Source organism: Trematomus bernacchii, unplaced genomic scaffold (genome assembly GCF_902827165.1).
Source record: "Trematomus bernacchii unplaced genomic scaffold, fTreBer1.1, whole genome shotgun sequence".
NCBI lineage: Eukaryota > Metazoa > Chordata > Actinopteri > Perciformes > Nototheniidae > Trematomus > Trematomus bernacchii.
This window is the reverse complement of record NW_022987655.1, coordinates 1-72,089: the sequence shown is the minus strand read 5'-3', so window position 1 is coordinate 72,089 and position 72,089 is coordinate 1. Positions and strand designations below refer to the sequence as shown.

At 41.8% G+C, this 72,089-nt stretch overlaps 1 protein-coding gene and 2 pseudogenes across 1 annotated transcript; 2 read left to right on the top strand and 1 right to left on the bottom strand.

The window, feature by feature from the left end:
* Positions 1–3,516: 3,516 nt before the first annotated feature.
* Positions 3,517–4,922, top strand: LOC117486608 (gastrula zinc finger protein XlCGF8.2DB-like; the record flags this gene model as incomplete). Its single annotated transcript, XM_034135114.1, has 1 exon — positions 3,517–4,922. A coding segment is annotated over one exon (1,092 nt), but the record flags the coding sequence as incomplete, so codon positions are not given.
* A 33,509-nt stretch (positions 4,923–38,431) lies between these two features.
* LOC117486611 lies at positions 38,432–48,418 on the top strand (annotated as a pseudogene).
* Positions 48,419–56,112: 7,694 nt separating this feature from the next.
* Positions 56,113–70,107, bottom strand: LOC117486605 (annotated as a pseudogene).
* Positions 70,108–72,089: the final 1,982 nt, after the last annotated feature.

Here is a 72,089-nt window from a genome sequence, read left to right as displayed (position 1 = left end):
TGTTTCCATAGTGTTTATGGCAGACGGATGCAGTGGGTCTCAGGAAGATATATATATAATAAAGGTGGGTTTGCTGCTGAGCCTATTTACTGTGCATACAAAACACCTGGCACAGTTTATTGTTATTATATTGCCACACTGTACACTATTGTAATGTTGCCTGTCTTGACTGGAAAATAAAAGAGAGAAACAAAAGCACTGTACAAAAGATCATCTTTATTGTCAAAATGTTTACAATGTACAATTTACACGCTGTTCAGATGCCTCATAAGGGCTGTGCGTGTGTCTTGCCCCCCAGCCTCGGCAATGGCTGGCCCATCAAGCTGGGTCGCCGGTAAGGCAGTCCATTCGTCCCTGTACTCATTACTTTCACAAAGGTTATGTAATACGCAACATGCTGCCACCTGGGTTTTGATCTTGTCCATCTTGCAGTCGTTTCTTTTCATCAAGCACCGCCACCTGCCCTTCAGTCTGCCAAAAGCGTTCTCCACCACCACTCGTGCTCGGCTTGTTATTGTTATTGTACGCAAGTTGCTCAGGCTGCATTAACTCAGTTACAAAGCTGTATAACATGAGCACAAACAGCACAACTTCAGTCGACTCCATCTCCATCATGTCTGAGGTCGGAAGGTAAACAACAGACGCCTAATGTACAGCGAGTGGGTGGGCGTCGCAGTATACGCGGGAAGTTTTTCTTCTTCTTCTTCTCTTGTTTTTGTAGCGGATTGCAAACAACTTTAAGGTGCGTACCGCCACCTACTGTACTCGCCGTGAAGTGGTTTGTGGCCTGCCAGTAAAGCCAAAGCAGAAGAAGAAGAAGTGACGTCAGCGACTCATTTGCGTAATCTTCCCTCAGGGAAAAGTACTCCGGTGTGAACGCAATCTGTACTAAGTGCCCTGGGGTAAAAAGCGCCGGGGCTCTGAGTGCCGGAACTAAGTACTGCAAAGTACTTGGTGTGAACGCGCCTAATCATTCCTATTGATGGTCGACTACCTCTCAAAATATCCTGAGGTGCTTAACATTAAAGACAAGACATCACACACTGTAATAAAGAAAACACTTCAGAGACATGTTTTGTATAGATAGACATTTTTAAAACCAAAACAGTACGGAATTTTAAATAATCCTTTAGGGATGGTCATGGTCATCATTTTGCAATCATCATTTGTTTATAAGATTAATATATATTTTTATTTTTTATTAGGACAATTCTGGAGAACTGGATCTGCAGAGGAAGGAGCTGCCATCCACATAGGACCCCCTGTGGTGCTGGAGAAATCTAAACAGCATCAGAGACATCATCCTCCCAAACCTCTGCTTCCTAGCGTCCAGCTGAACAGCAGCTCAGGAAGCTTCAGAGAGAAACAGTGTGTTTAACAGAGACTGAAGCACACGGAGAAACGGTGTGTTTAACAGAGACTGAAGCACACGGAGAAACAGTGTGTTTAACAGAGACTGAAGCACACGGAGAAACGGTGTGTTTAACGAGACTGAAGACACAACGGAGAAACGGTGTGGGTTTAACAGAACTGAAGCACACGGAGAAACGGTGTGTTTAACAGAGACTGAAGCACACGGAGAAACGGTGTGTTTAACAGAGACTGAAGCACACGGAGAAACGGTGTGTTTAACAGAGACTGAAGCACACGGAGAAACAGTGTGTTTAACAGAGACTGAAGCACACGGAGAAACGGGTGTGTTTACAGAGAACTGAGCACACGGAGAAACGGTGTGTTTAACAGAGACTGAAGCACACGGAGAAAACGGTGTGTTTAACAGAGACTGAAGCACACGGAGAAACGGTGTGTTTAACAGAGACTGAAGCACACGGAGAAAACGGTGTGTTTTAACAGAGACTGAAGTCACACGAGAAACGGTGTGTTTAACAGAGACTGAAGCACACGGAGAAACGGTGTGTTTAACAGAGACTGAAGCACACGGAGAAACGGTGTGTTTAACAGAGACTGAAGCACGCGGAGAAACGGTGTGTTTAACCAGAGACTGAAGCAGCACGGAGAAACGGTGTGTTTGAACAGAGACTGAAGCCACGGAGAACGGTGAAGTAAGCAGACTGAAAGCAGCGGAGAAACGGTGTGTTTAACAGAGACTGAAGCACACGGAGAAACGGTGTGTTTGACAGAGACTGAAGCACACGGAGAAAACGGTGTGTCTGACAGAGACTGAAGCACACGGAGAAACGGTGGTGTTTAACAGAGACTGAAGCACGCGGAGAAACGGTGTGTTTGACAGAGACTGAAGCACACGGAGAAACGGTGGTGTTTACAGAGACTGAAGCAACACGGAGAAACGGTGTGTTTAACAGAGACTGAAGCACACGGAGAAACGGTGTGTTTAACAGAGACTGAAGCACATGCAGAAACAGTGTGTTTAACCACACGGAGAAACAGTGTGCACAAATGTGGCACCATTTGAAAGGTAAGAAAACAGGCTTTCCAACGTTATCAGATGTATTGCCAAGAAGCATTGTTACAACAAAGAAATAATCTACCAAACACAGAATTCCTTACTTTGTGTTAAGTTTATTTAATTGTATATCAATAGGGGATCGATGTCTGCCGGTAGACGAGTGGCAGTCAGCAAGCTGTGCAATAGCAGCGCCCTTTTACCTTAAAAACAATCACTAAAATGCACCATCAGCTCATACAGCCAGTAAATGCAGATCTAACCCTGATAACTAACATGATCATGAATTACACAAACCTACATGTAGAAACTCATATCTGCAAACAGAAAAGAAGAAACTTCACCCCCACGCTCTCCCTGTCCAAACTAAGCAGTGTAACTTCCTTTAATATCAGCTACAGTACTAACTCACCTGTTTTCCTGAAACTCCGGAGCATCTGGAAAAAAGGTGTAATTGACAGACAATTGAGCCAACAGACATACAAAGGGGGCGGGACTTAGCAAAATGATAGGCAAGCATTTGAAATGTTAATGTTGGTAATGGTCATTACATTTTAAATTCTAACACTAACAGTTTGTTCTTACTGTGTGTTTCCTGTTTCCTGCAGACGTCCAGCAGCTGGTGGTGGTTAAAGAAGAGGTTCCCCCTGAGCAGCAGGAGTGGAGCTCCAGTCTGGCCCAGGAGGACCCAGAGCCCCCCCCCACACATTAAAGAGGAGCAGGAGGAACTCTGGAGCAGTCAGGAGGGAGAGCAGCTTCAAGGGCTGGAGGAGGCTGATATCACCAAGTCCACATTCACTCCTGTCCCTGTGAAGAGTGAAGATGATGAAGAGAAACCTCAGTCCTCTCAGCTTCATCAAAGACAAACTGAACACCTGGAAACAGAAGCTGATGGAGAGGACTGTGGAGGACCAGAACCAGCCAGGAACTCAGATCCAGAGAGACATTTACAACCAGAGACTGAGGACAACCCTGGAGACTCTTCTGAAGACACTGAAGACAGTGCTGATTGGAAGGAGACCAGAGAACCAGGATCAAACTCTCAGAGAAATAAACAAGACCCTGTCAGTGATTCAAGACGTAGTGCAGGAGAGAAACCATTCAGCTGCTCAGTCTGTGAGAAATCTTTTGCACGGAGAGGACATTTAAAGAGACACATGAGAATCCACACAGGAGAGAAACCATTTAGCTGCTCAGTCTGTGAGAAAACGTTTGCACAGAGAGGACATTTAAATCTGCACATGAGTGTCCACACAGGAGAGAATTCATTCAGCTGCTCAGTCTGTAAGAAAACTTTTACACAAAGAGGATCTTTAAAGGGCCACATGAGAATCCACACAGGAGAGAAACCATTCAGCTGCTCAGTCTGTAAGAAAACTTTTACACATAGAATAAGTTTAAAAGACCACATGAGAAACCACACAGGAGAGAAACCATTCAGCTGCTCATTTTGTAAGAAATATTTTACACAGAGTGGAAATTTAAATAGACACATGAGAATCCACACAGGAGAGAAACCATACAGCTGCTCAGTCTGTAATCAATCTTTTGCAGTGAGAGGAAGTTTAAAGGACCACATTAGAGTCCACACAGGAGAGAAACCATTCAGCTGCTCAGTCTGTGAGAAGTCTATAACACATAGAGGAGATTTAAAGAGACATATGAGAATCCACACAGGAGAGAAACCATTCAGCTGCTCAGTCTGTAATCAATCTTTTGCAGTGAGTGGAACTTTAAAGGACCACATTAGAATCCACACAGGAGAGAAACCATTCAGCTGCTCAGTTTGTAAGAAATCCTTTATAAAAAAGGGACAATTACATCGACACATGAGAATCCACACAGGAGAGAAACCATACCGCTGCAGTGTTTGTGACAAAATATCCACCTGGAGTAGTCGTGTCAAAAGACATAAGTGTGTTGGTCATCAGTCCTCACAGTTTCATCAAACTCAAACTGAGGAGAACAGAGAGGCAGAGCCTCCAGCCAGCAGCTCCGCTGAACACATGGAAACAGAAGCTGATGGAGAGGACTGTGGAGGACCAGAACCAGCCAGGAACTCAGATCCAGAGAGACATTTACAACCAGAGGCTGAGGACAACCCTGGAGACTCTTCTAAACCTGACACTGGAGACAGAGAAGACGATGATGGAAACATTGCAGTGAATGCCTGTCCGAGTTAAGCTTTTTGAAAAATACATTTTCCGACAGTGGTGAAACATTTAACAGCAATCACCAGGGAGAGGAATTGGTTACGGAAGGTGGAACTCAAAACCAGCATATGCCGAACCAGGAGGACCCAGAGCCCCCCCCACACATTAAAGAGGAGCAGGAACAACTCTGGAGCAGTCAGGAGGGAGAGCAGCTTCAATGGCTGGAGGAGGCTGATATCACCAAGTCCAAATTCACTCCTGTCACTGTGAAGACAAACTGAACACCTGGAAACAGAAGCTGATGGAGAGGACTGTGGAGGACCAGAACCAGCCAGGAACTCAGATCCAGAGAGACATTTACAACCAGAGACTGAGGACAACCCTGGAGACTCTTCTGAACCTGAGACTGAAGACAGTGATTATTGTTATGTTTAAACTCTTTGGGTAAGTCCCAGTAAGTCGTATATAATTGACTGTTTGTGATAAAAAATGTTTGGTCCAAGTAAAGGGAGGACCAGAACAGGCAACATTTACAACCAGAGACTGAGGAGGTTTCAATATTGGGTTATATAATTCAAATGAAAGTTAATATCATCAAATATAATTTTGTAGAATCCACAATGTAAAGTGCATGATATGCCACGAAGCTCTATACTTATATACTAAATGTACACGGTTTGGTAAACTGACATGAATGTTGGTGTGTATTCGCTTCTGCTTCTGTTGGTATGATATAAAAGCAGCAGCTGAGAGAGGAAAAAAGGTCTTAGGTGTATATATAGGTCTTCATGTTATTATAGTCTTGAAGATACATGTATCTGTTCACTATTGTTCTAAACAAATGTCTTTGTTTTGAGTCCAATGTTCCCACTTTCTGTTGAGTTGTGTTTCTTGTAATCTCAATTTATGAATCATTTTTTCCATCAAAAAGATTTCTTCCACGATTGTTACCCATTGGTTTTTCGTTGGTGGTGCTTCCTTACCCAGATTTCCGAGTGAAAGCTTTCTTGCTGGATATTAGCAGAATTTTGATCAACTATCTGTCACTTACAATAATTTCCTCAGTAAATTTACATAAATAGAGTACCAAACTACTTTTAGAAACCTCATAGCCTATTATTTGAAATATTTCCTTACATATCATTCCCCAAAACACAACTACAGTTGTATTCAGTTGAAGAGCAAGACTCCTGAGCCTTGCCGACTAGCTTGCACTGTAAAAGTATGGCCCACACATCTTCTGGCCAGCGCAGAGCAGCAGCAATGCGCTCAAATGCACCAAAGTAGGTCTCCACTTCTGACTCATGAAAAACAGGGACCAACTGTAATGTGTATCTTGATGATGTGGTTGTCTTTTCCAACAATCAGACTGCCCATATGGCTAGCCTCACATGTGTGTTTCAGCGACTTGCGGAGGCCTCGCTGACACTGAGGTTGCGGTCGAATAGTCCATTTAGCTTAGGAACCTTCCTAACGGAGTGAAATGACCCGGAAGTCCCTCAGTGGCAGCCATGATAAGTGCCGTTCGAATTCTCTAATTGAAAGGAAAGGAGGTTTCAAACTTCCTTTAGCTTAGGAACCACTGGACCTCCCTCACCTAAAGGAGAGGAGAATATGCTGCCCCACAATGCCTTGCGGCCGCGGCATTTGCCGTCACACAACAGTCGGCCGTTCACGGAAACAACCGATTATGAACGAGAAATGATATCATGAAAGTTACGGTGCTTATTAAGCATTTTAAAACGTATGTGGTAAGTTGCCAAAGTGCTTTGTTTTGAACGTTCATCAGTATTATAATCAAAAAGAGAAATATGAACGTTAGTTTTTACTGAAATGATCAAATAAAGTCAACATTTCACAGTCTTTACTAAGCTGTGTGGGGTTTGTTCAACTTTTAAAAGATGTTTGAATGGTGATATACACAGTGATAGATGTTAAGGACTAACGTTTATAATAAATACATTTGTATTGATTTTAAGATCTTTTCATACAATCATACGTATTGGGATCATTTGTATTAATGTGGACCGGAGGGAGAGGGTGACGAGCATAAGTTTCACTTTCCTTTTTTATTTCAATTCCAACTTTGGTCATGAAGAATATGTTTCTCTGTTGTCCCCGTTCATAAAGCATAACAGCATCAGAGCACGGTGCAGAGTCTCTAGATGAGTTTACAGTAGCCCCTCGTTCTTATTAAACATCCATGTTGTAGTCCGCTGTATAGAAAACTGTAGTTTCCATAGTTTCCCCACAGCAGCAGACGCACATTCATGACGTCCGCTGGCGCATCATAAACACGTCGGATAGTGAAAGTGCAGTCGATTCTCTAAAGTACCGCAGTCTCTTCTCCTAAATCCTTTTGAATTCTCCTATCCACTATCCCTTCACCCCGTGACCTTTCACTCAGAGGTCAAGGAATAGACGATAGGGTTAGAATTTAGGAGCTGATTTTTGGACTATTCGACCGCAACCTGAATCTGGCAAAGTGTGAGTTTGGCAAGGCCACTGTCACCTATCTAGCAACCAAGTGGGTCATGGGCAGGTGAGGCCCGTGGATGCTAGAGTGGAAGCTATCCTTTAATCCCCATGTTGCTAGCACACACATCTCATGTTTCAGGGTTTCCTTCAGCAAAGGCACGACCTGAACTTCTAATAATCCGTACTTAAAATAGGTGTCTTTAGTTCAAGGAAACAGAAGACATACATTATAATCCATCTGACATATTGTTTAATTAAAAGTACTACATGGAGCAGAATGCTATTCTTATTTTGAAAATAATTGTGCAGGCCCCCGGATGTTTTCTGAAACATCCGGGGGCCGCTCCACAACTACAACATTCTGGCTAAGCCCCGGATCTCCTACAATCCTAAATCGGCCTCTTGTGTTGAGGTGTAGGAGATATGGCTGTTCACACTCATTATGTCACGCTGTTAACACTTCGACTGACTGCAGACATATCTTCAAGTCCATTTTTGGCTCTATGCAGTGTACATTGAATGTCAGCCTTGTTCCAGTTGTTGACCAAAGTTATTTTCAAATGTCCCTGGCAAAAGTGTGAAAAACACTTATGTGTATTTTTAATTGTCACTCACATCACACTTACACTGGGTTTTTGAGCGGACACAATGTCATACTTAATTAGTTTTTCTCTTATGTCACTCCAAAATATAAACTCAGGTTTATCCAATGTGTGGCTTTGGTGTGCTTGATTTGCATTAATATTATTATTATTATTATTATTATTATATAATAATCTCTCAGCAGGTTCAGCTGCTGCTTTAGATGGAGATAACTACCAATGATACAAGTTTTGGTTTGAGGATACCAGAGTGTATTCTCCTATCTCAGTCTTGCATGCGGCCTCCAAAGATAGCTCACAAGGGAAAGCTTGTCTTGGATTAGGTAATTCATTTTTCTATTTTTGTGCCCGTTTTACCAGTTAGCATTAAAGGGACTTGAGTCACACACATTTGCTTTGTTCTCGCTGTTTCCTTGATGCCGATGCAACCTTCACTTCATTTGTCAAATAAGTTTGTGGTTTTTTTAAATCATTTTTGCTTATTGGCTGGCTGAAAACCATGTTCTGTAATCGCATTTTAGGGAGTTTAGTCAAGCATTATTTTCTAGTCTGTATTATTTAACAAGTTAACTGTCTATTCAAATCAGGTTTTATTTATATAGCACATTTAAAAACGATTTTTGGTCGAGCCAAAGTGCTGTACATGTAATAAAAAACTTCACAAGAACAGACAATAATTTACAACAGAAATATAAAAAACAAAAACACAGGGAAATGTCAGGAGTCGTGCTCCGCTCTGACTAGAAGGCCAGAGAGAAGAAGTCAGTCTTTAGTAAGGATTTAAACCCCTACGGTCTGGGCCGACCTCACATGGAGGGGCAGGTTAAAGTCCAGGACCATTTGGGGCAGGGGAGAAGCGTGGGAGGCAGGGTGGAGAGTTCAGGGGAGAGATGTCAGAGAGGGGGAGGGAGGGAGGGAGGGAGGAAGGGAGGAAGGGAGGGGAGAGAGTTCAGCATCCTGACCGCCTGGTGGAGGAAGCTGTTGCCCAGCCTAGAGGTGCGCGAGCTGAGGCTGAGGAACCTTCTTCCTGAAGGCAGGCGGCTGAAGAGGCTGTTGGAGGGGTGGGTGGAGACACCCACAATGCTGAGTGCTTTGCGGGTGAGGCGGGTGTTATATATGTCCTGTAGTGATGGGAGTGAGGCACCGATGATCCTCTGGGCAGAGTTCACAATGCCGTCTGTGTGTGCCTTCTTAATCGTTTGTTTGCGTACCTCCCTTCCGTTTTGCTTCTCATGCACTGAGTCGCTAAGCTGAACAGCCAATCAGATTGATTTCTTGTGCCGACAGCCTCCGCGGCCGATTCAACAAGTCGAATCGGCCGCGGAAGGTGTCGGCACGGCCGAAAAGATACGACGGTGCTGGACACACCAATCTGAGTAGGGCGACAGGACGCTCATCGACGGCCAGACATCTATCGACGGCTGAAATCGGCTTGGTGTGTCCGGGGCTTAAGTCGCATTAAGACCAGAACATCCAGGTTCCAGAACAGCAGATATCCTGAAGCTGTCCGCCTCCTTAACACCAAAAACACAGCACTGCCGTCCATCTGGTGATTGATGTTGCTGCTAACTTTCCTACAGGTGCTACCTTCATATCCGTAGTGTTCTCATGTGTTGGTTTTGATCTTATTTGTTTTTATGCTTCTAAAATCATTCCATAGGCATGGATATTTATTTTAGGTATCATGTGCTTTAAGTGGTTTTATAATTTGTCTTTCTTTGTGTTTTTTTTGAGAAATTCCAATCATTTATACTGATATGTCAATAAAATATTGACTCTTAAGTTGAATCCCACTCAAAGTATATAGAAAATAACAGTTTACCTGCCGAACTCTGAATGATGAATGTTTTAAACGTACGAGTCGTTGTGCCCACTGCTGTCCTAAACAAGACACCAGCAGAGTTTTTCCTGATCCAGCCGGGCCGACAACAATTGTCACCTTCCCTGCACATCCCTTAAGGAAGGTCTCCAATGTCACTCTGGAATCCATGAAGCCATAATCCTTTTTTACACTGTAAAATGTATTATCTTTTCAATTTACACACGGCATCTATTGCACGTCTGTCCGTCCTGGGAGAGGGATCCCTCCTCTGTTGCTCTCCCTGAGGTTTCTCCCATGTTCCTTTAAACTGTGGGTTTTTCTCTGGAAGTGTTTCCTTGTACGATGTGAGGGTCTAAGGACAGAGGGTCTAAGGACAGAGGGTCTAAGGACAGAGGGTCTAAGGACAGAGGGTGTCGTATTGTCATACTGATATTCTGTACAAACTGTGAAGTCCACTGAGACAAATGTAACATTTGTGATATTGGGCTATATAAATAGACATTGATTGATAATCCCCATCGGGCTCTGTTTGGTGAAAATGTGTTTCAGTTCATGTCGAGCAGACTTCATTAATGCATGATTAGAATAATGGTGTGTATTTATGATGAATTTCTGTAAAGGTTCATTGTTTTTTCACCCATTTATTGTTTCTATCATCTACATGTACCACATGGAAGTATCATGCTAACCTGGTGTTCTGCCCCCTTTTCCTTCTGATCCAGGGGTTTGATCAGGTCTGTCCCTCCCTCTGTTTGGCGTTCTCAGGCTGACCCACACACTCTCCAGCTGGACGTCCCTCACCGGGTGCTCACTGAGTCACTCCCACCTTCGCTGCAGTAACCGCATCACTGCAGCGATGTACCGTTCCCAGTGATCTGAGGGAATCAAACATTATAAACTGTGTAGAGGGCAGAATTGCTCTTCTTGAGGATACGTTGCAAAGTTGCAATGACAATATTTAGTACTTTTTAATAGCAGGTTCAAAGAAACAGTTCTGTTAATTTGCAAAAACAAAGTTATTATATAACACTCAACATTCAAAGTGTGTAAAAAGTAACAGTAAGTGAAATGGAATAAATCTAGTCTCACACACGGAAGCAATGACTCTTCTCCACATACATGGGTCTGTTGGTGTGTATTCGCTTCTGCTTCTGTTGGTATGATATAAAAGCAGCAGCTGAGAGAGGAAAAAAGGTCTTCGGTGTATATATAGGTCTTCATGTTATTATAGTCTTGAAGATACATGTATCTGTTCGCTATTGTTCTAAACAAATGTCTTTGTTTTGAGTCCAATGTTCCCACTTTCTGTTGAGTTGTTTTTCTTGTAATCTCAATTTATGAATCATTTTTTCCATCAAAAAGATTTCTTCCACGATTGTTACCCATTGGTTTTTCGTTGGTGGTGCTTCCTTACCCAGATTTCCTAGTGAAAGCTTTCTTGCTGGATATTAGCAGAATTTTGATCAACTATCTGTCACTTACAATAATTTCCTCAGTAAATTTACATAAATAGAGTACCAAACTACTTTTAGAAACCTCATAGCCTATTATTTGAAATATTTCCTTACATATCATTCCCCAAAACACAACTACAGTTGTATTCAGTTGAAGAGCAAGACTCCTGAGCCTTGCCGACTAGCTTGCACTGTAAAAGTATGGCCCACACATCTTCTGGCCAGCGCAGAGCAGCAGCAATGCGCTCAAATGCACCAAAGTAGGTCTCCACTTCTGACTCATGAAAAACAGGGACCAACTGTAATGTGTATCTTGATGATGTGGTTGTCTTTTCCAACAATCGGACTGCCCATATGGCTAGCCTCACATGTGTGTTTCAGCGACTTGCGGAGGCCTCGCTGACACTGAATCTGGCAAAGTGTGAGTTTGGCAAGGCCACGGTCACCTATCTAGGCAACCAAGTGGGTCATGGGCAGGTGAGGCCCGTGGATGCTAAAGTGGAAGCTATCCTTTAATCCCCATGTTGCTAGCACACACATCTCATGTTTCAGGGTTTCCTTCAGCAAAGGCACGACCTGAACTTCTAATAATCCGTACTTAAAATAGGTGTCTTTAGTTCAAGGAAACAGAAGACATACATTATAATCCATCTGACATATTGTTTAATTAAAAGTACTACATGGAGCAGAATGCTATTCTTATTTTGAAAATAATTGTGCAGGCCCCCGGATGTTTTCTGAAACATCCGGGGGCCGCTCCACAACTACAACATTCTGGCTAAGCCCCGGATCTCCTACAATCCTAAATCGGCCTCTTGTGTTGAGGTGTAGGAGATATGGCTGTTCACACTCATTATGTCACGCTGTTAACACTTCGACTGACTGCAGACATATCTTCAAGTCCATTTTTGGCTCTATGCAGTGTACATTGAATGTCAGCCTTGTTCCAGTTGTTGACCAAAGTTATTTTCAAATGTCCCTGGCAAAAGTGTGAAAAACACTTATGTGTATTTTTAATTGTCACTCACATCACACTTACACTGGGTTTTTGAGCGGACACAATGTCATACTTAATTAGTTTTTCTCTTATGTCACTCCAAAATATAAACTCAGGTTTATCCAATGTGTGGCTTTGGTGTGCTTGATTTGCATTAATATTATTATTATTATTATTATTATTATTATATAATAATCTCTCAGCAGGTTCAGCTGCTGCTTTAGATGGAGATAACTACCAATGATACAAGTTTTGGTTTGAGGATACCAGAGTGTATTCTCCTATCTCAGTCTTGCATGCGGCCTCCAAAGATAGCTCACAAGGGAAAGCTTGTCTTGGATTAGGTAATTCATTTTTCTATTTTTGTGCCCGTTTTACCAGTTAGCATTAAAGGGACTTGAGTCACACACATTTGCTTTGTTCTCGCTGTTTCCTTGATGCCGATGCAACCTTCACTTAATTTGTCAAATAAGTTTGTGATTTTTTAAAATCATTTTGGCTTACTGGCTGGCTGAAAACATTGTAATATGTTCTGTAATCTCATTTTAGGGAGTTTAGTCAAGCATTATTTTCTAGTCTGTATTATTTAACAAGTTAACTGTCTATTCAAATCAGGTTTCATTTATATAGCACATTTAAAAACGATTTTTGGTCGAGCCAAAGTGCTGTACATGTAATAAAAAACTTCACAAGAACAGACAATAATTTACAACAGAAATATAAAAACAAAAACACAGGGAAAAGTCAGGAGTCGTGCTCCGCTCTGACTAGAAGGCCAGAGAGAAGAAGTCAGTCTTTAGTGAGGATTTAAAAACCCCTAGGGTCTGGGCCGACCTCACATGGAGGGGCAGAGTGTTCCAGAGCCTAGGGCCAGCTGCTGCGAAGGCTCGGTGCCCTCGGGTTTTAAGCCTGGTCTTGGGCACTATCAGCAGCAGCTGGTCAGCAGACCTTAAAGCTCTGGCTGGGGTGTAGCGATGGAGGAGTTTGGCTATATAGGCCGGAGCCAGCCCATTAAGTGCTTTAAAAACAAATAAAAGGAGTTTAAAATCAATTCGGAACCGAACTGGAAGCCAGTGTAGTGAGGCCAGAATTGGGGTGATGTGGTCACGCTTTTTTTGGCCAGTCAGAAGACGCGCAGCTGCGTTCTGGACTAGCTGCAGGCGTCTAATTGAGGCCTGGTCCATACCCACATACAGAGCGTTGCTGTAGTCCAGTCTCGAGGTTACAAAGGCGTTAATAACCCTTTCCAGGTCTTTCAAAGATAAAAACGACTTGGTCTTAGCCAATAGTCTTATTTTATTTTAGCTGACCTGCTTATCGAATTTAAAAGCGCTATCGAAAGTCACTCCAAGGTTCTTGACAGAGGGGAGGATGTTTTCATTGAGAGAGCCCAGAATATCAAACTGAGAGGCTGGAGGTTGGGGTCCAAAAAAGATTACCTCTGTCTTGCTCTCGTTGAGGTTAATGATATTTTTGCTCAGCCAGGATTTGATCTTACACACCGAGCCGATTTCCCTACTCAGATTGGTGTGTACTGCACCGTCATGTCTTTTCGGCCGTGCCGACACCTTCTGCCACCGATTCGACTCGTTGAATCGGGAGGCCGTCCGCCAAAGAAATCACTCTGATTGGCTATTCAGCTAGCGAATCGGTGCATGAGAAGCGAAACGGAAGTGAGGGACCCAAGCAAACTATTAAGAAGGCAAATCTGAGATTTCATTTAACTCCAGCTCTCGACACAGGTTGGGGAAAGCCCGGTGAGCTTCTCGCTGTAGTGAAAATGGAACACACACGCTATTTGTTGTTTCTTTATATCACGCAGTCTGTTCTTCTTCTCTCGGTGTATCACGCAGTCTGTCTTCCGGTTGTTGCCTCTTTTGAATGACGAATACACACTACCGCCGCCTGCTGGTAAGGAGGCAAGGCAAGGCAAGGCAAGGCAAGGCAAGACAAGTTTATTTATATAGCACCTTTCAACCAACCTGGTCTCACCAGAATGCGTGACTCCACCACGACTCCTTAACACCGCAGTGCGTGGTGGAGTCACGAACTTTGCTACATTTACGTGTCTGCACCACGCAAACAACCCCAATGTAAAGTGAATGAGGCTCCTTTGTCGTGGTGCACACACGCATTTCTACAACGTCCCGCAGTGAGCTTTTATTCTATAAAACGTTTTTAAAATCTACTGTATAGCTTGTAGTAACTCACGGGAGGCTTCTTTTTATTTGTATTCATAATAATTTTTATTTTTCGTCAGAATGTATTATGGTGCATTATTCACCAATGTTTGTTCTCAAAAAACAATGTATTGTGTGAAATACAACTGTGATTTTTATTAAATTAGTTAGTTTTTAAGGAAGGCCAGAGCTTCAGCTGTGTCAAAGAGATTGTTCCCTTTAGTTAACGTTATTTAAAAGATAATTATATTCCTATTTGATCATGTCCCCTTTATTGTATTATGACCCAAAGAGCTGAGCGTCCATTCCCATTGGATAACGGAGGATTTTACACCCGGAAGTAAGTATTCTCCTTACTGTCGATTGATTTTATTTACAGTGATATCTGCACTACTCATCAACTCAAAAACACCAGATTATCCTTGTTAATTACACAACATTGATTGGTTTAAATTGTGTGCAATGCTTTTGTATTTTCCCCTTTCGATTCGGAGAAACAAATAATTTTTCGGAGTTTTTGGATGGCAGAAGACACTACACTACCCAGAATCCTCAGCTATGGGACTACACCATGTGCTTAGCTTGACAAACCCCGTGATCGTGTGTGTGTGGGGGGGGGGGGGGGGGGTTAAAGTCCAGGACCATTTGGGGCAGGGGAGAAGGGTGGGAGGCAGGGTGGAGAGTTCAGGGGAGAGATGTCAGAGAGGGGGAGAGAGGGAGGGAGGGGAGAGAGTTCAGCATCCTGACCGCCTGGTGGAGGAAGCTGTTGCCCAGCCTAGAGGTGCGCGAGCTGAGGCTGAGGAACCTTCTTCCTGAAGGCAGGTGGCTGAAGAGGCTGTTGGAGGGGTGGGTGGAGACACCCACAATGCTGAGTACTTTGCGGGTGAGGCGGGTGTTATATATGTCCTGTAGTGATGGGAGTGAGGCACCGATGATCCTCTGGGCAGAGTTCACAATGCCGTCCTTCTTAATCGTTTGTTTGCGTACCTCCCTTCCGTTTCGTTTCTCATGCACTGAGTCGCTAAGCTGAACAGCCAATCAGATTGATTTCTTGTGCCGACAGCCTCCGCGGCCGATTCAACAAGTCGAATCGGCCGCGGAAGGTGTCGGCACGGCCGAAAAGATACGACGGTGCTGGACACACCAATCTGAGTAGGGCGACAGGACGCTCATCGACGGCCAGACATCTATCGACGGCTGAAATCGGCTTGGTGTGTCCGGGGCTTAAGTCGCATTAAGACCAGAACATCCAGGTTCCAGAACAGCAGATATCCTGAAGCTGTCCGCCTCCTTAACACCAAAAACACAGCACTGCCGTCCATCTGGTGATTGATGTTGCTGCTAACTTTCCTACAGGTGCTACCTTCATATCCTTAGTGTTCTCATGTGTTGGTTTTGATCTTATTTGTTTTTATGCTTCTAAAATCATTCCATAGGCATGGATATTTATTTTAGGTATCATGTGCTTTAAGTGGTTTTATAATTTGTCTTTCTTTGTCTTTTTTAGTGAAATTCCAATCATTTATACTGATATGTCAATAAAATATTGACTCTTAAGTTGAATCCCACTCAAAGTATATAGAAAATAACAGTTTACCTGCCGAACTCTGAATGATGAATGTTTTAAACGTACGAGTCGTTGTGCCCACTGCTGTCCTAAACAAGACACCAGCAGAGTTTTTCCTGATCCAGCCGGGCCGACAACAATTGTCACCTTCCCTGCACATCCCTTAAGGAAGGTCTCCAATGTCACTCTGGAATCCATGAAGCCATAATCCTTTTTTACACTGTAAAATGTATTATCTTTTCAATTTACACACGGCATCTATTGCACGTCTGTCCGTCCTGGGAGAGGGATCCCTCCTCTGTTGCTCTCCCTGAGGTTTCTCCCATGTTCCTTTAAACTGTGGGTTTTTCTCTGGAAGTTTTTCCTTGTACGATGTGAGGGTCTAAGGACAGAGGGTGTCGTATTGTCATACTGATATTCTGTACAAACTGTGAAGTCCACTGAGACAAATGTAACATTTGTGATATTGGGCTATATAAATAAACATTGATTGATTGATTGATTGATTGATTGATTGATTGATTGATTGATAATCCCCATCGGGCTCTGTTTGGTGAAAATGTGTTTCAGTTCATGTCGAGCAGACTTCATTAATGCATGATTAGAATAATGGTGTGTATTTGGTAGTGTGGTAGTGTTACTGACAGGTCTCTCTGGAAAATGAGACCTTGTGTCTGAATGAGATTTTACACCTGTATAAATAAAGGCTACAAAAAAAAAATGTATGATGAATTTCTGTAAAGGTTCATTGTTTTTTCACCCATTTATTGTTTCTATCATCTACATGTACCACATGGAAGTACATGTTGAAAGCTATCATGCTAACCTGGTGTTCTGCCCCCTTTTCCTTCTGATCCAGGGGTTTGATCAGGTCTGTCCCTCCCTCTGTTTGGCGTTCTCAGGCTGACCCACACACTCTCCAGCTGGACGTCCCTCACCGGGTGCTCACTGAGTCACTCCCACCTTCGCTGCAGTAACTGCATCACTCCAGTGATGTACCGTTCCCAGTGATCTGAGGGAATCAAACATTATAAACTGTGTAGAGGGCAGAATTGCTCTTCTTGAGGATACGTTGCAAAGTTGCAATGACAATATTTAGTACTTTTTAATAGCAGGTTCAAAGAAACATTTCTGTTAATTTGCAAAAACAAAGTTATTATATAACACTCAACATTCAAAGTGTGTAAAAAGTAACAGTAAGTGAAATGGAATAAATCTTTTGTGCAAGTTATTGCATTCTGTTAATAATTGCATATTTTATTGTTGATTTAAATCATGTTTGACTGTATTACTTGTGCTTTGTTGCTTATTGCACATTATATATCTAAAGAGAGATGTTATGAGATGTAAAGTGACTTTGAGCGACTTTAAATAAAAGGTATATTTCTGATAGTATTATTAAAATGTAAAATATTATTGTTTATATACAATTCTAAATGAATAATTCAGGTGCTGCACATTAACAGATCTATGGAGCTATATCAGGGTCATACGTTTTGATAATTCAAAAAAATAAAAAAATACAATGATGTATTCAAAATTATTTTTCATGTTGAATATTAATTTTGATTCAGTTCAGCAATATTTTTTAATCGAATATTTATTTTCAGTTTCAGATCTTTTTTTTTCGCCTTCAGATCTTTGGCCCTGGTGTTTCTTTGGGGGGGCGGGGCTTACCAACAAGTAGTTTGGCATCCTGAGTGACAGCCCTGTCTGTCATGTTGCCTTCATGGATGTAAGGTAGCGCGAGAAATATAACTCAACACTTTCTATACACAATACTCCCGTGATTGGTGGGAAAACAAAACTGATACCAACGTCAAAGTTCCGTTAAGCGAGCTGTTGAGCATCATAGTTGGCAACACTCGCGGTATAAGAGCAATAAACTGCTAGAAAGTGAAATAACGTATCCGCAATTAAGCATTGTCCTTCCCCACTTCCACGTAGCTCCGTGAACGCAGCATAGTATTGGCTTGGCTTTTGCGATCAGAATCAAAATACCTTTATTAGTCCCACAGGGGATACATTTACATTGTTACAGCAGAGCAGAGCAAAAAACAGCTTAATGTTACCTAAAGCATGCATACAAAAAGTATTGAAGATTAAAAAAAGAAATTAGAATTTTTTTTTTTAATTACACAATTTACATAATACTCTGTAACAGATCTGAGGATTTAGCAGCCAGGTATATATTGCACAGTTTTTAACGGCATATATTGCACATATTGAAAATATTGCACATAGCTGGTATTTAGTTGGTACTCAGGATGCCAAACTACTCGTTGGTAAGCCCCGCCCCCGCAAGAAACATCAGGGCCAAAAGTCTGAAAGCGAAAAAAAAGATCTGAAAGTAAAAAACGATCCGAAGGCCAAAACAAATGTGAAACCTGAAAAAACAAGAGTTGAAACTGAAAAATAATATTTTATTCAAAGATATTGCTGAACTGAATCCAAATAATATTCAACCTGATTTTTTTTTTTAAATACTTATTTTTATTTTTGAATACATCATTGTATTTTTCAAAGTTCAGGATAAAAACTTGAACTTTCAAATAAATTGTATTTTTTTAAATGATCAAAACTTATGACCCTGATATAGCTCCATACAGATCATGTTGCTCTTAGTCAAGTAAGCTTGTTTTGGTTCAACACATCTGAACTCGAGAACCGGCTGTCATTGGTAATATGATACTCAGTAAAGGAAACAGAGTTACGATGCCAGTAACCCCTTTACATGTGCACATTACTGTGGAATGGAAACATCTCATTCCTCTCATTTCAAATGTTATGGTTACATCTTGATGTTGGTAGCAAGCCACACACACGAATAATTCTGTCAAGGAAATGCGAGAGCTTCATGTCAAGGCATCAAGGACATAATGTTTCATATGCGCAGAAGCAAAGAGAAAACTCAAAGACACTTTTAGTTGGATGTATTATGGAAACTGGATACAATATATTAAATGGAATGAGAGTTGCTCACCATTTTCTGGTGTGATGACATTTGTGATTTATTGTGTAGTTGTTTGGCCCCGCCAGCCCACCCCATGTACTTTACATTGAAAGGTCAAACACATCAAAAGTGCTTCAGTCAGCTATGAAGGACTTTATAAAATAAATAAATAAACTCTTTAAAAGGTTCACAGTACAAAAAGAAAATAAGGACCTTTTATAGTAAGTCAAAAGGCCACTGTCCCCTATCTAGCAACCAAGTGGGTCATGGGCAGGTGAGGCCCGTGGATGCTAAAGTGGAAGCTATCCTTTAATCCCCATGTTGCTAGCACACACATCTCATGTTTCAGGGTTTCCTTCAGCAAAGGCATGACCTGAACTTCTAGTAATCCGTACTTAAAATAGGTGTCTTTAGTTCAAGGAAACAGAAGACATACATTATAATCCATCTGACAGATTGTTTAATTAAAAGTACTACATGGAGAAGAATGCTATTCTTATTTTGAAAATAATTGTGAAGAAAAAAGGAAAATATAAAGCTAATTCTTGTGTTGAGGTGTAGGAGATATGGCTGTGGTATTCACACTCATTATGTCACGTTATTAACACTTCGACTGACTCTGCAGACATATCTTCATGTCAATTTTTGGCTCTATGCAGTGTACTTTGAATGTCAGCCTTGTTCCAGTTGTTGACCAAAGTTATTTTCAAATGTCCCTGGTGTGAAAAACACTTTTGTGTATTTTTAATTGTCACCCAATAAAATGACAAGATTTTGTAATTTGCAATCTCCTGTTGGTAATATTTACATTCAAAGATGTTACATTTATTTTAAGATTGAAGTGTTCCAAAATAATCGCTCACATCACACTTACACCGGGGTTTTGAGCGGACACAATGTCATACTTAATTAGTTTTTATTTTATGTCAATCTATCTCAGTCTTGCATGCGGCCTCCAAAGATAGCTCACAAGGGAAAGCTTGTCTTGGATTAGGTAATTTATTTTTCTATTTGTGTGCCCGTTTTACCGGTTAGGATTAAAGGGACTTGAGTCACACACATTTGCTTTGTTCTCGCTGTTTCCTTGATGCCGATGCAACCTTCACTTCATTTGACAAATATGTTTGTCTTTTTTTTTTTTAAATCATTTTTGCTTACTGGCTGGCTGAAGAAATTGTAATATGTTCTGTAATGCCATTTTAGGCAGTTTACACAAGCATTATTTTCTAGTCTGTATTATTCAACAAGTTAACTGTCTAATCAAATCAAAACAAATCAGGTTTTATTTAAATAGCACATTCAAAAGCGATTTTTGGTCGAGCCAAAGTGCTGAACATGTAATAAAAACACTTTACTACAATCACAAAAAAAGAAAATAATTTACAACAGAAATATAAAAACAAAAACACAGGGAAAAGTCAGGTGTCATACTCCGCTCTGACTAGAAGGCCAGAGAGAAGAAGTGTGTCTTTAGTGAGGATTTAAAAACCCCTAGGGTCTGGGCCAACCTCACATGGAGGGGCAGAGTGTTCCAGAGCCTCGGGCCAGCTGCTGCGAAGGCTCGGTGCCCTCGGGTTTTGAGCCTGGTCTTGGGCACTACCAGCAGCAGCTGGTCAGCAGACCTTAAAGCTCTGGCTAGGGTGTAGCGATGGATGAGTTCTGCTATATAGGCCGGAGCCATTTTCAGAACCGAATTGGAAGCCAGTGTAGTGAGGCCAGAATTGGGGTGATGTGGTCACGCTTTTTGTGGCCAGTCAGAAGACGTGCAGCTGCGTTCTGAACTAGCTGCAGGCGTTTAATTGAGGCCTGGTCCATACCCACATACAGAGCGTTGCAGTAATCCAGTCTCGAGGTAACGAAGGCATTAATGACCCTTTCTAGGTCTTTAAAAGATAAATACAACTTGGTCTTGGCCAATAGTCTTATTTAAAAAAAGCAGGTTTTGACTATGGAGCTAACCTGCTTATCGAATTTAAAAGTGCTAGTGAAGGTCACTCCAAGGTTCATAACCGAGGGGAGGATGTTTTCATTGAGAGAACCCAGAATATCAAACGGAGAGGCTGGAGGTTGGGGTCCAAAAAAGATGACCTCTGTCTCGCTCTCGTTGAGGTTAAGGACATTTGCTCTGCCAGGAATTGATCTCTGTCAAGCAGTCCATCAACGGCTGTAGTGAGTGTTTTACATGTGCTTTGAGAGGCAGATAGATCTGTACATCGTTGGCGTAACAGTGGAAGGGAATGTTGTGTTTAGTGAGAATTGAACCCAGGGGCAGTACAGTAGAAAGAGGATGTTTATTTACGGTCAATTGTTTTTAAACCAATTTCTTTCTACAACTCTAGAATCCTCTAGAAGCCCAGCTTCATGCAGGGTAGAGGTCAACTAGAATAATTTAAGACATGTGAAGGTGTGCAAAGACGATTTCAAAGTGCACAGGTAATCGTATTATATGAGCTATACCTGAATCAAACCAGCTTTAAAGTGGCCCTATTATGCTTTTTGGGGTTTTCCCTTTCTGTAGTGTGTTATACAGGTTTTTGTGCAAGATATTGGTCTGCAAAGGCTAAAATCCCAAAGTTTGTTGCAGAGGGATTGATTGTGGTTGTTTATACTATAGAATAGTGCAGATACCCCATCACTCAAGGTAAAGCGGATCTTATTTCACTCCCAATACAAATGCATGAGTATTCCCCTCCAATGTTGAGTGATAACATGTTTCATGCTTCCCGAACATGTGTTCTACATGTGTTGCTCACTGAGCAAACCTAATTATGGTTTAAAGAAAGTGTGGTGACAGATGCTCTCCAAAAAAATACACAGACACATACACCACACACATACACCACCCTCTGCCCCACCCCCTGAAAACCCTGCCTCCATACACAACTAATACCGCCCCCTAGTTTCAGAAGAAACAGTTAACACTCAATCAAACTTATTGTCCATGCATTGCCTGACCTGTGAGAAGAGTCCTGTCCTGATAGAAAAGTCCAAAACCTCCAGAGAAATGTCTTCTTTCATAAAGAGGATCCTGCTCTCCTCTACGCCTCAGCTCACACAACTCAGATCGGTACCGACCCAGAGTGCACACAACACTGCACAGAGACAGAAAACACAAATAATAAAAAAACATCTGCTGCACTGATACTTTATATAATGAATGATGATGAGAAGATGCAACTGTTGGAAATGAACTCATTAAATGAATATGTTGCACTAGTAGCTTTCTCTGGAGACATTTTGAGGTTGTTGTGCTATCTTGGCTCATAAATCTTGCCAGGAGTTTGATCTAGTTGACAGCTCATAGAGTTGTATTGTGAACACGGAAATGTTGAGTACCCCATAGTTGTATATTAGATATTTATAGTACGGATCCCGAGCACATAGCAACTGCCAGATTGCGTTAATTGCGTTAATGGCGTTAATTTGCATTCATTACCATTATAGCCTATGCAGACAATAGTTTAAAACTGTCTTTTTGGACGATATTGGTGTAGTTTTGGGGGTCATTGAGGATGCTGAATCAATTTCTGCCATTTTCAGGATCCAAAATTGCAGTTTTAACCAGAATGTGGCCATTTAGTATCCCTGGTGGGCTGATTTTTATGAATTTGATTGGATTCTGGATTATTCGGTTGGACAGTTTTTTATTTGTTTGAAAGAAATCTCGCAGGATTCCAGTTCCCTTTGTACAAAATGCTTTTCATAACCGGAGATCAGACTCTGAATTAACTTTGTCAATCAAATAGATTGAAATTAAATGTTATTTATGGAGTGCTGAGAGGTTATTAATGGCGTTAATGTTCAGTGCTCTACTCTGTGGAAGTGACGTGGCGTTTGACCCTTCGTTGCACTCTGTTGCGTCAGGGTCACGGCTGAGCAATGCACAGAGCACAGTGAGGTAGATCTGGGTAAGGGTGGGGGGTATCTGGGCTTCTGTTGGAGTTGGCTGGGCTCTACCATTCGTTCCATCTGTCAATATGTCGTCATTTCCTCTTCCAGGGAGGGACGACATGGCGAGGAGGTGTCGGCTGGAAAGAAGAAGATCTGCTGCTTGCGGCCCGATAGCTTTGAGTGATGAGTGACCCATGCAGTTAAGACATCAATTAAGAAATGATTGGTATAACATGTAATTAGCTTACACTTTTATCCAAAGTGACTTACATACACTTCAATGCTCAATGGAGCAGTTTGGGGTTAAGTATCTTGCCCAAGGACACTTCAACATGTAATCCGAGAGGCTGGGGTCAAACCACTGACCCTTTGCCTGATAGGTCAGCGCATATACCCCCCTAATCCACAGATATCACAGTAATCTTAAACCCATAGAATAGTTGTTTTTGCTTGTTATGCTTTATCAGACCTATTTTATGATTGCGGGAGCCTTTTCAAACAGGCTTGATTGACATAGTCCTGTCTCTCAAGTTTGATTTTTTATTGCATCTGTTATGATTCTTGTTATTATATGCAGTTTAGTGATCTTATGTGACACAGGGGGCAAGATGGCGGCGCGCTCAGACGCTACGGCTCACGGCTCTCTGTTTTGGTTGTGCACTGTTTGTTTTTTGTTCGTGTGCGTGAACACCCTAGAACAGGCCAATTTCATATACAGTCGCATGGACTTATTTGACATAGGGATGAGTTGTCGCTCTGACATCACAGCCGATTTCCACCGGACTAACAACATCCCGGAGGACATAGCGAGACCGCTCGGGTCTCCTTGGATTGTTTTCGGGCCTGTGAAGCAACGCAGGCGCCGGAGGGAGAGGAAGCAGAAGCGTGGATGCCGTGCGGGCCTGCTTGCTAGGCTAAGGAAGCGGCCGCACCGACCAGCACTACCAAGCCTCTTCCTCGCAAATGCCAGGTCCATCGTCCATAAAATTGACGAACTGGAGATACTACTAGCTGCTAACACGAACGTACGCGACTGCTGTGTGTTGATCATCACAGAATGCTGGCTACACTCGCGGATTCCGGACGCAGCAGTGCAGCTACCAGGCCGCTCTACCCACCGCTTCGACAGGAACAGCGCTTCCGGTAAGAGGGGGTGGTCTGTGTGTTTACATTCACAACGACTGGTGCATGGACAGCAGGGTTACACACACACATTGCTCTCCTGACCTGGAAGTAATGTCTATCCTGTGCAGACCCTTTTACCTGCCCAGAGAGCTGACGGGGGTGATAATTAAGACTGTTTATATCCCACCTGATGCTAACGCCAGCATTGCACTTCACCACCTCCAGAGCTTAATAAATAATCAACAGAGGTCCCATCCCGACGGAGTTCATATTGTAGCTGGAGACTTCAATCATGCATGTCTAAAAAAGGTGCTTCCCAAATTTGTACAATATGTACGATGTACCACCAGAGGAAAGAATACACTGGACCGGGTGTATTCTAACCTGAAGCATGCCTACAGAGCGGTACCACTCCCCCATTTAGGTCTATCTGACCACCTCTCACTGCTTCTCATCCCAGCTTACACCCCCCTCAGAAGTAACACCAAGCCGTCAAATATATCAGAACCTGGCCCGAGGGGGCACTCTCACAACTGCAAGACTGCTTTGAACATACAGCGTGGGACATATTTGAACAGACAGACTTGGAGGAACACACAGAGGCTGTCTTATCCTACATCAAGTTCTGCACAGACACTGTGACTGTGGAAAAACGCATTCGGGTCTACCCAAACCAAAAACCATGGATGACAAGAGCGGTGCAGTCTCTCCTGAGCTCCCGTGACACAGCCTTCAGGTCAGGGGACGCAGCCCAGTACAGCACGGCAAGGGCGAACCTGAAGAGAGGCATCAAGGCTGCGAAGGAGGACTACAAGGGAAAAGTGAAGGAGAATTTTGCTCATAACAACGCGCGGTGCGTTTGGCAGGGCCTTCAACAGCTAACCAACTATAAGGGCAAAACACCTGGCACTACTAGAGCTGACGCCCACCTCGCAGAGGAGCTAAACCACTTCTTTGCCCGCTTTGAGGCCAGCAGACCACCCCACTTTTCTACTCTGCCTCTGTCCCTGCAAACTACCAGCTCCATACCACCTCCCACTCTCAAAGAACATCAGGTGACGCTGAGGTCTGTGAATCCTGGAAAAGCCGCAGGACCCGATGGAGTACTCTGCAAAGTACTCAAAACTTGTGCTGACCAGCTCTCTGGGGTCCTGAACAGGATATTCAACCTGTCCCTGTCACAAGCTTGCATCCCATCCTGTCTGAAAACGGCTACCATCATTCCTGTCCCCAAAAAGACACCAGTCACAGAGCTCAACGACTACAGGCACATAGCCCTAACATCGGCGGTGATGAAATGTTTCGAAAGACTGATAGCCGACTACATCAAAGCCAGCCTGCCACCCTCCCTCGACCCTCATCAGTTTGCCTATAGAGCCAACAGATCCACGGATGATGCCATCGCCACGGTCCTTCACACAGCTGTGAGCCACCTAGAAGGCCCAGGCAACTATATAAGGATGCTGTTTGTTGATTTTAGCTCAGCTTTTAACACCATCATACCTGACATACTAGTGGAACAACTGTCAAGCCTATGTTTCCCCTCCATTTTATGCGCCTGGATTAATAATTTCCTAACAGACCGTCCTCAGACAGTGAAAATAGGCCCTTATTGCTCCTCCACCCGCACCCTCAGCACTGGCTCCCCGCAGGGCTGCGTGCTGAGCCCGCTACTCTACACACTCTACACACACGACTGTTCTCCCACCCACCCCTCCAACTCCATTATAAAATGTGCAGATGACACCACGGTGGTCGGCCAAATATACAAGGGAGCCGACGAGTCGGCATACAGAGACGAGATCCTGAAGCTGTCGGCGTGGTGTTCAGCTAACAACCTACATCTGAACACAAGCAAAACAAAAGAAATCATCATAGACTTCAGTAAGCACCGTCCAGAACATGCCCCCCTTCACCTCAACGGAGAGAGAGTGGAGAGGGTCTCCACCTTTAAGTTCCTGGGGGTTCACATCTCGGAGAGCCTTAGCTGGACAGCACACACCACTGCAGCAGTTAAGAAGGCCCAGCAGCGACTACACTTCCTGAGGGTGCTTCGGAGAAACCGACTGAACAAGAAGCTGCTGGTGTCCTTCTACCGGGCGACCATCGAGAGCGTGCTGTCATACTCCATCTCTGGGTGGTATGCAGGATGCTCAGCTGCGGACAAGAAAGCCCTGCAGAGAGTGATCAGGATGGCAGAGAAAACCATCGGCTGCCCCCTGCCCTCTCTGGAACACATCTCCACCTCCCGCTGCCGCAACAGAGCTAACAAAAGAATAAAGGACAGCTCTCACCCAGGTCACAGACTGTTCTCTCTCCTGCCTTCTGGGAGAAGATACAGGAGCTTCGACTCACGGACAAACAGACTCAAAAACAGTTTCTACCCCTGGGCCGTCAGGCTGCTTAACCACCACACATAATGCAATAACCGTAACCAGTCTCACACATACACACACTTTTTAATGCACTTTATATACTATTTTTATATCAATATTTTTAACTATTTATTCCCCCGTATGATTGTTTATGGTGTCTGTCCTATGGCCGTGTTTTTTAGTGTTCTTTATGTGTTTGTATTTTTTGCACACCGGGACAGAGTTGCACTCTGAATCTCGTTGTACTCTGTGTACAATGACAATAAAAGGCTTTAACTTAACTTAACAGCATGGTGAAGCCCAGGCCATCTTAAAGCAGAGCAAAGGTAACCCAGAGTAACTTAAAATATGTGTAGGTGAAAAAGGTTGATTTTAAAACACACAGGGATTGCATTATACGAGTTCTATCCAAATCAAAACTAGCAAGAAAGGGGCCCTATTATACTTTTTGGGGTTTCCCCTCTCCTGTAGTCTGTTATATGTGTTTGTGCATGTAAATGGTCTGAGAAAGGATTACATCCTAAATTCTCTCTCTCTCTCTCTCTCTCTCTCTCTCTCTCTCTCTCTCTCTCTCTCTCTCTCTCTCTCTCTCTCTCTCTCTCTCTCTCTCGTTTGGTGGATGAAAACATCATCCGGCGATATTTCCTGAAATTTGGAAAGCAGCATACGCATTCAAAATTGACTTCATTAGCCAAGAAGTGCTTGAGATTACAAGGAGAGTTTTTGGAATCATCTTTCACTGCAACTATGTTTTGAAGGTACTTGGAAAATTATATAAATAAGTATTTGTCTACAATACAAAATAACTACTGGACCCAAATCAAGTGACCAAAATAACATCAACCAACTAAATAACTCAGCATGTGGGGCACAGTTGCTGCAAGTATGCATGTTCTCCCCTTGTCATTGTATCTGTTAATGGTATCCACTTATAAATCCCCTTTCACACCCGTAATGCAACCCTAAAATGCTCAAGGCATTAAACAGAGGAGCTGCATATGGGAAACTAAATGTCAAAATCAAGTAGGGTCATGTTCAGTTGTTATTGGAAAGACGGTGAGAATCATGAACTTTGTTGGTAAGGACGGACGTTAAAATCATCAGACGAATACAAGGAATATTTGAGGACTCAGGACACAGACTAGGAGACCACAGTTACTTTTGCATCAAGTTGTGCCTGCACGCTTTACCCAGATGCCACCCATTGCCTAAAACAAGCTGAGTATTTTCAGAAAGTGAGAACTTATGCAATGGACAATTTCCTTCTGTGTGCTTCATGTGTCCAATGGAAACCCAGAAAATGTCTGGACCTCATTCTACAGACATGCTAAGCAGAATAACAAATATCACAATGTAAACATGTTTTCACCTTTTAATCCAAAGAAATTGTCCACATACTCCTTGATTTCATGGCGGTCCCACCCCAGCAGATGCCCCACTTTGTCGGATAAGCCTTCCATCTCGCTGACAGTTCTTGCATGACAGGTGACCACCACGGTACATCCTGGAAGCTGCCGATTTAACAGCCCTGAGACCAGGTCTGAAACAGGCAGAGACTTGTCTGCGTCCAACGGCTCTCCGTGCAACTCTTGTTTGGTGATTTTGCTGTGAAACTCGTTATAGCCATCCAGCCTCCAACAGCTTTGCTCTGGATTGGAGATGAGGTAATCCACAATGGCTCTCTGCTCAGAAAACAGAAAACATGAGGAATTTTGAAAAACGACTCGCTTGAGTCTACATACTTTTACTTGGTAACTTTTATCCTGCCCTGACTACCTAATTTTCTTATCTGCTCTCAAAGATTGAGTTATTTTTGTAAATGTATGAATTGAACTTTCAGGACCAACACTAGGCCCTATTTTTTTGTGTGACACTAATGTCCCATTTCTTGTTTTGTTTTTTTTCCTTTTCAAAATATTGGAATATTAATACAGGCCCAGCCAACCAACCTGACAATAGTATGATTATACTATTCTAAATGTAATCTGATGTTTAAAGTATACTTTCCAATGTACAATCAGAAAAGTCCTGATTTATGAAGGCCGTGTTCAGGTGTTTCTACCTGCATACCTTTGCTTCGTTGCATCCTTTCAGAGGGAGGTAGTGTCGGAATAGCTGCTTAGACAAGGAGAGAGGGCAGGACAGCAGGTTGAGCTATAAAGAGGAAAGCACTCGTACGAAAGATAAAACACCTTATTGATATATTACGCCTCTTTCAATTAGTTAATGGAGATGTTTACTTTCATTTGTAATATCTGAATTATTTACAACGTGACAAACACGTGTTCTGGTTGTTTTTCACATGCAATGTATCCATTTCTATCATATCATAAGATACTTGTAAATGCTATTATAAAAGAGTTCTGTTAAACCATTGATATAATGTATTATTATGGGAAATGTCAGTTAAGAATACAATGGCGCAGCTATTTTGAATGCGTGTTTGTATTAATGCGCATGATTATATATCACATAACTCCTGTTTTGCAAGGTAATACATCGTTTAATGCCTTAAGTTTGAATATAAAGTCGTATGAAGTATTGACGGAATGTGAACTTTGACCTCCAGCCTGACCTGAAATGTATTATAGCTAAGGTCATTTAAGGTAACGAGCATCACAGAGTCTTTATTCTGCAGCTGCATACAAAGCTTTTAGGCTGCATCAAACATTACAGTTTCTGTTCATTTAATAGTTCAATAAAACCCGCTTTAAACTGATATAAAATAAGCACTCACCAACCGCTGTGATCGTAGACTGCATCTTTCTGCAGCCAGGACATTTATTTGAAAATGAAACCAAAGGAAAGACTTTTGTTTTGGTGTTGATGTTGCGTTCCAGCTATGCAGACCCTTACGCAAAGAAAATATATTTCCCCATATATTAACTGTCAATATATTGCATTATTTTGTTTTCTGATTTACTGGATAATTGAAAAGATTTAATAAAGGAAATCTTGCTGTTGGTTACACCAACTGATACTGATTAATAATCAACATGAAAAACATATTTATTCATATCTACAAAATATATTGAAGATATATAGAATAATATATTGTGTTAATATATTACAATATATTGATATATAGAATAATATATTGTGTTAATATATTGCAATATATGGGATAATACATCAGTAATTGCCGCTTTCCATATATTGAGTAATATATGTATATATATATAATATATTGGTTGTGTATATATGTGAACATACATTTACTATATATTGACATTTATATGGGGACATGTATGTACTCTATATTCAGATGTATATGGAGACATATATGTAGTATATATTCACAATTATATGGGGACATGTATGTACTATATATTCACAAGTATATGGGGACATGTATGCGCTATATATTCACGATAATATGGGGACATGTTTGCACTATATATTCAGTTTTATAAAATACCATGTACGTACCATATATTCTGAACATGAGTGCAATATATGTTCACAATGAGGAGAAATGCATGTTCTGATAAAAAAAATCTTTCATTTCATTTCATTTCAAACCTTTATTTATGCAGGTGAATCCCATTGAGATAATTGATCTCTTTTTCAAGGGTGACCTGCTGCAAGTAGGTTCCACATGAATACATATAAACATAACAGAAAAACAAAAAGGACATCATACAGCATATTTACAGCGACTACAGTTTACATAGCTAGTAACATTTACAGGTTCCAACAGTTTCCGATTGGATAGCATCTATCCTTGCTTTAAAAACTTTTAGTGGAACCAAATTGCTCAGACTGTTCCAAGTTAGCGGAGCTGCGCATCTAAAAGCTATCTTCCCTAAGACAGTCCTAGCAGTTGGCACATTTAATAAAACCACAGCATGCGATCTCAGGCAGTAGCCACTTACAATTTGCCGTGAGATCAGGGAGCAGATGTAGGATGGAAGTTTCCCTAACATGGCTTTGTATATAAAAATGTACCAGTGACTGAGCCTCCGTACAGTTAGTGAAGGCAAACCTGCCCTTGCATACAGGGTACAGTGATGGGTTAATACTTTACAGTTTGTCACAAATCTCAGTGCCCTGTGATAGGCGGCATCTAACTTGACCAGGTAATGGGCAGGTGCATTCATATCGATCAGATCACCATAGTCCAGTACAGGTAAAAAGGTCACAGTGACTAGCCTTTTCCTGGCCTGAAGCGAGAAACAGGACTTGTTCCTGTAAAAGAAACGTAGCCTAACCCTCAGTTTTTTAAGCAGGTTATTGACATGACGTTTAAAAGTGAGACAGTCATCAAGCCAGATACCAAGGTATTTGTAACAGGTAACCACTTCAAGTTTTATTCCTTGCGTAGTTACAATATCTAAAACAGGCTCTGGTGTCTTTTTAGCTTTCGAAATGAGCATTACCTTGGTTTTATCAACATTTAAAAGAAGCTTAAGCGCTGAGTCTGAATAATGAGAAGCTTAATTTGTTTTTTTCTATCAATGTGTAACAGTTATCAAAATACTCATTTAAAGAAGGACAAGGAAAGAATAAAAGAAAAGGCATATAAACAACACATTATGTAATGACTCACGAACATTTTCATGTAATTATGTAATAAAACCCATATTTTGTAATAATCTGCTGCATTCTGTAACAGCCTGAACGCAATATAAAATACATTTCCCTGCATTTTGTAATAAATTATTACATTTTGCAATGGTCATTACAAAATGCGTGAGTTGCCCTTTTAAAAAACTGTAATATTCATTATGTAACCATAACCAAACTGTAAATATATCCCAAAATTAATGTTGATATACATGTTGGCTAATGAATATAGTAACACTTGATCTAGTTTTGGCCAATGAAAGATATTCTACTGAAATATTTTTAAATTATGAGTAAGGATGATTCATGGTTGAATAAATAAATAAACAGTTGTAATGTTATTGTTTGCAACTCATTTTGTAATAACCACAGCAATATGTGATAATATATTTCAAAATGTGGCGACATGTATTACATATTTGCATTGAACTTGTTTACTACATAATGGGCAAATTATTACAAAAGGAGGTGTTATTACATAATGAAGGGAAAATGTATTACATTTTGTATAGGTATAGTTAATAAATGATGCATTGTTATTTCATACAGGGCCAAAAAGAGCAGTCTGTTATCCTATTTAACAATCTTGTTTTTTGTTTCACCTGGTGACAACTTTAAACATGAGCTGATCACTCATTAAAACAAGGTCCGGAACAGGGCCAAAAAAACAGTCTTGTACCCTATTTAATCGTCAATCTTGGTTTTTTCGTGCCTTAACTCACAAATTCTTGTGTTAATGGATGTTCTTATATCTGATGTCTTGGTCCCTGGATGGTGGTTTACTACAGCATCTGTGGAACAGAACAATTGCAAATAATTAGAAGTTCACAAAAGACAGCAGGAATTATAACAATATCCATAATATCTATATTAAAGCATGGGCTGGCTTGGTGAAAAATGTGGGAATACAAATAGTGGAAGAATAGGCTTTGTACATTTGTGGCGCTACTGGTTGGTATATTTTATGGAATTTGGACCAAGCATCTGCATCTGTAACAGTTCTGTTTAAAACTTTTTTAAATGTAATTACATTCATCTTTAAAGGTGGGGTACTCGAGATACACTTTTTGTTATATTCCATGGAATGCTCTGAACATCCCGATAGCAATGAATATCTGAAGTGCTTTGACAAAAAATCCATTAAAAAATGTCATCTGTGGAAGCCGTAGTACTGTAAAAAGCACGACCAGTCATTTTAGCCGGCCCGGCTGAAATGACTGGATGGCCTACCTGCCTGTCAGCCTTCCATCTGTGCACAAACTTATCTCGTGCCCTCATTGGTCATGTGCGCGTTTGTGTGTGTTGGAGGAGGGGCTCTGTAAGGAAGTGGCAGATTTTTTCCGGCTGTGTATTTTCAAAATCTAGCGCACTCAAGCTGGTTTCTCCAAAATGACCTACCCCACCTTTAAAAGACTACTTTTATTGAATGAGAGTTATACCTAGCACAATGAGCCTGGGGTGGTGGGAAGGGAGAACTGGGCCTCGGCATCGGCAGGAGTTGTAGTCGCCTATGAGTATTAGAATTTAGATGAACAAAGGCATAGAAAAACCCTGAAATATGTACTGACACAAAGCTACAACCCTCGATTTTGTAAGTAGTAGTAGTAAATACATACGTATATACAATATACAACAATACGCATAGTGCAATTAGCAGTACCAGTAATAAAATAACTGAATAAATAACTAAGCTGAATAGTGAATAAAGTGATATGTGAAAAGTAAAATTACAGTGAAATTAAATGACAGTGCGTTCCTCACCACTGCGATCTGGCTCCTCTGTCCTCGTGTCTTTTGGGTCTGATTCCTCACTACTGATGTCTGCCTCTGCATGGGCCCTCTCTCCTTATTTATTCTGCCTCAGTCACCACTGCTATCTGGCTCCTCTGTCCTCTTGACTTGTGGTTCTGCAGGCTTAGTTCGACCTATGAATTTCAACAATGCTCCTGTAAAATATATAGATATATAGTATTATGGGTCAACATTAAAATAACATACATTGGAGAGCAAAATGTGAAATTCCATTGACTGTAGGCTACATATTATCCACACAATTGTCAGCAGGGGCAATAACAACTAAAATGTGAACTAACTTGAATGCATTAGTCCACAACACATAGCCTAACTAATGTTAGCCTACATAGTTACTAACATCAGAACACATAGACTAACTGTGGTTACATTACTATAGCTCATCATCTTCACCAGTCAGAAAATGTCCGTTAGCCGCTAGGCTAGTTTCCGCTATGTTGACTTATGCTAAAATGTTAGCGATCTAAAGGTCGGCTATTTTTGGCTGTTTTGGGTCGACTTCAGTTGACTAACATCGAAAATCTTCGAAATTGAATGTTCACAAAGCTGCGGACCGGTTATACACTCATACACGAGGGAACTAACATAGCTAATTTAACTAACGTTAGCTAATGTAGCTGGTGTAGTGCCGAGAGACGGGACATACGGATTAAGCAACTAGACTACTTGTAGTGTACATGCAGAATTATTTCAATTTAAAATAGTTTTAAATGCTCACACACATACCTGACTCTCGTGCTGTATTTTCCTCTCGTTTCTTTTTAATTTTCCGTTTCGAAGCACCTGATGAATGCTTTCTCTTTGACACTCAGCGACAGAATCAACAGACAGAATCAACGCAGATTTGAATCTGCCAATCAGATCAATCTATTGCTGGAGAGGGGGGGGGCCTCCCCGAAATCTGTGAGATTGATTGGTGATGATCACTGGCACGTAATGTGTCCAATGAGATTGTTAACACATTTTAGAGAGTTATGTTTAGCGAAGACGGAGGTCAGCCACTGTCAGCCGGAAGTGGCGCATTCGAATACTGTTTGGGCTGTCTGCCGTGGATGGGCTGCATTCCACTCCAAATAGCCAGTCGGCCGTAAACAGAATCCAAACGCAAGCTGTTTTATGGATTCTCATTTAATTTCCAAGAATATCTCAGTACTGGGTTATTTCCAATTTCAAAATAAACATATATATTAAACAAATAGAAATAAGAAGTAAGTATATGTGTATATATATATGCATATTTATATATATGCATATATATATATATATGTGTATATATATGCATATTTATATATATATGCATATATATATATGCGTGCATATATGCATATATATATGCGTGCATATATGCATATATATGCGTGCATATATGCATATATATATATATATGTGAATATATATGCATATTTATATATGCATATATATATAAATATGCATATATATATGCGTGCATATATGCATATATATGCGTGCATATATGCATATATATATGCGTGCATATATGTGTGTGTCTGTATATATTTATAAACTGTATATTATTTTCCATCATTCAATGGACAATGGAGTATTTGTACTTTTTTAATATATACCATCAAACATATGTTCATATATAAAGTGGGTAACTATACAAAACGAAGTGAGATAACTGTTTGTGAATATCTGTTCAATTTTATGTAAACTTGTGTAACTCATGAAAGATAAATGAGTGTTTCAATAAAACTATTACATATAAAATGTATAGTGCAGATTTTGTTTTCATTGCAATATATTATTTTTATATATATCAATATATAGCCATACATGGTCCATGCATATATTGCAATATATTTAAAAATATAAGGACTACTTTCCCATATATGGAAATGTATGATCCAGTATATTGTATTATATTTACCAATATATTACAATATATTTTTGTTTCATAAGGGCGACACAGTCATTGTGAATTCACGAAAGCCAGAAACAGTGGATGGTTAGAAAGCATGTGTGTTTATTTAACTACATCGCTAATAAGTTATTTCAATGATAAATGTGGGAAAAGATTACATGACAGTACCAAAAGCGTTGTCAAAGCTGCCATTCCCACACTACTCTTACGGCAGGGGTGTCCAAACTATGGCTCACTTCTAATTGGCCCGCAGCAAATGCTAAAAGTATGATTGAATATGGCCCATACCAGAAACTTGTGCTTGTCTTATATTTTACGTCTTGTATATATATTAAATAATCTTAAAAAAAATCGTATTGATATTTATTTATGTATATATATATATATATATATATATATATATATATATATATATAAAAACCTTAGTAGGAAGAAACCAGAATGTTCTGTATCAAAAATGTGTCCTGTTATGAGAAAAAACTGACTATTATTACGCATATTCAGGCAGTATTACTGACCGCTGATTCAATACTTTTATATGATGACTTATTATAATGTTGCTACACATTTAGTCTCCCATGGATGAGTACTTTGGTGTTATTTCAATACCTTGATTCTAGAAATCCCCCTTTTTTTATTTTATCCTAATTTCATAATCCCGTTACCATTACTCCGCAAGTCTGTGTGAGGAAGGCTGCCAGGATTCTTAGAGGTTAGTAGGGGTTAGCCAAACAGTTTAAATAACGTGATGACTCATGTACCATCTAGAAAGTCTGGCTGAAAGGCCAGTGAGTGGGAGATGGGTGTGAGTTACATCCTGCGAAATAGAGTAAAAGGCACATGTTCAAGCTTCGGTTGGCAGTCTGCCATGTGCCTTATGCTGCTTAGTTGAAGAATCCCAGTCCAATCAGGATCCACGACAGTAAGTGGTGGGGACTCTTGAGCTCTACAGTATGTCTCAAATTGTGCTATATGCAGCTTGGATTTAATCCATCACATTAACACATATTTGTTTGGCTGTGATCTGATTTGCTTCTTGAAATAAATCGTTTCTCGAGCCTCAAATTAGTGAGTGATGTTGGGGAGCCTGACTAAAGACAAGTCTATTCTATATGCTATAAGGCTCTTAACCCTTGGTGAGCTGCAGACCCTTTTATTCTCATCTTTGAAGATTATACCATGAGTGGTCAAAGCGTTTTCACACCATACAATCCAACTTTGGTAACTCAGCAGACAAGCTTTTTACATACGCTTCAACAACTGTCTTGTGCCTCAACACAACACCCAACATTTGACCTCCCATCTTTTCTCTTCCTTCTCAGTACACCAACACCTATCTAATTACATTGAGCTGGTGTAATGAGATACTGTTGACACAGCACGACTATGGAGTGGGAGGGCTTTACTGAGAGCCATCAATCTGCTGCTTTCTCACTGCCCCTGCTAGGTAGAGCAAATCTGAATCTGAATTTCTTGACATCCAAGGCACATCTCAAAGCAGTGTCATGGCGAGAAAAAGAAAGAAAAAAATGTTTACAGTATGTTTCCTACTGCTTAAAGCATTCCATTTTGGTCAGAACATTCTTTTTAATTCATCAATAGACAGTCAACCTATCCACGGCGAGCCTTGTAACCTCCCACTCATTGTTGACATGGAACTACTCAAATGACATGAGTATGACAGTGGGTCCCTAACAAATGTGGCTCAGATACATACAATAAAAGCCCAAGACCAAAGTGCGGTACAGTCAAATAAACAAAACAAAAACATACACAAAAGAACAATTAATTAATTTTCAAGTTCAAAATAAATATCCCTATTGTATTCCAATGTTATGATTATTCAGGAGAACAGAATAGCGTTGATCGAGCTCAGTATACCCCCATTGGGATGCCATACATTTTAAACTTGTTTGTGTGCAATGCAAATAGTAACTTGTGTGCTTCACTATTGCATTTCCAATAAAAGTTGCCATTAATTAGAAAATGATTTTCCTCTCATTTTCTCATCTCCCAACAATTAACCACTACTACTAATATTTAAAGGCACAAATGACCAAACAAGCACCATTACAAAATAATTAGACCATAATGTCCACTGTCATCTACCTTAGTAATTTATCACATAAGGTAGGGATTCTCCCAAATGTAGTATCAGCAAAATATTTTAAATACCTCATGACCCATCTGTCATCCTTACCATATTTGGCACATCAGTCTGTTGAACTTCTGCAATGTAAGCAAGCCAGACTGAATATAAGGGGTCCACGGACTGCTTGAGGTGTGTGGTGGATGACCAGTGGAGTGCCTGCTTGTGGTGAGGGGGTCTTGTCTTATGCATTGTATTTTAAGAAATCTGTTAAAAACGTCATGATAATGTATTTATTGATATTCAAAGCAATCTTTTCTTTCCTCTGACACAAAATGTAATATATACTTTTCACTTAACTTTAAAATGAATAATTATTAATAATAATAATATTTCTTTTTATTTCCTGCACTGACTAAATATTTTCTTTTTCATTAGGTTTGTGGAATACGACATTTTTTTCACAAGTGGGAAGAGTAAGGTATGTACAACTTTTACCATTCATTTTCTTTTTTCAAGTGTTTGTTGTTTTACATCAGTGATCTCAGGTTTCAAAATGTAAAAGCTAGTGTTCATTTTTTACTTCATTTTATTTATACAGCCAAATATAAAAAATGAGCTTGAATAGTCTTTACAATCTGTACGCCATTTGGACCCCTTTAATGGGGAAAAAGGGAATATACCTCAGGAATAGAAACTGAGGAGGGGCCTCACGTGACAGACACACATGCAATAGACATTTGGTGTGCAGAGTTGAGCGACGTAATACAATTACAGCAGGGATGGGCAACTTGGATGTTGGTGGGGGCCACATAATGTATGTACTGGCCACCAGGGGGCCGCAGATTCACTTGGAACACACACACACACATTCCATGTATTGTATGTAATTATTAAGAAATATACTATTTCTGACATCTTCATTGGCATTTTACAATCTTTCAGGGAACATCCTCTAATAAGCTCACTAAACAAATATCAGAAATGTTATTTAATTTTGACAAGTGGCATGTTTGTATTGAACAGGTTATTTAACAGTGGAATAAAGCACGGAAAATGTGTGTGCATTGAGATGAACCATTAAGAGGACATAAACATGAAGTCATGAACACTAACCCAGACATTAGTTGTCTAACTTGAACCTAAGACACTTGTAGCCTCTGCTGACGCACAATAAGGGGAATGTCAACACAGACACCTGTCAACTCTTTGCTGTTCCTCAGTGCCGCTCCCCCTCCCTCCCGCTGAAATTATGAATGTAAAGCGTATAGTAATCATAGATAACACGGCAGGGTCCGTGACAGTTTGTTTTCATCTGATTTCAAATAAACAAAGTCTTGGTTTTTAGAATATTAAACTTGTTTAGCTAAATTCAGATGCTAAATACAACTTTGAAGCTTGTAAAGGCATAATTGGGAGGCGTGTGGTGCAGTGGGTAGTGCGTTGGTGTTCGGATCAGGGGGTCACAGGTTCAAACCCCACTGGGCAAGACACTTCACCCCAAATTGCTCCTGTGGGGATTGCCCACAGTATTGAGTATGTAAGTCGCTTTGGATAAAAGCGTCTAACAAGTAACATGTAATGTCATGTAATGTAATGTAATGTAATAATTACAAGCGGTAACTTAACGTCACAGCAGGCATAACAACAGCCGGTGTTTCTTGTGAGTGTTTCCCCGGGAAACAAACACAATACACACAAAAACGTCACAGATTATTTCCCGGTATGTGGCTGCCGAACGAAATCATGTACGCAGCTCGCGACGTAACTAGGAGACTAGTGGACGGTATCAGTACTACAAGTTAAAAAAAAATATATATATTTTTAATTATTTTTATTTTTATTAATTACGTTGTTTATAAATTAATCTGAGGGCCGCCGGGCCGCCATTTGCCCATCCCTGAATTACAGTAAAGGTCCCTTGTAATGATGCAATGAAAATGATTCTGATGTGGATATATTAACTGTTTAGTACAACACCATAAAATGTATTCATGAGCTGACATGATTCTAAAATTGATGTTGTTTGACTTGCTACCCAGACATAGACCGCAATCATGAGTACAGACGCGGAGATGGCCCAGTACGGCGCGGCTTCCATTTACCTCCGTAAACCAGAGAGGGAAAGAATTGAGGCTCAAAGCGCACCTTTTGATGCCAAGAGTGCCTGCTATGTGTCTGATGTCAAGGAGCTGTTCTTGAAGGGAAAAATCCTCAAGAAAGATGGTGGCAAAGTCACTGTCAAAGTCTTGACCACTGAGGAGGTTTGTATCATTAAATCAGTGTGTACAAGGAATTCAATTTGATCAGTTCTCATTCTAACACATTTCCTGTTCTAGGAGAGGGAAGTGAAAGAAGAGGACATCTTTCCAATGAACCCTCCCAAGTATGACAAGATTGAGGACATGGTCATGATGACCCATCTCAATGAAGCCTCTGTGCTGTATAACCTCAAAGAGCGTTATGCAGCATGGATGATCTACGTAAGACGATTTGCCTAATGTCATTAAAAGATGATACGGGAAACATGAAGTGACATTTAAATTATCTATGATCCCTTGTAGACCTACTCTGGGTTGTTCTGTGCCACTGTGAACCCCTACAAGATGCTCCCAGTGTACGATATGGAAGTTGTAAATGCCTACAGAGGCAAGAAGCGTATGGAGGCTCCACCCCACATCTTCTCTGTCTCTGACAACGCTTATCAGTTCATGCTTATTGGTAAGTCATTACTACACCAATGTAGAATTTATCAGAAACAAGGTTGCTCTTTCAGTTACACATATTAAATTGTTCTATTTTTCATTTAACAGATAGGGAGAACCAGTCTGTCTTGATCACGTAAGTTTGCTACATTTACATTTGTTGACTTTGTTCAAAAACGGTAAATATCTTGATCAAATTTTATATAATTTCTCTCTATACCTAGTGGAGAATCTGGTGCTGGAAAGACTGTGAACACCAAGCGTGTCATCCAGTACTTTGCAACCATCTCAGTTGGTGGAGGCAAGGCGAGAGACACATCAAAGGTATGTAACTCTATGATGATTAAAAATCAAGATTCTTTACCTTTATAATTTGTCAAGGGATTAAGAAATAAAGTAATTTCCTGATAGCAGTTCCAAACTGGGTTTATAGGGTTCACTGGAGGATCAGATTATTGCAGCCAATCCCCTGCTGGAGGCTTATGGTAATGCCAAAACTGTGAGGAATGACAACTCTTCTCGTTTTGTAAGTATGGAACAGTTTCTACACACGAGAGGATAATGTTGACATATTGCACATGTGGAGGGACGTTAATGATTATGTCATTCCAAACAGGGTAAATTCATCAGAATCCATTTCCACGCATCTGGCAAACTGGCTAGTGCTGATATTGAGACTTGTAAGTAACAATCCTTATAGTATACAAACTACTGTAAGTAAGATTTAGCCTGGCTCTGACATGATCAAAACTTGTAGATCTGCTGGAGAAGTCTAGAGTCACATTCCAGCTTCCTGATGAGAGAGGCTACCATATCTTCTACCAGATGATGACTGCCCACATACCTGAGCTGATCGGTAAGAAGATTCAAATATTGCATATTGTTTATCCTACAGCTTTACATATGAAACACGTTTATTGACATGTTTTCCCCTTTCTTAAATCTGCAGAATTGTCACTCATTTCAACCAACCCCTACGACTTCCCCATGTGCAGTCAGGGTCATATCACTGTGGCCAGCATTGATGACAAAGTTGAGCTGGAAGCCACTGATGTAAGTGATGTTTACATTTATTCTGTGCTGACATGCAAAATCAAAACGGCTCTTTCAAGTTCATTTTCTAAAAGGGTTTATGTTTTGTATGGGCACTTCTTTTGAAATCAGAATGCTATTGATATCCTGGGCTTCACTAATGAAGAGAAGATGAGCATTTACAAGATGACCGGTGCTGTGCTTCACCATGGTAACATGAAGTTCAAGCAAAAGCAGCGTGAGGAGCAGGCTGAGCCTGATGGCACAGAGAGTGAGTATTTCATCTTAGCTCAAAGCTTAGAGCTTAGACATTGGTAACATTGTGTTCTTCACAAATTATGATGGACATTTCTGAATTATTTTCAGATGCTGACAAGGTTGCTTATTTGCTGGGTCTGAACTCCACTGACATGCTGAAGGCTCTGTGCTATCCTAGAGTGAAGGTCGGAAATGACTATGTCACCAAGGGACAGACTGTACCTCAGGTAATAGAGATTTACTGGTAACCCTTCATTCAAATGTACAGTATATGTGTTTTTATATTAGGTCAAATCAAATCTCCAGTCAGTTTTTAACACCAGATGCAGTAGGAAAGTTAGCTCTACTTTTAAGAAGTTTATTTATGTATCAAATGACTCAAAATACCAGTTATCCAGCATTTTATAAAAACTGTTTAGCAATCATGATGAAATGATATGCTTGTTTTTATTCAGGTGAGTAACGCAGTGCCTGCCCTGGCCAAGTCTATCTATGAGAGGATGTTCTTGTGGATGGTCATCCGTATCAACCAGATGTTGGACACCAAACAACCCAGGCAGTACTATATTGGAGTCCTGGATATTGCTGGCTTTGAAATCTTTGATGTAAGAAATTCTGAAAATGCTACTTTTCAAGTCAAAATCATTATTATTGCCTGTTGCAAGAGATCATTCTGATTATTTGTCCCAACGCAGTACAACAGCATGGAACAGCTGTGCATCAACTTCACCAATGAGAAACTGCAACAGTTCTTCAACCACACCATGTTCGTCCTGGAGCAAGAGGAGTACAAGAAGGAGGGTATTATCTGGGAGTTCATTGACTTCGGTATGGACTTGGCTGCCTGCATTGAGCTGATTGAAAAGGTAAACACTTCATTTTGTCATCATATGTATCTGTTTTTTTATTTGTTATAATGTATCACTAAAGGATATACCTCTTTCAACTTTGTCAAGCCCATGGGCATCTTCTCCATCCTTGAAGAGGAGTGCATGTTCCCCAAGGCCTCAGACTCATCCTTCAAGAACAAGCTGTATGACCAGCATCTTGGCAAAAACAAAGCATTTGAGAAGCCAAAGCCCGCAAAGGGCAAGGCTGAGGCCCACTTCGCCATGGTGCACTATGCTGGTACCGTGGACTACAACGTCACTGGCTGGCTGGACAAGAACAAGGATCCCCTGAATGACTCTGTCATTCTGCTGTACCAGAAATCCTCAGTGAAACTGCTGGGTCTGCTGTATCCTCCAGTAGTTGAAGGTATGATTTTAACTACAGTTAACTCAAACTCATTTCCATATATTTGTATTATTATTTTATCTCATCAACTGTTACTTGTGTGACATTCTAACAAAACATCAACAGAGAAGGGAGCGAAGGGAGGCAAGAAGAAGGGTGGTTCTATGCAGACTGTGTCTTCACAGTTTAGGGTAAGGTACATTGCATTCTCATCTTAACAATATGTCGGTTTGTAATCAAACTAACATGTTACCATTTTTGATCTACAGGAGAACTTGGGCAAGCTGATGACTAACTTGAGGGCCACCCATCCTCACTTTGTGCGCTGTCTGATTCCCAATGAGACAAAGACTCCAGGTACATATACAACAGACCTTGATAGTCTTGATGACTGGGTTAGGTTTTGTTTGCACGGAATTCATTTTGTATGGCTTCAACATAGACATGTCATTAGAATTCATTATGAAATGTGTTTGTTCAGGTTTGATGGAGAACCACCTGGTTATCCACCAGCTCAGGTGTAATGGTGTCCTGGAGGGTATTAGAATCTGCAGAAAAGGTTTCCCCAGCAGAATCCCCTATGCTGACTTCAAGCAGAGGTATCAATAGTTATTTGAAAATATGTTTTTAATGAAAATTATTAGAAATAAAATGCTTTCACTAAACATAAACTTTTTCATATAGATACAAGATACTGAATGCCAGTGTCATCCCTGAGGGTCAGTTCATGGACAACAAGAAGGCTTCAGAGAAGCTGCTTGGGTCAATTGATGTTCCTCATGATGAGTACAGATTCGGACACACAAAGGTTAGCACCTTGATTGCATTTATATACTTCAGTGTTCTTATCAAGGGCTGTCAATTAATTCCTGCTTGATGGAATGACATCGCCAAAACGTCTCACATTATTGTATTATTGTGACGGAAAATAAGGCCATGAATGAAGGAACGATTAAGACATGGAAGTGGAGAAATGTCGCCCCAAGTGACCATTGATAGGTATTTTAAATCTTGCCTTGTACACCAAGTGATTCTGGAAATGTTATGACATTCTGTCTAAGGGGGTTCTTCAGATTTTAAACGTTTTTTGAATGACTATTTAATTGACCATTACTTGGTTATCATACTGCAAGTCTGACTTGGTTGAAAATAGAATACATGTATGTTCTCTCTGTGTTCAGGTGTTCTTCAAGGCTGGTCTGCTCGGTACCCTTGAGGAGATGAGAGATGAAAAACTGGCATCTCTGGTCACCATGACTCAGGCTATATGCCGTGGTTTCCTCATGAGAAGGGAGTTTGTGGAGATGACAGCAAGGAGGCATGTTGAAAACAGCACGTTTCAGTGAAAAGTCATGACATTAATAATACATATTTAGTTCCTAACAGCAATTTACTTTCCACAGGGATGCCATTTATACCATCCAGTACAACGTGCGCTCCTTCATGAATGTGAAACACTGGCCATGGATGAAGGTCTACTACAAGATTAAGCCTCTGCTGCAGAGTGCTGAAACTGAGAAGGAGCTGGCAAATATGAAGGAGAACTATGAAAAAATGAAAAGTGACCTGGCTACTGCCCTGGCCAAGAAGAAGGAACTGGAGCAGAAGATGGTTTCCCTTCTGCAGGAGAAGAATGATCTGACGCTGCAAGTCTCATCTGTAAGTAAACATCAACAGACAAATAAGATTTTTCATGTTTGCGAATATGAAAGCGCTAACGTCTGTTTTCATAAAAATGGTCTAGGAAGGAGAAAATCTGTCTGATGCTGAGGAAAGATGTGAGGGACTTATCAAGAGTAAGATTCAGATGGAGGCCAAACTCAAAGAGACAACTGAGAGACTGGAGGATGAAGAAGAAATGAATGCTGAGCTCACTGCCAAAAAGAGAAAGCTGGAGGATGAATGCTCTGAGCTCAAGAAGGATATTGATGACCTGGAGCTTACCTTGGCCAAAGTGGAGAAGGAGAAACATGCCACTGAGAACAAGGTTTGGAATTCATAATCTGTCCATTAAGTGAAGTGAACTGATAGTGTTCTTAGTATTGACGATTTCTTGCACACTTAGGTGAAGAACCTGACCGAGGAGATGGCCTCTCAGGATGAGAGCGTTGCTAAGCTGACCAAGGAAAAGAAAGCCCTTCAGGAGGCTCATCAGCAGACTCTTGATGACCTGCAGGCAGAGGAAGACAAAGTCAACACTCTGACTAAGGCCAAGACCAAGCTTGAGCAGCAAGTGGATGATGTAAGTTTACAGTCACTTGATTTGGCAAAGCAAGATTATTCTTGAACATGATCATTAAAATGGTATACCTTTGTTTAGCTTGAGGGTTCTCTGGAGCAAGAGAAGAAGCTGCGTATGGACCTTGAGAGAACCAAGAGAAAGCTTGAGGGAGATCTCAAACTGGCCCAGGAATCCATAATGGATCTTGAGAATGACAAGCAGCAGTCTGATGAGAAAATCAAAAAGTAACTTCGTTTTTCTGTTTGCACAACATACATTTCTTTAAAGAAGTGTTCAATTGCATGAACTCAATGCACTTGATCAATTTCACAGGAAGGACTTTGAATGCAGTCAGCTCCTTAGCAAGATTGAAGATGAGCAGTCTCTGGGTGCTCAGCTCCAGAAGAAGATCAAGGAGCTCCAGGTGAGATATTGTGTTACACTTAACAATACTGCATACATTTGCTATTATGTGTAATAAAGTGAATGATTGCTAAAAGATAAAACATCTACATTCAACAGGCTCGTATTGAGGAACTGGAAGAGGAGATTGAGGCTGAGCGTGCAGCTCGTGCCAAGGTTGAGAAGCAGAGAGCTGACCTCTCCAGGGAACTTGAAGAGATCAGTGAGAGGCTGGAGGAGGCTGGAGGTGCCACCGCTGCTCAGATTGAGATGAACAAGAAGCGTGAGGCTGAGTTCCAGAAGCTCCGTCGTGATCTTGAGGAGTCCACTCTGCAGCATGAAGCAACTGCTGCTGCCCTTCGCAAGAAGCAGGCTGACAGTGTTGCTGAGCTGGGAGAGCAGATCGACAACCTCCAGCGTGTCAAGCAGAAGCTTGAGAAGGAAAAGAGTGAATACAAGATGGAGATTGATGACCTCTCTAGCAACATGGAGAATGTTGCTAAGGCAAAGGTACACTAGCATGACATGCTTTTTTTATATTATATTATGTTACCAATATGAATATAGTACATGTCAATTATTCTGTGAATAAAATCTGATCATTGATCTTGTTTATTTCTTCCTCATTAGGGAAATCTTGAAAAGATGTGCCGTACTCTTGAGGACCAACTTAGCGAACTGAAGACCAAGAATGATGAAAACGTCCGCCAAATCAATGACACAAGTTCACAGAAAGCACGTCTCCTGACAGAAAATGGTATCTACATGTTTTTGGTGAATGATCTGTGGAGTGTATGATTGAGAAACGTAACACAAACTAACGTATTATAATATATTTCACACAAGGTGAGTTCAGCCGTCAAGTTGAAGAGAAGGAAGCTCTTGTCTCTCAGTTGACCAGAGGCAAGCAGGCCTCCACACAGCAGATTGATGAATTGAAGAGACAGCTTGAGGAGGAGGTTAAGGTAAGAAACCATTAAGATAGTGTGTATTTGTATGATTTGTTTGTGATTTAGAAATTGTGTAAAGGTTAATAATATTTCTTACAACAGGCCAAGAATGCTCTTGCCCATGGCCTGCAATCAGCCCGCCATGACTGTGATCTGCTGAGGGAGCAGTTTGAAGAGGAGCAGGAGGCCAAGGCTGAGCTGCAGCGTGGAATGTCCAAGGCCAACAGTGAGGTGGCTCAGTGGAGATCGAAGTATGAAACTGATGCTATCCAGCGCACTGAGGAGCTTGAGGAATCCAAGTGAGTGACATTCAAACTGTTAAATGGCCAGAAGTGTAGCATTTAAGCAACAACTCTACTGATTCCTGAATTGCTGGTAATGATATTAGTATTTTAAAATGTGTATAGCTTCTTACTTTCATATATGCAAATATAATTAGAAAATAACTTGTAACTTTACGAGTTTAACTGAGCCACAAATACTTCAATTTCCAAACAGGAAAAAGCTTGCCCAGCGCCTTCAGGAGGCTGAGGAACAGATTGAGGCAGTGAATTCCAAGAGTGCTTCTCTTGAGAAAACCAAACAGAGGCTCCAGTGTGAGGTGGAGGACCTCATGATTGATGTGGAGAGGGCCAATGGCCTTGCTGCCAACCTGGACAAAAAGCAGAGGAACTTTGACAAGGTAACACAATTTACTTTATGTGGCCAAACCACACAAACGATGACATGAATATTTATTTCGCCCTCTTACGTGAACATAACCAAATGAACTGTATGAATTGTATTATTCAGGTGTTGGCAGAGTGGAAGCAGAAGTACGAGGAGGGTCAGGCAGAGCTTGAGGGAGCACAGAAGGAGGCTCGTTCTCTCAGCACTGAGCTGTTCAAGATGAAGAACTCTTATGAGGAGGCTCTTGATCATCTGGACACCATGAAGCGTGAAAACAAGAATCTGCAACGTGAGTTCTACATAATGTAAAAAAATATATATATTTTACAATTTAAGGTTCAACAATATGATAAAACACATGTATCTTTCTGCAGAGGAGATCTCAGATCTGACTGAACAGATTGGTGAGACTGGCAAGAACATCCATGAGCTGGAGAAGTCCAAGAAGCAGGTGGAGACAGAGAAGACTGAGATCCAGACAGCTCTTGAAGAGGCTGAGGTACTTTTTTTTCCTGGGAGTTTATAACATTAAAAATCATTGACAAATATATCAGTGTTTGAAGGCAAAGATGAGTGTTTAATTGTTTGATTTCATTAGGGAACTCTGGAACATGAAGAGTCTAAGATCCTTCGTGTTCAGCTGGAGCTCAACCAGATTAAGGGTGAGGTGGACAGGAAGCTGGCAGAGAAAGATGAAGAGATGGAACAGATCAAGAGGAACAGCCAGAGAGTGACTGACTCCATGCAGAGCACTCTGGATTCGGAGGTCAGGAGCAGGAACGATGCCCTGAGAATCAAGAAGAAGATGGAGGGAGATCTGAATGAGATGGAGATTCAGCTCAGCCATGCCAACCGGCAGGCTGCTGAGTCCCAGAAGCAGCTCAGGAATGTGCAGGCACAGCTGAAGGTATTGTATAAAACACAAGTGTTACATATCATATATTTCTTAAGGCTACATTTTGGCATTCCTGGATATATTTCTGATCTTTTTATCACTAGGATGCTCAACTGCACCTTGATAATGCTGTCAGAGCCCAGGATGAATTCAAGGAGCAGGCTGCTATGGTGGATCGTAGAAACGGTCTTATGGTGGCTGAAATTGAGGAACTTAGAGCTGCTCTGGAACAGACAGAGAGAAGTCGCAAAATTGCTGAGCAAGAGCTGGTTGATGCCAGTGAGCGTGTTGGACTTCTGCACTCTCAGGTGAACAATCAATTGTTCAATAACTCAAGAATCTAATGAGATATTGTGAATATTAGACAGGTGTTGACTTAGGAGGCTAAATCTTTTAACCTTTTAGAACACAAGCCTTGTGAACACCAAGAAGAAGCTTGAGACAGACCTGGTCCAGATCCAGGGTGAAGTGGATGACATTGTTCAGGAAGCAAGGAATGCAGAGGAGAAGGCCAAGAAGGCCATCACTGATGTAGGTTTCAATGTCATGTGTTTTTACTTTAACAGCAATGTTTTTTTTCTAGATATTTCTAATGAACATGTTTTGCTGACTCCTCCAGGCTGCTATGATGGCTGAGGAGCTGAAGAAGGAGCAAGATACTAGTGCTCATCTGGAGAGGATGAAGAAGAACCTGGAGGTTGCTGTTAAGGACCTGCAGCATCGTCTGGATGAGGCTGAGAACCTGGCCATGAAGGGTGGCAAGAAGCAGCTCCAGAAACTTGAGTCTAGGGTAAAAGAATCACACTAAGATTTACATATCTGAAGAAAGACTTTGAAAAAGGCTGGATACTTAATGTTTTAATGTTATTCAAAAGGTGCGTGAGCTGGAGGGAGAGGTTGAGGCTGAACAGAGACGTGGAGTAGATGCTGTTAAAGGTGTTCGCAAATACGAGAGGAGAGTTAAGGAGCTCACCTATCAGGTAAAGTCACTTTCATAGTTAACATGTACAGTACAAATATTATCCTACAAACTAACATTTTAAAATATTAAAACATGCAAATCTAAACGTTCTATCTCAGACTGAGGAGGACAAGAAAAATGTTGCCAGGCTGCAGGATCTGGTTGACAAATTGCAGCTGAAGGTGAAGGCCTACAAGAGGCAGGCTGAGGAGGCGGTAAGGACAACACATATATATTCCAAACATTGGGAACTTGATTCCATGTCTCATTTAATTCACAAAAGATGATTTTAAACACTGAAACATGTTTATACTTCTTGTATTTAAGGAGGAGCAGGCCAATGTCCATCTGTCCAAGTGCAGGAAGGTCCAGAATGAGCTGGAGGAGGCTGAGGAGCGTGCTGACATTGCAGAGACCCAGGTCAATAAACTGAGAGCAAAGGGCCGTGACTCTGGCAAGGTAACTATATGTCGGTTTAGGGCAAAATAAGCAGAATCTTTACGTTCACTTCACAAAGCTTTAGCTTTAATTACTATGAAATTAACTGTTTATAATCCTCTTTGTCACCTATAGTTTATTCAAACTCACAAAAACCATGTATCTGTTTTTTTCTTACAGGGAAAAGAAGCAGCAGAGTAAAGCACAAGGAGTGTTTCCCTGTGTTGAATCATATAATACGATACAATTCATGCTGAAATAAAGCTTAAGCTGTTACACTTGAATTATGTCTGTAACTCTTGTTTTTCTCTGCTTACTATGAAAGGTAGTTGATGTGAGATGTTGTGGCGGCACGTGGGAGTGTTTCTTTGAAATCCTATTTAACCAAAAGCCAGACAACGCCACCAACATCACGACACACAAAAAGGGGGAAGCCGCCACCAATACACCAGTCAATACCAATTAATACACAGACCAACACATAAGATAAGTATAAAGACAATAAGAAGTCAATAATACTACGAAATATAACTGATATTAACTGAAATAAACAAAACAAGTTTAGAGCAACAGGGTCGAAAACAACTAAACAAAAGAAACGGAAATGAACCCAACAGTCTACTTAATATTGAAGTAAATAAACAAAACAAGCTTAACTCAACAGGGTCAATGAAATAACTGATCATGAACAGAGATTTTATCGAACAATCCACTATAACAATTTTTAAAATATGGCCCTGTAGTGAAGGGCAAGGTGACACCAAGAGGCAATGCAGGCCAAGAGCAACACCCGCCAGGCAGTAGTGTAGCGGTGTAGCCAATAGGGCAGGCAAGCCAGCTGTGCAGACAGACACAGCCGTGAGGCCGGAAGACCAGCCGTCCAGGCAGTAGTGTCGCGGTGTAGCCAATACAACACAGTCTCACTCCATAAACGTCCAGGAGCGACGCTTGGTCAGGGTCCCGAGGCGTGCAGTTGGGACGCTCCTAGGCTCAGCTGGCGCTAACAGTAAAGGAGTTTAGCTGGGTCATGCGGTGGATGGGGATAAAAGAGGGATTGCTGGGTCCTCAGAACGAATTCTTCCTTTTCACAACGGGGATGTTGGCCTCCAAGAACCAGAACGCTCCCTTGAAAAGGGTATCAAGGTTCAAGGTTCAAGGTTCTTTATTGTCAAACTAACATAGCTACAGAGTAATTATGTCGTTGGAAATCTTAGGTCACAGGCTTCTCCAACAATGCAACATAATAATACAGATAGTGAAAGTAATACAAAAAGAAAAATAGTTCTAAAATAAAGTGAGAGAGAAAAAAAAAGTGGAATAGTGCAGTACGAGTCTATATACAAGTTATTGGAATGATCTATATTAGATAGTAGATATATATTACTAAGTAGCAGATGAATGTTATGAAATTGTTTTAGCAGTTCAATTGTTTAACAGTTAAAAAGTGGAATAGTGCAGTACGAGTCTATATACAAGTTATTGGAATGATATATATTAGATAGTAGATATATATTACTAAGTAGCTGATGAATGTTATGAAATTGTTTTAGCAGTTCAATTTTTTAACAGTCTCACTGCCCGCGGGAAGAAACTGTCTCCGAATCTTCTTGTCCTTGCCAGGATGCTGCGGTAACGTCTGCCAGACGGCAACAGAAAGAACAGTTTGTGGCTGGGATGATGGGGGTCTTTGATAATCCGTAGGGATTTCTTCCTGAGCCGCTGGGAGTAAAGGTCCTCCATGGATGGCAGCTCCGTCCTGGTGATGAGCCAAAGAGAGGTGTATTACCCGGTCTCTTTCCTGGAGTTAGCGAAATATGAATAATGAAACATTTATTAAAGGTAGGGTAGGTAAGTTTGAGAAACCGGCTCGAGATCGCTAGAATTTGAAAATACACAACCGGAGAAAATCTGCCACTTCCTTACAGAGCCCCTCCTCCAACACACACGAACGCGCACATGACCAATGAGGGCACGAGATAAGTTTGTGCACAGATGGAAGGCTGACAGGCAGGTAGGCCATCCAATCATTTTAGCCGGGCCGGCTAAAATGATTGGTCGTGCTTTTTACAGTACCACAGCTTCCACAGATGACATTTTTTATGGATTTTTTGTCAAAGCACTTCAGATATTCATTGCTATCGGGATGTTAAGAGCATTCCATGGAATATAACAAAAAGTGTATTTCGAGCCGGTTTCTCAAACTTACCTACCCTACCTTTAAATATGAACATCTAAATACACAGTGTATTAATGTACACTAGTGTTAATGAAACAATATTATGTGTAATGCTTTTAATTTTAAAATCTGAGTTGAGTTAGAAAAATATGAATAACGAAAAAATGTAATCAGTGTATCAATATACACTAAAGTTTATGAAATAATGCAAATGTCATAAAATGTGTTGACTACAATACCTCAATTAAAAAAAACAATGTATTTATATACACTACAGTTTTTCGCCAAAATACTATGTGTTATGGATTCTAATTTAGAATCCACATGTAATCTTTATCCAAATGGTAAAGAATGTATTAACTAATACTTGAAATGAAACTCCAGTACGTAATCGTAGTTCTAACTAAAATGTGTAATGTAATGCCTTTATTAATTATTCCTAATGTGATATGCAACAATTTAGTACAACCAGCAGAGTGCGCTGTTGTAATTCTCACTTTTATCCACCAGAGGGAGCTGTAGTAAATCTAACTCCTATTTAATAGAAATAGACTTTAAAAATAACTTTTTGTAATGGCAGGAAAAATACAATAATTCTGTCAAACTAACTTAGCAATTACCAGCAACAGACCAGGGCCTTCAGATTGCCAATGCACGTGCAAGGTTTGTTGTGATGACGTAGCGAGCCAGGGACGGTGCGCGCAGGACCAGCTGGAGAGAGGCTCCGACCCAGCGACAACAAACCTACACCGAGAGCCTCTATGGATGTACTGGGGTATGCTACGTAACAGCCCAAGCTTGTTGATGACTGCTAAGCATAGAGGTTGCATGATACAACTATTAGCCGCGTTCACACCGGAGTACTTTTCCCCGTACTTTTCACGTTTAGTTCCGTTAGTACCCCTTATGTCGCGTTCACACCAAAAAGAGTACTTAATCTCGGGAACTTTTACCCCCATTTTTAGTGCCTGCTGAGAGATCGTACTTTCCTGGGGAAAAAAGTGTTCTGATTGGCTGGGCGAATTGCAAACCACGCCCCGTAAAACTCTGAAATGTTTTGTAGAGCCGCCATTTTATTTGCTCGCTACATAAACCCAGCGCACCAACGGAGAGTAGTTTGTTTTGAAAGCAGTTATTGCAAGCATCAATAAATCATCGGAGCGGTGGAGTGATGAGGAGGTGTCGGCGCTTCTGGAAATCTACGCTGAGGACGCGACCCAGGGAATGCTACTGAAGCCAGTACCCAACTCCAAAATGTTCGAGCGTTGTTCGAAAAAGTTACTGGAGCTGGGAATCGTGCACAGCGCCACGGCATACCGGCTAAAAATAAAGAAACTCAGGCAGGACTACAAAAAAATTAAAGACTATAATAACAAGAGTGGTAACGACCGGAAGACCAGTAAATGGTACGAGCGCTTGGATGCTTTGCTAGGCCACAGACCTTTTCTCCGGGACAGCATCGACCTTCGATTCGGGCACGATGGTGTGGGAGGCCGCTCAAACGGCGGATTCAGTGGCCAACGACGACGACCACGACGAAGGTAAAATCAACTACATGCACTGGGGTTTTAATCTGCACAATAATGGTCTCAGATGTACTTTTATTTGCTCAGTAGATCAAGCTAGCCATGCTAGGCTGAACTGGCTAACACTGGCCCCGAGCTAGCTAATAACATCTAGCTAGCTAGATATTCTCGGCCGCTATGAAAACGTTTTGACTTGTGAATAACTGTGCAGTGTTTCTGTAATTTGCTTCACTAACTCATGGCACTAATCGTGTGTTTCAGGCGAGGCTGGACAACTCTCAGGATTGGAAACAAGCGAGCTTTCCCTTCCAGATCACAGCGCTTGCTCGTCCCCCTTACCAGCAACCAAACGCAAGGTACACACACTGTAACTTGGTCTTGAAAGAACGTTACGCATCGTACTGATGTTCACAATCACGTTTATTTCCTTCTTGGTACAATTATGAAACAGCGTGAAAACATATACGCCTAGACCGGTGTTTACAAATTTTCGCGCCGTTTTTACTCTCTCACAAACATTGTAAACATCCGGGCTAGAGGTCACATGACTTCCGGTAAGAAAACTTGCCTCAACAAAATTAAACAAAGTTCAAACATACATGAAGCACTCTTCAAAAATACAAAACAATAAATAAGGGCACTTTGAGCGGCAGCTACACACACACACACACACACAGTGTGTGTGTATATATATATATATTTTATGCTATTTGATCCTATATTATCTTCTACTATACACCTGCATTGTGTACACTGTCTTGTCCCGGCCTGCACCCTGTCCAATGTTGACTAGTAAACACATTCCTCGTATGTTGTAAAACTACATGGCGACTAAACAGATCTTGTATCTTGCTTATTTCCCCTCTTAGGAAAGCGGGCACGGGATGTGAATTTCTTTGACACCGTCGAGGCGTTGGAGGACCGGCGTGCCGTGGTGAAAGAGTCGATGCACGGGGATCAGATGGTGCTGTTCACCAAGGCCCAGGAAACGGAGGACAAGATGCTCACGATGATGGAGCACCAGGATGAAGTGTCGGTGCAGGATGAGCGGCAAACCACTTTTCAGAATGGGTTTCTGGAAGTGCTTTCCCAGCTAGTGAAAGCCAACAGGTCTTCCTCCCTATAGTTGCCACTGTTAACAATGTCTGCTGCTGAGCCTATCCCTACACCTGGGACAGTTTATTTTGTATTGTTTTTATTAATACTGACACACAACTTTGCACTAAGGTGTGTATGCTGCTGAGCCTATGCCTACACCTGGGACAGTTTATTTTATATTATAGTTATTACTGTTATTATATAGTCTTGATACAACTGACACTTTATTTTATATTGATAATGTTAACTTACATGTACAACTTCTATTTTATTTACATTAAAAATGTTCTATTTACTGTTATGTCTTGAGAGTGCAATAAAGAGAACCTACATGGCGATTAAACAGATCCTGTATCTTGCTTATTTCTCCTGACACTTTATCTTTAGTGACCTGTGTAGCATCCTATACATCACATGTAAGTGATTATTCTGATACCATCATGTTTCATCGGTTATAAACTGGCAAAGCTTTATTTGTCATTTATTTATCATCAATGTTGCAACCTTGTGGAGGAATGGCAGGGGCACATACACACATATGATAATTTATATCATTTTAAATATTATTTGACCTAAAACTAAATGTTTTTATGATTGTCCTCTGAGGAGGACATGGGGATTTGCAAACTTTTAATTCCCCCCCCCCATTTTACACAACACAAAATGGAGTCCACTATGGGCCGAAACTAACATGTATGTTTCCATAGTGTTTATGGCAGACGGATGCAGTGGGTCTCAGGAAGATATATATATAATAAAGGTGGGTTTGCTGCTGAGCCTATTTACTGTGCATACAAAACACCTGGCACAGTTTATTGTTATTATATTGCCACACTGTACACTATTGTAATGTTGCCTGTCTTGACTGGAAAATAAAAGAGAGAAACAAAAGCACTGTACAAAAGATCAGCTTTATTGTCAAAATGTTTACAATTTACACGCTGTTCAGATGCCTCATAAGGGCTGTGCGCGTGTCTTGCCCCCCAGCCTCGGCAATGGCTGGCCCATCAAGCTGGGTCGCCGGTAAGGCAGTCCATTCCTCCCTGTACTCATTACTTTCACAAAGGTTATGTAATATGCAACATGCTGCCACCTGGGTTTTGATCTGGTCCATCTTGCAGTCGTTTCTTTTCATCAAGCACCGCCACCTGCCCTTCAGTCTGCCAAAAGCGTTCTCCACCACCACTCGTGCTCGGCTTGTTTTGTTATTGTACGCCAGTTGCTCAGGCTGCATTAACTCAGTTACAAAGCTGTATAACATGAGCACAAACAGCACAACTTCAGTCGACTCCATCTCCATCATGTCTGAGGTCGGAAGGTAAACAACAGACGCCTAATGTACAGCGAGTGGGTGGGCGTCGCAGTATACGCGGGAAGTTTTTCTTCTTCTTCTTCTCTTGTTTTGCAGCGGATTGCAAACAACTTTAAGGTGCATACCGCCACCTACTGTACTCACCGTGAAGTGGTTTGCGGCCTGCCAGTAAAGCCAAAGCAGAAGAAGAAGAAGTGACGTCAGCGGCTCATTTGCGTAATCTTCCCTCAGGGAAAAGTACTCCGGTGTGAACGCGATCTGTACTAAGTGCCCTGGGGTTAAAAGCGCCGGGGCTCTGAGTGCCGGAACTAAGTACAGGAAAGTACTTGGTGTGAACGCGCCTATTGAGAGTAACCAGTTGTGCGGTGGAGTATCTCAGCATCATAGAGCCGGTGGTATGCTAGCACGATGCTACGTTAGCTGAGAGCCAGCTGGGAGAAGGTGGTCCCAACCAAGAGGCTAGACACTTCGGGATGGATTAGAATGTGTCGTGGAACAGAACAGGACAGAGCAAGGCAGGACAGAGCAATCCGTCGGGAGATGACAGGAAAGCAGAGATCACCTAGCCTGGAGCCGGAGTAGCTGCTACAGCTAACTGCTACAGCTAGCTACAGGAGCTGGTGTAGCAGCTGCTGCATACAGGTAAGAGATCAGAGGAATTGGGTGTAAAGACGTGTTCACATAAAACGTGAAGATATGAGATACACAGCCGAGTAAGAGGCCAACAGTTAAAGCCGGCAAAAGAACGACAAACAAAGAAAAACAAAGAAAAACACTACAAGGTGCAGCCGGAGAAGCGGCGAACCGTCTACGCCAGCGTCCTCTCTCAGCCTGCAGCGTCGAATCAAACTAATCAAGGAACTCAAAACTAAAATGTGTCCAATAACAGTGCACACATTGGATCTATGGTTGAAAGTATTGAACATAGATAAGATTCAAAATGATGCAAATATAATAAAATGGGTAGCTTATGATGGAAACTTCAAACCTGCAAAATAAGATCAAGGTTTTAAACAATGGGTAGAGAAAGGAATAACAGCTTGGTGTGTTTTGGTTAAGGAAGGGGAGCTGGAGGGTTTTGATCATCTGAGAAGAAAACACACATTGGGAACACATGACTTCTATAGATACCTTCAACTAAGGGACTGTTACAAGAGGGGAGTCAGATCAGATTCTTCCAAGGAGTTGAATAATATCATCCAAATTATAACTAAAGCATATCAGGAAAGAAACATAAGAATCATTTCAGCATTATATCAAGGATTTAGCAAAACATGACAAACACTCAACTAAATATTTCGAGGTTAGATGGGAGGAAGAACTCCAGATAGAAACACCAGATGAAGATTGGCATGAACATAGAACATATTCAAAACTTCTGTTGATAAAGATGGAGTATATATGAAGTCATGTATGAATATTGTCAAACAGAGTTTATACAACCAGACAGATTTTTCTCATCTGAATTGTCGTAGGACTAATTAATTGTCCTCTTTTGTTGTTGCACATGCAGATTTGACTTGGAAAATGTCAGGTTCAGAAGAGTCTCCAGGGTCGTCCTCAGTCTCTGGTTGTAAATGTCTCTCTAGATCTGAGTTCCTGGCTGGTTCTGGTCCTCCACAGTCCTCTCCATCAGCTTCTGTTTCCAGGTGTTCAGCTGAGCTGCTGGCTGGAGGCTCTGCCTCTCTGTTCTCCTCAGTTTGAGTTTGATGAAGCTGTGAGGACTGACGACCAACACACTTATGGCTTTTGACCTGACGACTCCAGGTGAATATTTTGTCACAAAAACTGCAGCTGAATGGTTTCTCTCCAGTGTGGATTCTCATGTGGCACTTTAAATCTCCTCTCTGTGTAAAAGATTTCTCACAGACTGAGCAGCTGAATGGTTTCTCTCCTGTGTGGATTCTCATGTGTCTCTGTAAATCTCTTCTCTCTGCAAAAGATTTCTCACAGACTGAGCAGCTGAATGGTTTCTCTCCTGTGTGGATTCTCATGTGCTCCTTTAAATGTCCTCTCTGTGTAAAATATTTCTCACAGACTGAGCAGCTGAACGGTTTCTCTCCTGTGTGGATTCTAATGTGGTCCTTTAAACTTCCTCTCACTGCAAAAGATTTCTTACAGACTGAGCAGCTGAATGGTTTGTCTCCTGTGTGGATTCGCATGTGAATTGGTAAGTGATGTCTCGAAGCAAAAGATTTCTTACAAACTAAGCAGGTAAATGGTTTCTCTCCGGTATGAATTATGATATGTCTATTCAGACTTGACTTGCGGCCAAATCTTTTCGCACACTGAGAGCATCTAAAGTGTTTCTTTCCAGTCCTACGTCTTGAATCACTGACATGGTCTTGTTTACTTCTCTGAGACTTTGAACCTGGTTCTCTGGTCTCCTTCGAATCATCACTGTCCTCAGTGTCAGGTTCAGAAGAGTCTCCAGGGTTGTCCTCAGTCTCTGGTTGTAAATGTCTCTCTGGATCTGAGTTCCTGGCTGGTTCTGGTCCTCCACAGTCCTCTCCATCAGCTTCTGTTTCCAGGTGTTCAGTTTGTCTTTGATGAAGCTGAGAGGACTGAGGTTTCTCTTCATCATCTTCACTCTTCACAGGGACAGGAGTGAATGTGAACTTGATGATATCAGCCTCCTCCAGCCCTTGAAGCTGCTCTCCCTCCTGACTGCTCCAGAGTTCCTCCTGCTCCTCTTTAATGTGTGGGGGGGGCTCTGGGTCCTCCTGGTCCAGACTGGAGCTCCACTCCTGCTGCTCAGGGGGAACCTCTTCTTTAACCACCACCAGCTGCTGGACGTCTGCAGGAAACAGGAAACACATATTCAGAGAAACTCTAGAGTATTAGAATTCTGCTCCTGCCCCCCACTCCCTGTGAGCCCAGTGTGCTCCGATTGGTCAGCTCGGCCACTCTGTTCTGATTAGTCAACCACCAGAGAGGCTCCGCCCATGTCTAACAGTGCTTTTTTCGGCTCGCTCTGAGCGGAACATCAGTCTTACGATGGTGTCAGTACAGCCGTATATGTTATACGCTAACTGACCGAACTGTACCTACAACTGTTGTTATTTAGGTGCACTTGTGGAAACTGCGCCATGATGCCTACCGTGGAAAGTGGAAAACGTCTGTTGCAAAGAAATTAGAAAGGTAGCCTAGCTGACAGTTACAACATTATGTAGCCAGCTAGCTGAAAACACCAACAGTAGCACACAACATTATATGCCAAGATATACACCATACATAACCCTAACCCTAACCCTGCAGAACCTCCATAACATGTACAGATTCGATTATGGACCTTTGAGGCGTAGAACGGAAGAAGAGTACGTTATTTTTATCTGTAATAAACTACTACTGTGTTTGATGAAAAATCAAATCATGGTTTGCTATATATGAATGATATGTTATAGGAGCAAATAATTCAGGGAAGAAAGGCTACTAAGTATTTCCATCAAACTTTATTTTTAGAAATGTACAAAATGAACATGTGTAAATATACATATATACACTGTATATCATCCATTCCTCCCCTTATAGGCGTTTTCGGCATCTTGCCTATCGCAGCTTTGTAAGCGGCTGTCGGGGCTTCTTAGGACGAGGCAGGACGAGTGGTCACCCCGTCATGTGTTGTCCGCCGGATACGCCAGGAGTTTCCTGATCTGGCTGGACGAAATCACATGCAAATCACAAAATATTAGAGAAACGTAGTTGTTTTAGGTTCGTTAGCTTGCCAGCTAGATTAATATGCTAACCGCTAGGAACGGTAGCTCGGTATCATACACGCTAGGAGCGCCAACTATAATGTGGTTGGGTTTCGCGACTGGCCGTGCAGTGGATCACCCGGAGTATACTGTCTATGTCACCCGGAGTATACTGTCTATGTCATGGGCGGTATGCTCCGGGTGATTTGCCGTGCGGTCGGTCGCGAGGCTTGGTTGCATTGTAGTTGGCGTTCCTAGCGTGTATGCTGCCGAGCTGGACGGGAGGGCTGCCGGGAGCTAGACATGCTAGGGGAAACATTGTTACATGTGTCTCGTGGCAGGAGAATGTCTGCGTTCACACAAGAAATACTCATAGACTCTGTGGGTGTTTCGTGTGTGGATGCAGACATTCTCCTGCTATGAGATACATGTAAGGCCATCTGCTGACATTGGAGTTGATATATGGAAACGCTAGCAACTTAGTTAGCCCAGTTAGCACTGTGTCAATGGCTTAGCAGCCCCAAAAACGTTTACCCATTTAAACAGTCGTGGTAGATACCTTGTTTGTTTTAAACATCATAAATACACAAACAACAATGTATACTTACAGGCTGTGTACCCGAATCTCCCGCTGGTCCAAACAAAGTAGGAACAGCATCGTCCTTCAGTGTCCTACGTTGTGCATATCCGGCATGAATCGCTGCAATGTTTGCGAAGCTTTGGTCCGTGAAATGCCCTTGCACACAGTACAATACCGGCTCGAACATCTGAAGGAACAGTGTTAACAAGAAATGTCAACCACTGACTTCGTCGTGGTTCTTCCATTTACATTGCCATTACAATTTCCCCTCACAAGACAGGAAACAGACCCTCGTTGGCATGACTGGATACTAGGGATGTCCCGATCCGATCACGTGATTGGGGATCGGAGCCGATCACGTGATTTTCACGTGATCGGGGATCGGGAGAAAAAAATCGGGGATCGGATTTTTTTTTTTTTTTTTTTTATAAAATATTTTTATACATTTTATTTAATGTTACAAAACAAAAATGACCATGTTCACGTCTTAAAGTCATCCTGAGGCCTTAGTTTTGGGTTAAAATTACACAACATCATGTATGTGTTGCTTCTTTTGGGCTTGTTTTCATAGACCTGGTTGCTTATTTCTCTCAAATCTGGCAACAGTGGGCGCAGTGTCTAATAGTAGCAGTAAGCTAACGAGAGGCTACGTTCAGCTGGTGCCTCGGGAGTCGGGACAGAGAAAATGTCAGGAGTTTGGAAGTATTATAAAATTGAAAGCGAAGGCAGTGTAACAGCCAGATGCAATGTTTGCAAGGCGGAGGTTCCGCGTGGTGGAAAGAACAGAGCTACGTTCAACACGACCAATCTAATACAAACACCAACAACAACACGACGAGTACACAGCGGCCACTCAGGTAACGGCACTGAAACAACCGACACTTTCAGAGACTTTTAAAAGGAAAGAGAAACTGCCCCAGAACAGTGAAAAGGCCAAAACAATAACAGCCAAGATAGCTGAATTCATCGCGTTGGATGACCAGCCGTTATCTGTTACCTTTTTTTTCCTCTTAATGCATTGCATAAAGATCGGATCGGGAAAAATCGGTATCGGCAGATTGTCAAAATCAAATGATCGGAATCGGATCGGGAGCAAAAAAAGGTGATCGGGACATCCCTACTGGATACAGTTTTGAACTGAACCTGAGCTTCCAACAGTATATATGTTCGGCTGGCAGAGGGTGCGGCGATAGCTCTGGGCGTGGCTACTGGGTATCCCTACGTAGCGATACCCAGGAAGAAAACATTGGAAATCCAACGAGGCGTTTTGGGGAGGTCTTTTCTGTGTTAAAGTTTTACTCCCTACAGGGTGTACTTTGAGGGTTTTTGACTCTGCAGACCGTTTACATGGATAAAAACCTTCATAACACACAAGGGGACGGGTAATAACCGGAAAAGCATGACATGGGACCTTTAAAATCTAACCACGAAGTTCCGCCCACTGTGTATTTCTGTTGGCTCAATAGTCTGTCAATTACACCTTTTTTCCAGACGCCCTGATAGTTTCAGGACAACAGGTGAGTTAGTACGGTAGCTGATCTAAAACGTAGTTTCACTGCCGCTTAGCAAGGCGTCGGCCGTTCACGGAGTGTGAGGCCTTAGCCTTACGGCCCGTCCACACAGCAGCGTTAAAAAAATCTTGGAGGTGGGCGTATCTGAAGCTTGGGGATTTTTTGCGAGCAACGCGACCAACAACCAATCACATGAATCTCCCGCCCCCGACATACAAAGCAAAAAAGCCCGAAGTAAACTGGATATAAACTCCCCAAACAGGCGAAAACCTACCACTGTCTCTGCCACCTCCCTCCATGCCTGGCTCCTCCGGTTTGTATCCCGGTAGGTAAATAGGGACTGGTCATAAAGCACCGGGTGATTCCCTACCGCTCATTTCTCCTCCATGTTTTGGAATATGAGGAAATGACCTGCGGTATGTCTCTCCCAGCATACACGCGGTTTGATTGGCTAGCGCTTCCACCTCAGCTTCAAAAGTTGAACATTGCTCAACTTTGAATCCTGAAAATCCTTAAAATCTCCGCTCTGCTGCCCACAATGCAGTTCGGCGAAAAGTGAGGCAAAGTGACGTCACCCCATTCAAAGTGAATGGGCAGAAGCGTTTCAAGATTTTTTAACGCTGCTGTGTGGACGGGCCGTTATAGTTTGTGACCTGTCTGCAGAGTCGTTAGCTGAGAACTGGTGTTGGAGTTTCTCAGAGTAGTCGTTTAGCATCTCTCACCGCCTTGCTAAACCTGTACTTGGACTCATACAGGTGCATCTCAATGAATTGAATATCATGGAATAGTGATTTTATCAGTAATTCAATTTATAAAGTTTAAACGTATACATTACATAGATTCATCACACACAAAGTGATTATTTCCAGCGTTTTAATCTTGATGATTGCAGCTTACAGCTAATGAAAAGACAAAACAAAGCATTGAATATTACATAAGATTAGGGTTGGGAACCGAAACTCGGTTCCAGATGAGAACCGATAAGAAAATGCTGGGTACCGGGTACCCATAAAAAGTACACAAATTTGGTCCTGCTTAATGGTTCCTAAACGTGGTAGACTCTGTATTCCAGCGGGTCCGTCTGCGCCATGGTGACCCGGTGGAATACAGGGTAATCAGGGGCGGACTTGCCATCTGTGTGTTCTGGAGAATCACAGAACGGCAGGTCGCCAGCGGGCCGCCGGCGGCCGGCTCGGTTCGCTGACGACCAGCACCGCCCTTAACTTTTTTAAACGGCATCATGTAAGTTGCGCTGACAGGCGACAGAGGTCCACTGTTGCCCCGCAGCGAGGCTCCCCCCGCCCTCCCGTAGACAGTTCACAAGCTCAGTCACTTCATAACACCAAAGATGGGTCGCGGTAAACGCTCTAAAGTGTGGCTCCACTACACTAAAAAAGAAAAAGACAAGGTGCTATTATTAACTTGCCACAGTGCAATGCCGGTGGCAAGTTAATAGCTTGCCACAGGCCAACACACTCTCACTCACTTCCTCACACAATGCCCAACTTTTGAACCTGTACGGAAACAATTCTTCCCAAACTCAACCATAAGCATCCTCAAATATTTAAAAATGAAAAACTAAAAATACTCCTGGGGGAATATAAAGAGAGCTGCATTGTTGCAGGACAGTTTGTCTCTGCCACAGTCTGAGGGAATCGGAGTGAGCTGATACACCACGTCTCACATCTTATATTTATTTATTTATATATATATATATATATATATATATATATATATATCACAGTTTATTTTGTATTAATGTATGATATTAATTAAATGAATCTGTATTCCTTGTAAAAAAATGAAGAAAAAAAAAATGTTCTTGCTTAATGTTCAAATTCGTAGCAGTTTGTTTATATGTATTAGGGGTGTTGAAATTAATCGTTTCTACGTCGCGATGCAGACGTGGACGATTCTGCATCGATGCAGTGACAGAACTTAATCCATTATAGCATAGTAACGTTGCTTCCTGATTTTTTGGCTGTGGCTTTTTGTTTTTAACAACTAACCAAGCAACACCAGCCCAGCACCAGAGACAGAATGACCCACTCTGAATCAGTCCGTGCCGCTGCGGCTCAGAGACACACGTGGATTCATGTTTTTATTTTAAACTCGCGTTACAGTCATGTCAGGTTTTTGGTGGATTTAATCCAGTCTTGGATTGCAGAGTATAAATGTCTTCTTGCTATTTTCATACGATAAATGCGTGTGTAAAGTTTGTGAAGGCAGGAGGAAAGCTTCCACGATCACCCCTCTCTCTGTTCCTTCAACCCCCCCCCCTCCCTGAAAATAATGAGTGACAGGCTGATAGGAACCTGATATAAACTTTATGATTCACTTAAACATATGCTGATATGATGAAGCTAACTTAATCTCATTCATGGGATTTATGTAACAGCAAGACAGAGAATAAGTGTGCACCCACATGCAGTATTTTAGTTGTTATATGCTGTTGTAAATACTCCTGTTGTCTGCTGTGTTCAGACTCAAGTCCTGTGTGTGATGCCACATTCAGTGTCCTTTTTTTAGCAGAAGGCCGTTGCTAGAAGCTGCAGCTAGACTGCAGAAGCATTCGTTTTTAGTTTTTGAGGATGGAACAATTTCACACACAGATATAGGGAGACTAGACCTATACAATTGGAGAGCGAGATTTTATCTATTCAATATAGTTGTACAAAAATATGTTAAGAAATCCTTCCAATGTGTACTATATGACAGTAAAACACAGTTTAAAAGGGGAGTGATTAGTACAATATGCATAGGTAAGATAAAGAATGCTAACTAGGTAACATAAGATAAGATAAAGATGGGAGAGAGGAGTTTATAAAATCAACAAATTTAAATTATTTGTTATTGTTTGTGATCCTAAGGATTTTTTGATTATATACAGTTCTGTTTCATGAGTGTTGAGAGCTGTATCCATGAAACCTTCATTTCCCCTCAAAGTGCCACAGATTGATGCATTTAACTTCAGTAGTGCATGCCCCCGGACCCCCCTAGAGGATGTGAGGTCTACCCCCGAATAAACCAGGTAGACATGGATACTAGATACATGTGCACACTCATTATATACACAACACATTTGTCTTGGATTTTTTTAACACCATATTTGTAGAAAGGCAGTAAATGGGATTCAAATCGAGAACGTTTTTCGTTGCGAAGGACCCACAGACCCACAGTTTAGTGTCCCCCCCACTTCTCAAACCAAAGTTACACCCTTGGTCTATACCACTGTAGCCCCGGACAACTCTCCCTCAATAATATAATCAGGGGTGCACATAACTGGTACGCATGCACGACAAAAATCGAATTGCACTTGTGTCACTACGCACCTTTGCGTACCTGAAAACATAAAAACAAAACACATATTTCGTCTACACGTGTTTCTTGTCAACACTCAATGAAGTAAACTACGAGACATGTCAAAAAGAACAAAGACATCAAGCAGCTACGTTGCCGTTTCGCTCCCTGCAAAAAATCTTCGGACTTTCTCTAATTGATTGAACTGGGTGCTGGCCGCGCCGCGCAGGACATAACCGACGGACCTGTGAAGCTTTACAGGAGGCAGAGGCTTAGATCACTGGACGACAGAGTTGGTCGCCGTGTGCACAGGGTTAACGTCGGTATGAACAACAGAATTGTGCCAAAGCTCCGCCAGCTGGCTGCAGAGGGAGACTCCCCTGTGCACATTCTGTGCCCCGCGCACACACTGGAGAACTGCGCAAAATCAGCTGATCACAACGTTCACGCTCTGTGGTCAAGCTGCTGCAGTTTTATTTACACAGATCTTGTGTAGGAATATTCTGTTACAGTAAAAGTCCTGCATTCAAAATCAGTGATGCAAACACAGGTATGGTGAAAAAAGAGAGAACTATTCGAAGCAGAAAAAAAAACAGCGTAATATACCATCTGACAAAGGCCTGTGCTATAACTGGCTATTCCTTATAATATACTCAGATCAATAGGAGACAGAGATGTTAAATTATAAATCAAGGGTTTTTATTATTATTTACAGGTAGATATTATACACTTTTGACTTTAAGGGCTTCAGTTTTTCTTCTTCTTCTTTGTTTGCGAAAAAAAAAATGTTTCTACTGCTTTACGCAACCGACTGGTGCTGCTGCTGCGTCATGACGTCACCGGTGCTTATCAGGCTCTAGCTCCGAACCGGCCCTGGAACCGCTTTGGTGTCAAAGGGGCATTAGTTCGCCGTAGCCTCGCAGCGGGGTTACAGCGCAGAAGTGCGCCGCATTTGCGCATGACTGATGTGCAACAACATGTGACTCCTCTGTTTGTCTTCTGTTGGTCGCTTGTTAGCAGACCCTTCACGCGATAGCAGAGAGATCGGGTACAGGAGGTGTAGAGCGAGGGATCATTGTCCACTAGTCGTGCTCGCGGATGGATACAAAAATATACTTTGGCGGCCGTTAATAGACTTTACGTGGGCGGCCCGCCCAAGTAAAGTCTATGTTTTGAAGTGAGAAGTTGTCCGTCAGTCCGTGAGTCGGACCCCCCCCCCCCCGAAAAAACGAAAACTCTTTGGTTCTCCGCGAATTACACAAGTCACCCAAATCAGCGTTAAAAAAGCGGGAGGCGCCAAAAAGAGACTAATTTGCATCACTGAAAATGTTCCTCAAGTAAAAGTAGAAAAGTATTATCATCAAAATATAGTGAAAGTAGCGACAGTAAGTACTCAGATCTTGTACTTGAGTAAAAGTAGAAGTACTCAGATTTTGTACTTGAGTAAAAGTAGAAGTACTCAGGTCTTGTACTTGAGTAAAAGTAGAAGTACTCAGATCTTGTTCTTGAGTAAAAGTAGAAGTACTCAGGTCTTGTACTTGAGTAAAAGTAGAAGTACTCAGATCTTGTTCTTGAGTGAAAGTAGAAGTACCAGAGTGTAGGAATACTCTGTTACAGTAAAAGTCCTGCATTCAAAATGTTCCTCAAGTAAAAGTAGAAAAGTATTCTCATCAAAATATAGTGAAAGTAGAGACAGTAAAAGTATTCATTGTGCAGATTGGTCCATTTCAGAATAATATATATGATATGTTTTATAATGATTGATCATGAAAGTGTTCTCAAAGCTGGTAAAGGTGCAGCTAGTTTGAATGACTTTGTATACTGCAGGGTAGCTTGTGGATTTACTCCAGGTGGAACTAAAGTCTGATTTAACACTTGATTATATTTCACATCATTCATCCAGATCTGTGAAGTAACTAAAGGTATTAAATACATGTAGTGGAGGAAAAGTACACTATGTACCTCTGAACTGTAGTGGAAGTAGAAGTACAAAGTAGCATCAAAGTCAAGTCAAGTACAAATATCTCAAAATTGTACTTAAGTACAGTACTTGAATAAGTGTATAGTAACTTCCCACGTCTGAAATCAGATATGACTTCATGTCATGTGATCATTTCTTAGTATTTGATCCTTCAACTTGGCCTCAGGAAATGCAAGGACTTCACAGTTTTGGCAACAGGTTTTGGAGAAAGCAAATCGGAGGCTTAAAAAGAGACAGGGAGGTGCATCTTCATCATCTTCATCATCTAGCATGCAAGAAGTGTAAATAGAGGACAGTGAAGGAGACACTGAGGAGGACCACGCTTCGTGTGGGGTGAGTACCAAACGCTGTCTCCTGGTACTCAGAGTAACTCACTAAAAAGGTTATGTGCACTGTGGAGTCTATTTTTAAATAACATTACAAGACGGATTCTTATTATTACATTATAAGCTTATTGTGCTCATTTTATGTTGCTATGACTTTGGAATAAATAGACAAAATCACTAATCCCAGGTTCTGATGGATTGGATAGGAAACAAAGGGAAAAGTCATAGAGAAAGTTTTAGCTTGCAATATTAATGTAGCAAAGCCAGGTGCAGACACTGTAGAGACAATGAGATACTGAGGCTCTGGCCTTGGCCGTGAGCGCCGCGCCCACGCATAACTGGGAACCAGCATAATGAAGGGTTTCCACTATCTCTGTACAACACTTTAGCAAAAACAAATGACGTATGATAGCGACAGAGTAGGGAGGGACTTTTCACCGGCCGGCCGAATGCTGATTGAAGGTCGTGTTGCCAAGAGACTTTATCTAACCCATCGAGTCCACCGAGTCCCCTTCTGAGGCTGCATCTCAGGTCGATTAAATGGATTCCTTGCGTCCCTCACTTGCGTTGTTTCCCTGCGTCTAGTCCCTCCCACCAGGGAAGCATGGAGAGACGCAAGGAAACCACGAGAAGCAGGGAAATGAGTTTTAAGAGCAATGGGACGTCCTTTCCTCCGGAGCGTCACGTGAAGCCACGTCCGTTTGTGATGATGCTGCACAGCTGTTCGTCTGACAGCAGCTCTGTCCCCGTTATTTTCACAAACACCCCCGCCTCTGTTAGTACACATTTACTGACACAAACATTTGTATCATCTGTTGTAGACCCAAATACATTAAATAAAATAAGAACTCATTCTCAAAAAAGATAAACGCCATTCTTAAAATGTATAAACGAACAATAGTTAGATTAATATTGATTAGAGTGCACAATAGAAATAAAATAATTGAGAGAAGAAAAAGAGATATGTTATCTATCAAAACCCAGTGAGATTAACATTCATTGGATTGCACACTTTGTCTGTTTGTGTGGATATGTAGCACATTAACATGTTAAATAGCACTTAATGACTGACTGAATGGAAATGACAATAAATGAAAATGTAAAACGAAAAAGCGATCATGAAAATGTTTCCAATAAATGAATAAAATGTTTTTTGACCACTTTGTTGTTCAGATATATCACATATTTGTAACTGAATGATGCATTCATTGAAACAGAACACAGTATGAACTGAGGAGTGAGTCCCGTGAGTTTCATGTGTTTTCTTCACTCCGCTGGGAAACTGCTCTCATGTCAAGAAGCATCAGATCAGTGCATGCGCTGCATCGTCCAATCAGTGAGCGATACACAGTAAGGGGGCGGGGAGAGTATCTGAGGATTTCATCGGAGGATGGTCTGGTGGTTCCTCGGTTATCGCTCCTCCATTATCGCTCCTCCAATAGCCGCGTTCACACCAAGTACTTTCCTGTACTTAGTTCCGGCACTAAGAGCCCTGGCGCTTTTAACCCCAGGGTACTTAGTACAGATCGCGTTCACACCGGAGTACTTTTCCCTGAGGGAAGATTACAAGTACAGTAGGTGGCGGTAAGCACCTTAAAGTTGTTTGCAACCCGCTACAAAACAAGAGAAGAAGAAAAACTGATACAGGATCTGTTTAATCGCCATGTCGGTTTTCTTTATTGCACTCTCAAGACATAACATTAAATAGAAATATTTTAAATGTAACTAAAGTGTCAGTTGTACATGTCAGTAAACATTATATATAAAATAAAGTCATAACAGTAATAACAATATAAAATAAACTGTCCCAGGTGTAGGGATATTCTCAGCAGCATGCACACCTTAGTGCAACGTTGTGTGTCGTGTGTCAGTATTTACAAAAACTATACCAAATAAACTGTTATTAAATGCAGTTTGTCGCTCATCCTGCCGCTGCGCCGACGCTTCCTCATGGCGCAGCGCCCACACTTCATCCTGGTGCTGCTGGCGCTCCATCTGCTGCTTGAACACTTCTGCCTGGCGCTCCATCGAGGTGAGCATCTTGTCCTCCGTTTCCTGGGCCTTGGTGAACAGCACCATCTGATCTCCACGCAGCGACTCATTCACCACGGCACGCCGGTCCTCCAACGCCTGGGCGGTGTCAAAGAAATTCGCATCCCGTGTCCGCTTTCCTAAGAGGGGAAAATAAGCAATATACAATATACAAGTTTAGTCGCCATGTAGTTTTACAACATACTAGGAATGTGTTTTTTGTATTTTCACAAATAGAATTAAGGTTTCACAAATCTGAAACTGTGTTATAAAGAATGTTTAGACCCTCTGGGATAATCCAGTCCAAATAAATCGGCTATGCAGCGATTTAAGAGGTTCAAACACGGAGGATTGTTCCTTTTTGAAGAGTGCTTCATGTATGCTTGAACTTTGTTTAATGTTGTTGAGGCAAGTTAAACATAAAATATGATGAATATTATGAAATAAACATGATTGTGAACATCAGTTCGATGCGCAACGTTCTTTCAAGACAAAGTTACAGTGTGTGTGTACTGTGTGCTCGGGGCCGGTGTTAGCCTATTATGGCTAGCATGGCTAGCTTGATCTACTGAGCAAATAAAAGTACATCTGAGACCATTATTGTGCAGATTAAAACCCCAGTGCATGTAGTTGATTTTACCTTCGTCATCGTTGGCCACTGAATCCGCCGTTTGTAGTCCTGCCCGAGTTTCTTTATTTTTAGCCGGTGTGCCGTGGGGCTGTGCACATTCCCAGGTCGAGTGAAAGCTACTGAACTGGCTTCAGTGCATTCCCTGGGTCGCGTCCTCTGCGTAGATCTCCAGAAGCGCCGACACCTCCTCATCATTTCTTGATGCTTGCCATAACTGCTTTCAAAAACAAACACAACGCACGGAGCGTTGTGTTTTTGTAGCGAGGAAAAACAATGGCGGCTCTACACAACATTTTCAGAGTTGTACGGGCGTGGTTTGCAATTCGCCCCAGCCAATCAGCACTGGGGCACTTTGGAGAACTTTTCACCCACAGAAAAGTACGCTCTCTGAGTTGGCTCTAAAAATGGGGGTAAAAGTACCCGAGATTAAGTACGATTTTTGGTGTGAACGCGACTCACGGAACTAAAACGCGAAAAGTACGGTGAAAGTACTCCGGTGTGAACGCGGCTATTAGCGCTGCTCGCTCCTCCGGCAGAAATAAGAGCCATGGGACGCTACTCAAGATGGCGCAGACAAATCAACTTCCGGTGATACCGAGGACCGAGGAAATGAAAATAGTCGACCTGAGACGCAGCCTGAAACGCTCCTGAAACGCGCCCGGTAGGGTATGACGCCGGAGGAGGCCGGACCATGCCTGACGCGACGCAGACGGACCCGGTGGAATCGAGGGGTCATTCTGTGCACCAAAGTCTAAACCACGGCCCTCCCTCAACCAATCATAAATGTACGGACAGCGCCCTGTGTAATAAAATGTATTGACGCATGAGGTTCGAGGCTTTTTTACGGAAATAGTGGTTACAGATTACAGCTTTAAAAGACGAAGCAGGAGCCCACGGGAAGAAAAGGTCATTACACGGTTAAGGACGAAACCACACACTCACAGAATTGGCATGCACCCCACTGGACTCTGTACAGATTGCAATAAACCGGAAACCGTCAAACAGACAGTCTTAATAGACTGCCACAAGTACGAGAGGAGAGTGCTAGCTACTAAGTTAGCTAACGGAAAACTCAGCCTTACTGTGGGGAATCTGCTATAGGGACATCAGAGGAAGTCTTTAAACTGCTGAAAACATTCTTAAAAACAACTGGAATTAGAGAAAGAATTTAGGATTCTTTTAATTTTCCTGCCAATCTACTGCTCCACACTCCAGTCCAGTGGGTGGCGGTAATGCATCCATGTGTTGGTTGCCAACCGAAAAAGAACAATAAAGAGAGATTCAATAAAGAATCTAAACAGTCTAATAAAGAGAGAGTCTAATATAGAGAGATAGTAAAGAGGGGACAGACCTGCTCTGTGGATCTGAAGCTGAGGCTGGACAACAGCGTCCAGTAGTTTCCGGTGTCTCTCGTTCTCCTGTTTTGAACGAGACAGTTCCTCCTCGTACTCTGCTATCGTTCTTTCAAACAGAACAAAGATGTCTTCAGCAGCCGCAGTGAGTCGCTGCTTCACCAACGAGAGCAGCACAACACTCATGTTTACTAAATCACCACTTCCTGTTTCTCTCACTCTGTGTTGCTAGCGTGTTACCAGCTAGCATGCTAAGCTAGCTTCTAGAGTCCGAGCTAAAGGCGCCGCTTCAGAAGAAAGAGCACAAAGTCAGAGGTTCATCCAGAGACACAGACGATGGATCAGCTGCTCACACACGCTGTCTCAGGAACACCGAGAGAGAACCATGGATGTAGCGAGAGAACCATGGATGTAGAGAGAGAACCGACGAGACGCGATCTGGTTCCAAGTTAGAACGTGCGGGACCATCACTTCCGGTGCAGTGGACTTCAAAATAAAAGCGGCTATGATTTCCCCTTAGACAATACCTAAACCTTTAAGATACACAGACATGGAGCTGCGGAGAGAACCCGGTTTATTTCTCCTGAAACACCTTTATCTATATTATAAGTATTCCCCCTCTTCCTGTAATATAATATTTGTAAGAAAAGAAAGGTGAAGAGAGAAAACCGTGGGTTTTATTGTGAAGGCCAGCACCGGAAGTTGTGTTTCAGGCTCTCCGTTAGCATGTTAGCTGGGGGTAAACAAGAAACCCTGGTTTCCGGTCGAATCGTCCAAAAATCAGCTCCTCTCGTCTTTTCCTAACCAAGACGAAAAGACGAGAGGAGCTGATTTTTGGACAGTTTGTCCACAGCCTAACTCTGCATGAGTTTTAAAAGTCTCTCTGACTCTTTACAGTCTCAACAAGTGTGTCTCTGTTAGCAAGATAACAGCTAATGCATCATGGGGGTTGTAGTTTTTAATAAACTTTATAGAGATCCAGGGGAAGTGTAGCGACCCTGCATAGGGTGCTGGGTGTGTCACTCAGGCGTCCCCCGTCTCTCTGCCAATCACAGAGCTGCACAGTAATGCTGGTCGGTGTGCGGGCCTGTGGTTGGAGGAGCAGAGGGGGGAGGGCTGGGGAGTCGTGACGTTGACCCTGCTGTGTGTGTGAGTTAGGGAGTGGAGTAGAGAGTAACTAGAAAATGCATTTCCTGCAGAAAATGCGTGCGAATGCTGTAAACTGTGAACATTTGTGGCTGAATTTAGCTGAAAAAGCTGAATATGTTATTAGCTGAATGGTAGCTGCTTTTAGCTACAAAAATGCAGAAAAAGCTTAATATTTAAAAGAAAAGGTTTAAAAAAACATGTATAGCCTTGATGTAATGAAATAGCTGAATAATGTAATAGTTGAATGGTTTCTGCAGCTGAAAATAGGCTGAAGGAGTTAAATATCAGATGTAAGTAGTAGTGAATGAATTTGTATTAAGATGAGAAAAGAAAGTAAAAAGGCTTGGGAAAGCAGCATAATATTTGAACTGCAAACTTTTGAACTAACTTGATGGTGAATTATCTGTCGCCATGGCAACGGCATTTGATGACACCCCATAATACGCTTAGATGTGTTGATGGCTGCATCGTTACCAAACCTGTGAAGTTTTGGGCCATTTCGATCATTTTCACTGAAGTTATGAGAAAACCGTGTTTCATGGTGAGCATTGTGTTGCCATGGCAACGGCATTTGAAGAAATCTCAAACTGTCCCGTAGATGTCTTCACGGCTGGACTGTTAGCACACATGTGAAGTTTGAGCACTTTTTGAACATTTTCATAGGAGTAATACATTACATTAGGAGGTTACATTACTCTCTCTTCTCTTGATCACCCTCTCAATCTTCTATCGCCCTCTCTCTCTTCTCTTGATCGCCCTCTCTCTCTTCTCTCTCTCTTCTCTTGCTCGCCCTCTCTCTCTCCTCTTGATCGCCCTCTCTCTCTTCTCTTGATCGCCCTCTCTCTCTCCTCTTGATCGCCCTCTCTCTCCTCTTGATCGCCCTCTCTCTCTTCTCTTGATCGCCCTCTCTCTCTCTTCTCTTGATCGCCCCTCTCTCTTCTCCTCTCTCTTCTCTTGCTCGCCCTCTCTCTCTCCTCTTGATCGCCCTCTCTCTTCTCTTGATCGCCCTCTCTCTCTCCTCTTGATCGCCCTCTCTCTCCTCTTGATCGCCCTCTCTCTCTTCTCTCTCTCTTCTCTTGCTCGCCCTCTCTCTCTTCTCTTGATCGCCCTCTCTCTCTGCTCTTGATCGCCCTCTCTCTCTCCTCTTGATCGCCCTCTCTTCTCTTGATGTGTCTGTGAGAGAGAGGGAGAGTGTGTGTCTGTCTGTCTGTGAGAGAGAGAGAGAGAGAGAGAGAGAGTGAGTGTGAGTGTGAGTGTGAGTGTGAGTGTGAGTGTGTGTG